General features: G+C 35.6%; 2 protein-coding genes across 2 annotated transcripts; both read left to right on the top strand.

The window, feature by feature from the left end:
* Positions 1 to 796: 796 nt before the first annotated feature.
* Positions 797 to 7,479, top strand: LOC131148063 (mitochondrial citrate transporter B-like). Its single transcript, XM_058097800.1, is given in 4 exon segments — positions 797 to 974; positions 2,208 to 2,404; positions 6,111 to 6,389; positions 6,391 to 7,479. Coding segments are annotated over 4 exon segments (1,131 nt in total). The 3' UTR covers positions 6,868 to 7,479.
* A 28,481-nt stretch (positions 7,480 to 35,960) lies between these two features.
* LOC131149573 (zinc finger protein ZAT11-like) lies at positions 35,961 to 36,740 on the top strand. Its single transcript, XM_058100134.1, has one exon. The coding sequence runs from the start codon at positions 36,072 to 36,074 to the stop codon at positions 36,555 to 36,557; it is 486 nt and encodes a 161-aa protein (XP_057956117.1). The 5' UTR covers positions 35,961 to 36,071; the 3' UTR covers positions 36,558 to 36,740.
* The last annotated feature ends 35,349 nt before the right edge of the window (positions 36,741 to 72,089 follow it).

Genomic DNA, 72,089 nt, shown 5'->3' with positions numbered 1-72,089 from the left:
TGATACAATATCAGCTTTCTTGGTGAGAAGTAAATGCAATAGCTCCTATTTAAACACCAAATGGGCGAGAGGAATGCTGGAGAGCCGTTGGGCATTTATTAATGTAAGGCAAGGGCCAAACTAGCCATTCTGCAACATTTAATGAACGCTGTTGCTCTACGTTCGTCGACGAAAGTTGAAATTCGTCGACGAGCTCTTCAGTAAATTCATCGACGAAGCTTTGTGTTCGTTGATGAGTTATTGGTTTTGAATTCAGGTGCCTCTTGGTTTTTTTTCGTCGATGAGAACCCTATGTTCATCAATGAGTTCTTCATAATATTCGTTGATGATGCCCTGTGTTCGTCGACGATTCCTGGTTCTGAATTCAAGTACCTCTCGGTTCCCTTCTTCTTTAGAAAATTTATTTTCAGTTCAAAGAAGGTCCTTGTCCGTTTGGGGGTTTCTTTACACACTTTTAATAACTTTTCTTGTTTTTTGTGTGTGTGTGTGATATGCCCATTTCTTGCTCTTAATTTTGATTTACTCTATGTACAAGGGATTTACAAGATAGTCTCTCTCTCATTTTCTCACTCATCCTTTAGATCACTTTGTGTAGCGTCCATGAATGCTTTGAGAGGTTGTGCTTTCGGTCATGACACGAGTTGCTTTGACTGATTTGAGACTCGTTGATTCTGGTGCCGTTCTGTATAGTTGAACATGACTTAGAGAGAAAAGTTAGTATCCTTGAAGAACAGCTAATGGGTTGTTGTCATCAAAACATAGTAGGAATGAAAGACTACTTGGTCTAACAGTTGTAATGAAGGGTCATCTGAGGAACAATTTGTACACTCTGGTGGGTAGCACAGTGACAGGTGGAGCTGCAACTAGTACTTGTTCAGATAAAAATAAAGATGATACTACTTTGTGGCATATGAGGCTGGGTCACATGAGTGAGTATGGTTTGCAAGAGCTGCACAAGCGAAACTTACTGGGAGGTAATACTTGTTGTAATCTTAAGTTTTGTAAATACCATTTGTTTGGTAAACAGTGTAGGGTGAGTTTTAGAACAAGAAAGCATACGAGCAAGAAGGTGCTAGAGTACATTCATTTAAATGTATGGGATTCAGTACTGGTACAATCTTATAGTGGTGCTATTTAATTTGTTTCATTTATTGATGACTTTTCTAAGAAAGTTTGGGTGTATTTTCTGAAGCACGGGAGTGAGGTATTCAGTAAGTTCAGGTAATGGAAAACTCAAGTAGAGAAACAAATAGGAAAACAGGTGAAGTTTCTAAGATCTAACAATTGACTAGACTGGAAGGAAGAGGGGATCACTAACTAATAGGGCACAATTGGGCGTTTAACTCAAAGCTTTTAGTCTACTTCTTCTGTTCGGTTCAAATTTCTAGAGAAAGAGGAAAGGATAATCTACAACTTAGTGTTTTGAGATACGGGCTTCATTAAAAAAATGGTTGCCCGGTCACTCAATCTCATAAGTTCTTCTCGTCTTTCTTTTGTCTTTCACATGGCAACACAGAGCATCTTCTTCCACAGAATGGGGTCTTATTCTTATTGTAGTAGCTGACGTAATTTAGCGGTGGAGTGGTGTAACAAAAAAAAAGAAAAAACAAAGTGTTTGGTTCACTAGAGAGAAGCCGGTTTTTATTAAAGTGGGGATCACTAGGCACTATACAGTTCCACATGGGCCATAGCAGAATGGGGTGGCTGAAAGGATGAACAAAACATTACTAGAGAGGCCAAGATGTATGAGGATTCAGGCTAATCTTCCTAAGGCATTCTAGGTAGAAGCAGTGAGTATGACATGCTACTTGGTAAACAGGTCTCCTTCTGCAACTATTGATGCAAAGATTCCTGAGGAGGTATGGACAGGTAAGCCAGTAGATTACTCTGTGTTGAGAATATTTGGTTATCCATCATATGTGCATATGTAGGAACAAGAAAGATCAAAGTTGGACTCTAAGTCCAAATAGTGTGTATTTCTTGGTTTCCAAGAAGGAGTGAAGGGATAACGATTGTGGGACCCTATGACACAGAAGGTGGAGTCTGATTTAGCAGGAGTACCTATTTGGGTAAGCTGGACAGTATTCAGAATTTAGGTATGGGTAATACTCAGACTACTATTGTTGATTCTATTGCACAGGATACAGTTCGACATGCTACAGTTCCTTAGGAAATTTTTCAGATAGGTGATAAACATGAGCCTACAGGGATAACCACTAGCAGAGAAAAGAGGAATGTTAAGCCTCCAGTCAGGTATAGGTTTGAGGACTTAGTTGCATTTGTTCTGATTACTAGTGGTGGAGATCCTTCTAATTTTCAAGAAGCAGTTCAGAGTTTTGAACTAGATAGTTGGCTTGGAGCCATGGTTGAGGAGATGGAGTCTCTTTATAAGAATAACACTTGGGTGTTGGTTCAAAAGCCCAAGGACAGGAAGCTGATTGGTTGTAAGGGAATCAAATTGTTTATCAAGACATTTTTAATAAATATTCCCTTTGTGCTTAAAATGTAAAATTCCCTAATTTTGATTTATAATTAGGTCATTTCCTCCACAAGAAATATTTACCATACCGTGATCATATCCGATAAAGATTCATCTATCCTTGGCTCATTCCCTTACTTAAAATTGAGATCATACTTGTGGGATACCATCCAATGGTGGGATAATCAGAAATACCCAAAGAGCAGTATTCAAAAATTAATATTCTCTCAAATTGATCTGTGCCTAAGTAGTTGGATATATTTGCTTGCACGAAACATTTTGAATATTGTCCACTCATCATGAATATTCTTCTGAACTTAAATAATAATTTAATTGTTAAGAGTATTCGTTCAATCTCACTACACAAGCTCTTAAACCTCCAATCAAATCTATTAAAAGTTTTTTTTAAATATTTCGAATGGCTAAGTTATTTTTAATAGTTTTCAATCTATATGAAAATGCAAATGACTAGGAAACCTATGCGTTGAGATCCATAAGAAAATAAGTGATATAGACTTATGACCTTGAAGAAGAATTGTTTATGACTTTTTGGTCCTCTAAGCCAAAGTAGGTATAGCCAAGTATAAATCATTGAAAATTTTAGAACACTCAGCTAAACTTGTGAAGAATGATTTAAAAAAAAGAAGAAGACATAAGACGATGATAAGTGCATAATTAAGGGGGAGCATCTCTCTTTCATGATTATATAAATTAGATGTTCTCATGATCATACTTTGCTTATGTCCATATGCATATGCAAGTGCAGCACCACAACTTACCATTCATATTGAGTTAAACAATTGAATCTCTTTAATGGATAGTAAGTATCTAGTATCATAAACTATTATTGGTTATACAAATTAATGTGGTCAAAAAGGGATAAACTATACTGACTGCTTGTGAGAAATGAATTAGTTTATGTCCAGTATAGTTGTTCTAAAGATTAGGAATAATTGCTTATACTGCTTGGTATGATTAGTGAAATTAATCATTAATAAATATAAGCATTTCATTTCATCTAAACAAGTATTCAAACCCATAGGGGGAGCTTTCTGAAAATTATTTCCTATCTTATTATGCTCACCAATATTTTATGCTTAGATGTGTTTTAAACTTTTTGTGGCATGTACTCAATTATGATGATCCTATTGAATACACTAAATGAAAAATATATTGCTTTACCACAAGTTTCTTGAGTTAATCATATGATCTTGTTTTAAAATGCATTGATATAATTAAAGTTTGTATGGTTAATCTTTGTGGTTACATTTCTTTTCGGAATGTACTAGAGCAAAATTATTTTAGATCTAAAGGGGGAGAGAAATTTTTTTTGAGATAAAAAGGGGGAGAGATATTTTTTAAAAATATTTCATAGTCTACAATGGTATGAGCTTAAATGACAAAAAAAAAATAAAAAAAGGAAAGTTTTTTCAAAAAGGGGGAGTTATCCTTTTAAAGCTAAGAAAATTAAAAAAAAAAATGTTTCCATTTAACTTAATCCTTGCGCTGATGCCAATAGGGGGAGAAGATTAATTAGAAAAATGATATACTTCTTGGTTTAGGGGGAGAGGATTAATGTGCATATGCTTTATTGCTTTATCTAAATGCATATTGAGCTGAACTTAAAATTCTCAACTTGAAATATCTTTGTAACGATCCAAAAATTACACCATTTTAAAAAAAATAAAAACACATAAACTACTCTGATATCCCTGCTATAGCATCTCAGACCTCAGATGGGCACTGAGGTATTCCTGTACATAATAGACATACCTATGCAGCAGAAAACATAAGTTATACAACTATATATACATACAATACCAGAAACCAGTGTTATCAAATCATAGTTACATTTTTACATCTCTCACCAGTACCATTTATCCCAAAACACAACACTCTATACACATTGTCCCGACGTCCCAGACCTTGCCCAGAGAAAACCATTCTCTGGCGAAAATGGGTTCGATTGTGAATAGGGAAAAATGGATGTGTGATTTTGAAAAATATTTTTTCGTGGAAAACATGGTGTATGGAGTCACCACTAACTTTTTGAAGTGTGGTTAGAATATTTGATTGCTACCTCGTTAGGGGTAGAATCGGTCTGCGTTACCAGAGTTGGATTCGGGAGTACGGTTACGCGAGGGGAAGGTATTAGCATCCCCTACACGCCCGTTCTTACGAACAGTACCAGATTAATAAAAAATTATCCCAAAATAAATCTAATAAGCCTTGAAAAATTACTTTCTTTCAAAAAGTGTGAAGAAATGCATAAAATAAAATACTATATAAGTATTCCCTCAGAACCGGGGCAATCCCATACTTCAAAGAGTCCATACCCCTTGTTACAATCATCGGGAAGGAAAATCAAGAAAATAGTTTATGAAAATACACTCCCAGGGGTTTGAAAATCTATAAGTTTTTCTAAGTAGGAAAATATTATTCTGGGAGGTTTTTGAAATTTGTTCGGGATGGAAATGATTTTCTGTGCCTAAAATAACATTTTTGTGATTTTTCTAAAGTGTGAAAACATTTTTTGAGATTTTTGTGGTTCTTCAATATTTTTCCCGAACTTTAAAAATAACACAAATAAAATCAATAGAAATTAAAGCATGAAAATATTTTTGGGAATTTCTGAGAATTTTTGTGATTTTTGTGGAATTTCTGGGTACATAAATAACAACATACAAGTGAAATGGAGAAGACCAGTGTGAACTGGTTTCGGGAATAATAAGTCGGTCACGCGTTGATCGGTTTGGGGGGGAAACCAATTTAAGGTCTTAGTCGAGACCAATCAAGTCAACATGCAATGATTTTTGTGATTTAATGTTTTTTCCGAAGCATTTAAATAACAAAAGGAAATCAAGGCGAAATCTGCAAAAACGGAAAAGAAGATGAGAAATAAAATGACGGGCTAAATCGATTTCATACTAGTTCAGAAGACCCAACCGGTTCAGCGAAGAACCGGTCCAAGAAGGGTCGACCCATTTTAGGCCCGGTCAAGGCCAGTATATTTTAAATTTTTAGGAATTTTCTCCTAATTTCCTCCTTTTTTAAAAATTTTTACGTCTTTATAAATGTACAATAATCGTAAGTATATATACAAGAATAATGCAAATAAAATATCATAGTGCATGTGTGTGACATGCATGCATGAGATGCTTGGGTATGTGAGTGGGTGTAGCATGGGTCAATGTATGTAGGTGTGTGCAGTGAGCGGGTGATGCGTGAGTCAGTGTGTGTGCAGGTGTGTGTGAGTGGGTGTTGCGCGAATCAGTGTATTTGTGTGTGTTTTCGGTGAGTGTGTCAGTGTGTGTTGTGGAATAATGTGTGTTTTTTTGTGTGTGTGTGGCAGTGTGTAGTGAAACTGTGTGTTTTTTTGTGTGTGGCAGGGTGTGTGTATTTTAGCGTGTGAAATAGTGTGTGTAAGTGCGTGTGGTGCTTATTTTAGTGTGTGAAATAGTGTGTAAGTGCGTGTGGTGCGTATTTTAGCTTGTGAAACAGTGTGTGTATAAGTGTGTGTGGTGCGAATTTTAGTGTGTGAAACAGTGTGTGTATATGTGTGCAGCAGTTCTTACCAAAAAATTCATTCCAGTGAGCTGATCAAGACTAATTTTTCTATTGCCTCTTATAGAATGCCATGGTCTTCCAGATCTATGCAATGCTGTCACGAGCATTTGATTCCTCAGTTGCAGCTGAAGAGCCTCCCTCTTACAAAGGAGTTGCCCTAGGGGGGATTGGAACAGGGGCCTTGCAGAGCCTTTTGCTCACCCCTGTCGAACTAGTGAAAGTTCACCTTCAACGCGGATTAACAATCATAGTCATCAGAGATTCTCCTGCTCATGGGTTCTACTTCTGGACATACGAATACATGAGAGAGCAGATGCACCCGGGCTGTCGAAAGAGTGGTGAAAGAGACCTTAAGAACAATGCTGATTGTAGGAGGGCTTGCAGGAGTTGCTAGTTGGGTTTCCTGCTATCCTGTGGATGTTATAAAAACCAGGCTCCAAGCTCAGTCAAGATCTTCCCCACCCAAATACAGCAGCATATTCGACTGCCTGCGTAAGAGTGTGAGGGAGGAGGGTTACGGCGTGCCGTGGCGAGGATTGCGGACAACTGTTTCTAGAGCATTTGTAGTGAATGGGGCTGTTTTCGTTGCTTATGAGATAACTTTAAAGTTCTTGGTGGAGTGGCCAGAAGTCTGTTGTGCTTCACAGAGTGAGGTGGTGCCGCAGGGCTCTGTTCGGGCGCTGCGAAGGAGCTGGTGGTTCGTGGAGCGGAGGGAGTCCGAGAGAGGCTGTGTGCTCGGGTTGACGGACTGCTGCTGCAGAGGCAGTGTTGTTGATGATAGTGGCTGGTTCGTTGAGGCAGTGGCTCACGGATGCTGGTGAGGGTGCGGAGACGATGCTGAGAGAGGATGGAGCAGCTGGAGCAGATGGGGAATGAACGTTGCTAGGCGGAGGTGGTGGTTGCTAAGGAATAGGGGAGTTCAAGGTGGGGGTTGCCGAGGGTGGCCTAGCGGCATCGCTGCTCGGTGGTGCTCGTGGGGTGTTGTAGTTGGGTCTGGAGTAAGGGAGTGCATGGTGGGGGTTTGTGTGAATGAGTGTTCTGTGGTTTGTGTGTTTTAATATGTGTTAGACTCACGACTATGAGTGGAGAGTGGTCGGAGGTTACCTGTATTGGCCGTGAGGTGGTTGAACTTCTCTTGTGGCCGTGAGGTGCTGTATTGGCTGTGAGAGTGGAAGGTGGTGATGGCGATGATGGTGGTCGCGAGAGATGGGAGGATGAGAGTACTGGAAGATGGAAATTGGATAGGAGTAATGAATGGCCGAGCTCAGGGAGTGGTCGTGAGAGCGAGACTGGAAAGGAGTCTGAGATGGAGAATGAAATGTGAATAGTGGACGCCACCCCCTCGCCCTGTGTGCGCTGAGGCTCTCTTTATAGAGAGTTCATTGGCGCCAGAATGCTTCTTCCAAATCGATTGATTATTCTGTTCCTTTATTCCCGGGGTTTGGCGGTTTGGGCAGGAGGGAATATGGGGCAGCCTGGCTGATGCATGTGATTTTGGGTTTTTTCTTTGTTATTATTTTTTTATGTACTTCTCTTTTATTGTCCAATTTTGCTCCCTCAAATAGAGATTCAATTTTTTTCAAAAACTTGATTCCCAAAAATTGGGAGGACTCGGACTCGGAAAGACAATACTCGATTTAAAATCAAAAGACCGAACTTAAAAAGTAAAACTTAGTTCAAAATTTCAAAAACTCAGTTTAACATTTAAAACTCCGTTCCAAAAATTTGAATGTCCTAGTTTGAAAATTCGGACTCAACTAAAAATTATAGAACTCAGTTTAAGATTAAAAGACTCAATTCGAGATACTGAGACTCAATTTAAGATACTGGAACTCAATTAAAAAGACTGGGACTCGATTAAAAACATAGGGACTCAGTTTAAAATACCGGGACTCAATTTAAAGGATCGGGCTTTTTAGAAAAGGTCATCCGATTTTCAGGATTCGAAGTCAACTTTTATTACACCGGGTACTTTCAAGAAAGGTCGGTAAAAATTGGGGTGTCATCACACACTTACCCTATAAGTAAGGCAATCAAGAAGTCACTTTATCTGCGACCCTAATCTGCTCGCCTAACTGACTCACTTGAAAAAAATGTTAAAATAATAGGGTGAGATGACGCTTAGTAAGTGGAAATATACTATTACTAGTGTGTGGCGACCAAGTTGCATAACTATTATAATAATATATGAAACTGCATAAGACGGTAAATCTGTATAAAGTATATCATACATTCATTGTAGTTTAAAATATAACTGTATCATCTGGTTTTCTGCTTTTCATACTTCTAATATCATACTATATTTATCAAACACTGTCAATTTGTATACATATACATAACTGTGTTTTTCCCTGGAAATCTGTATGTCATGATTTGACCCCTCATGACAGGGTTGTGTGGCCCGTAGGCGGGACTTAACTCTGGTTGGCCTACCAGGTAAGTCATTGTACCCATCCTCAGTCCAACCAAACTGCATCCACTCCTAAGCATGGAACTGGAAAAACTACCTTGTTAAACCGGGTCCCCTCAACCCAGAAATTGGGGAGCTGCATCCACTTCGGGCGCGGTTCACGGTGCCCACACACTATCTGAGATATGTAGTTGCACTCTATTATGTAAATAGCAACGGAACTAGAAAAACTACCTCGTCAAACCGGGCCCCCTCAACCCAGAAGCTGGGGAGCTGCATCCACTCCTAAGCACAAAACTGGAAAAACTACCTTGTCAAACCGAACCCCCTCAACCCAGAAGCTGTGGAGCTGCATCCACTCCGGGCGCGGTTGACAGTACCCACACACTATCTGAGATATGTAGTTGCACTCTATTATGTAAATAGCAACGGTACCGTACTCTGTAATCTGTATCTGTCTTTAATATTTCATAAGGGATTTGATACTGTATATATAAATTACTATAATATTTCTATTGTTTTCATCATGTTTCCAAAACAACCATAACACTATAATATTGTACTGGAAATACTGTATATTTGCAGAACATAACTGTAGCGTATTATTGCTATAACTGTATATCTGACTGTATAATCTGTCTGTCTAATCTGACCGTATAATTTGTTTGTATAATCTGTATAATCTGAGTGTTATGGTATTAGGAAACATGACATCTTGTAATTATTGTAATATACTGATTTGAATAAAAACTGTAATACTCTGATATGAATAAACACTATATTACTTGTTTGATAAATATCTGTCTACATCTGTATATACTGTAAATCATGATATGTTCTGGGAAAAACTATATAAATTCTATATCAAGTAAACATCCACTCAGGCCACACAATTATTAAAACTTATAATTTGTAAAACTGGATAATAAATTGGTATAAATATAAATATACATAAAATTTCTGGTATCTCTGCTAAAATTTCCTAGCATAGCATATTTCCCTTACCTAGTTTCTGAAAAGCCCCTTTTTCTATATCTGGTCCCACACTTGCAGGGTTCCCCACTCAACATCCTAAAAACCGCATCTCCCAGAACAAAACATTAGTATTTCTTCGTATACTACATTTTTTATAATTGTGAAAAAGGCAAACACCAAATAAAATGCCTTACCATGAGATTGGGATGAAATTCAAAACAAGCCCCACCAACGATCCACTCCAGTAGACTTGCAGAAAACTTTCCCAGGAGCATCGTGGTAGCCTCAGATCATCGAACCGGCGAGAATCCGACCCGAAAACTTAGAGAGATGGGGAAGGGAACGAAATGAGGAGAGAGAGAGAGAGAGTGTGTGTGTGTTTTGTGCATGAAATTCCTGCTAAAAATGAAGTTTAGACTATTTATACACTGGCCTTCGTCGACGAACCACGGCACTTCGTTGACGAGGTCAAGAAGGAAATTCGTCAATGAATGCCTACTCCTCATTGACGAAACTCAGAACTTAGAAAACAGCCTCTTGGTATTTTCTCGTCGATGAGACACGTTGTTAGAATTGGTGTATTCCTAAGAGGGGGGGGGGGGTGAATTGCAATTTAAAACTTTTTCTCCTAGGTTAATCTATCCAACAACAGTATATACTGAACCTAAGGTCAGTCTATGCAATTTCCAAATGCGTAGATAAATATAATGTGGAAATTAAGTCAAATGCATCATTCACCCATAACATACATGTGCGGTAAATATAAAGTGCGGAAAAGTAAATGAACACACGATATGTTATCGGGGTTCGGCCAACTGTGCCTACGTCCCCGCCTCTAGCTCGCAAGCCCGAGGATTCCACACAAGGCTCACTTAAGGGTGGAGCGTCACCATTTACAACCAGGTCAAATTAATACAGGGCTGACCTCAACCTTAACCAGGTCAATTAGTGGGGCTGACCTCAACCTACACGCTTTAACAGGACGACGCACCTAGCTTTCCTAATCGGGTCTAAGCCGATCCGGGACTATTCCAAGGCTAATCTCCCTCTTCAGGCCCATGCCTGGAAATACAACAGTATTTAAAATACAATCAAATGGTACAATGAATAAGCTTTCAAGTAAAGCAGATGTGTACCCAGATACGCACAATATCACATACACCACAGTATGATATAATATGTAAGCTCAGTGTGGTTTAAGATGTCTACTCTCAAATAGATTTACTATCGTTGTAATCAGTGCGTGAGAGTGTGAACACTACAATCTTTGTATCACAAGATGTATTCAATCTAAGTGCTCAAACAAAGATATCAACCAAACAATATATATATATATATATATATATATATATGTGTGTGTGTGTGTGTGTGTGTGTGTGTGTGTGTGTGTGTGTGAAGCTCTAGCAATGTATAAGTTTGGTTTGCAAAAAGGAGTTTAATCTTTGTATTCAACTAAAGATATAAATCAATGAATATTGCAACAAAGATTTTTCTCACACAAACAAATATCTCTTTAAAGATTTATCAAGACAAAGCACACTAGATATTTGAAAATATTTTGAAAATGTTTTGCAACCAAAAACAAATACAATTTTCTTAAGATGTTGCAATGAAAGTGCAAATCTTAGAAGATCTATCAAAGTCTTCTTAGTATAGACTTATTAACAAAGTCTCCTAAGAATACTTAGGTTTAGCTCTCAATGACAATAAATCAATCAAATATGAATGGGAGAGCAAACCTATTAAATATAAGCACTCAATCGACTTATAGAGGATTTAAGAGATCGAAGAAGGTAAGCATGAGTGAATGGGGATTGGATATGAGTATTATAGGATTTGGGATTTTCAGAGAATTTCTCTTAATCAATAATTTTAATCCCATGCTAATTATCCCAAATGAGGGGGTATTTATAGACAACCCTTGAAATATAACCGTTGGGGACCTATTGGGAATAATTAGGAAAGTTTAATGACCTTTCAAATATTTTAACCCTGTTTAAAAAAATATTAACTGCGGTAAAAAATCAGGGCAACCCGAGAGGTCCCGTCGACCAGAACAAGTTCGGTCGACCAAGTCTCATATGCTCCGGTCGACCAGGGGAATATTGCACTAATGGCTCGGTCAACCAAGAGAGGGCGATTCTTCAATTTTTCGAGGTTCGGTCGACCAGGGGAGTTTTGAGCTAAATGGTCGGTCGACCGTATCATTAATTCTGAAGCCTTTTTCATGGTTCGGTCGACCAGGACTGAAATGAACTAACTTATCGGTCGATCGGATGAGGCGATTTTTCATATGTCCGAGGTTCGGTCGACCGGGCCAATTTGAATTGCCTGGTTCGGTCGACCATACCGATGGGATTTCTCCTGAGGACCCTCGGTCGACCAGGTAGTTGGAGTACAAAATCTCTCGATCGACCAGGAGGTCAAAATGTTGACCCGGTGAGGGTTCGATCGACTGGGCCTTGGTCAAAATGTTAACCAGGGCCGGTTCGGTTGACCAGGCCAAAGTGAACTGTGTTGGCTGGTCGACCGAAAGTGCACCAAGTGTGCATTTCGGTCCCTTCTTGCAACATATAAACCCTATTCAAGTGCCTGTTACATACAAGTGTAAAGGTGAGTGTCCTAAAGTCACTTGGGGTCCAATATATCAAAAAAGTCTGGTGTCGGTCGACCGAAGGGAAAACCTTAAGGTCTTTCTAAAGTTCATTCTCATTCATGGTTTGTTTGAGCTTACGTATTATCATGCATGTGATGTGTGTGAGCTTATTACAAACCAAAGACTTATTTACTATTACAGACCTTTCCTACTTAAATATTACGGACCCAAATATAAATTACAACAAATCAATTATATCAAGGGTCTTCAGAGTCTTCGTTTTCCTCCGGGTCTCCGAGTGCCATCATAGGATACTGCCAAGGTAAACCTGCACATCAACTTGGCAATCATTAAATACCTGAGTATTTGTCATAATCAAAACAGGGTATGACCCATAGGGTCAACACACGTCCCCGTCGACGAAACCCTTATGTGTGCTCGTCGACGAACCCCCTATGCTTGTCGATGAGACTCTATTTAATTCTTCCCAATTTTAATTTTTTTCTCTACTTCTCCTATTATTAAATTATGAAAATTATCTGGCTCTCTACATTCTCCTTTCCTTATAAAATTTTGTCCTCGAAATTTACTATCCATGTTGAACACCATCTACTATTCTTTGAAGAAAATTGTCTACTTATTTTATTACTTACCCTCACTTATGGCGGAGGAATACCGTGGTTACATTCAAGGTTCTGGGAGATTACAAATATATTCAAAAAAGAAAATTTCCCCCAAAACCAAAATATTACCTATCCTATAACCTAAATTACAACATAAATACCACTCTATACAAATTCTATCCTTATCTAAGCACACTGACCAACACTATAATTCATTAAACAAGTGTGGATATTTTTGCAATTTCTTCTGTAAGCTCCCATGAAACTTCTTCTATTGCATGGTTTTTCCACAAGACTTTTACTAGTTGAATTTCTTTGGTGTGCAATTCTTGTGTCTTCCTGTCCAAGATTTGTACTGATGCTTCTTCATAAGCTAATGAATCTTTAAGTTCTATTTCTACATAACTGATAATGTGGGATGGGTCTGAGACGTATTTCTTCAACAAGAAAACATGGAATATGTCATGTATCTTGAACAAAGCTGGTGGCAGAACTAGCCTGTAGGCAATTAACCCGACTTTCTCTAGTATCTCAAAAGGGCCAATAAACCTAGGGCTCAGCTTGCCCTTCTTTCCAAATCTCATAACCCCTCTCAAAGGAGCAACCTTCAAGCATACTCGATCCCCCACATCAAACTCTAATTCCTGTCAGCGTGTGTCTGCGTAGCTTTTCTGCTGACTCTACACGGTACTGATTCTTTCTTTAATCAGTCGAACCTTATTATACACCTGTTGTACTATCTCTGGATCGAAAACTCGCCTCTCGCCTACTTCATCCCAGAAAAGAGGAGAATGACACCTTCTACCATACAGTGCTTCGTAAGGTGCCATGCCGATGCTAGTCTAATAACTGTTATTCTAAGCAAACTCAACTAGTGGCATAAACTGGGTCCAGCTACCCCCAAAATCTAACACGCACGCCTGAAGCATATTCTCCAATGTTTGAATTGTCCTCTTAGTCTGATGATCTGTCTGGGGGTGAAAAGCAGTGCTAAATGCCAGCTGTGTACCTATAGCCTCCTGAAAACTTTTCCAAAATCACAAAGTAAACCGAGGATCTCGGTCCGAGACTATGGATACCAGTGCACCATGGACACGAACTATTTCCTGAACGTATATTTCTGTCAATCTATCCATGGAATAACCTAATTTAATCAGGATGAAACGAGCAGTCTTCATCAAATGATCAACGATCACCCTAATAGTATTCAATCTCTATCGTAATGGCGGTAACCCAGTAATAAAATCTATAGAGACGTGATCCCATTTCCACTCTGAAATAAAGAGTGGTTGTAACTTCCCTGCTGGTCTTTAGTGCTCAACCTTAACCTGCTGGCACATCAAACACTGCTGTACAAATTTGACAATTTCCCTTTTCATTCCACTCCACCAAAAATACTCTCCCAGATCCCTACACATTTTAGTACTGCCCGGATGGACTGTGTATAGTGATCTGTGAGCCTTTTCTAAAATCGTCATTCTAATATCACCATCTGTAGGCACACACAACCTGGTACGAAACCTCAGAGCTTCATTATCAAAGATGCTGAACTCCTCTCCCTGACCATCTCGTACTCTAGCTATTACTTCTGCTAATTCTGCGTCATCACCCTGAGCGGCCTTAATTTTCTCATATAACATAGGTTGTATAACCAGGCTGGCAATAAATGTTTGAGGATTATCATTTACCAATTCTCTACCAAGTCTTTCCAGATCCTTTTGAATCAGGTGTTGAATCTCCATAGTTGCCAGTGCTGGTCCAACTGATATCTTGCTCAGAGCATCTACTACCACATTCAACTTTCCTGGGTGGTAACTAGATGTGCAGTCATAGTCTTTAATAAGATCTAGTCACCTTCTTTGCCTCATATTCAGCTATTTCTAGGTAAATAAATATTTTAATCTTTTGTGATCCGTGAAGATTTCACACTTCTCACCATATAGATAATGCCTCCATATTTTTAAAGCATAAACCACCGCAGGTAATTCTAAATCATGCATAAGGTAGTTTTTCTTATATTCCTTAAGCTGTCTAGAAGCATACGCGATAACCCTGTCGTGTTCCATCAACACACATCCAAGACCCTTCAACGACGCATCTCTATATATCACAAACCCATCCTCCCTTGATGGAATAGCTAGTACTATAGCAAAAACCAACCACCGCTTTAACTCTTGAAAACTCTGCTCACAATTATCTATCCAATCAAACTTCACATTTTTCCTCGTAAGTCATGTTAAGGGATATGATAATCTAGAGAAACCATTTACAAAGCGTCAGTAATAGCCTACCAATCCCAGAAGACTCTTGACCTTTCCCAACTCACCACTACCTCTATCTTACTCGGATCAACTGACACAGCTGTCTCAGAGATGACATGGCCAAGAAAAGAAATCTGCCTTAACCATAACTCACATTTCTTGAATTTTGCGTACAATTTTATTTCTCTCAATATCTGCAACACCAGCCTGAAATGATGCTCGTGCTCTTTAAAAATCCTCGAGTATACCAGTATATCATCAATGAATAAAACCACAAACTAGTCCAAATACTGGTGGAACACTCGGTTCATTAAGTCCATAAATACTACTGGTGCATTGGTCAATCCAAATGGCATCACTAGGAACTCTTAATGCCCATATCTCGTTCGAAAAGCTGTCTTCGAAATGTCTCCTCGAACTTTCACTTTGATGATAACCCAACCGTAGGTCAATTTTAGAATAAACCTAGGTCCCGTGGAGCTCATCAAACAAATTATCAATCCTAGGAAAAGGATATTTATTCTTGACTGTCAATTTATTTATCTCCCTATAATCGATACACAACCTTATGGTCCTATCTTTCTTCTTCACGAATAGAACTAGTGCTCCCCAGGGCGATACATTGGGTCTGATGAATCCTTTATCTAGCAACTCTTGTAACTGATCTTTCAATTCTTTCCTGGGGCCATACAATATGGTTCTTTAGATACCGGTGCTGATCCTGGCAACAGATCTACAGTAAATTCAATCTCTTAGTCTGGTGGTAAGCCAAGCAATTCATCTGGAAAAACGTCTAGAAATTCACGCACTACTAATATAGCAGCTTGTTTTAGTTCTTCTTTTGGCGATTCCTTTATATATGCAACATATCCATGGCAACCACCCTGTAACAGTCTCCTCACCTGAATAGCTGACACAAGCTGTGGTAAGGCACGAACATATGAACCCACGAATCTATATTCTTGCTCACCTGGGAGTCTGAAAATCACTTCTTTTTTATGGCAATCTATGCTGACGTGATTAATTTCTAGCCAATCCATACCTAGTATCACATCAAACCCCTGGATATCTAGGAACATGAGATTAGCTGGTAGTACTTTCTCTTGAATGCTTACTATAAAGTTTCGAAACACCTTCCTACATCTTACCATAGATCCCGTCAGCGTACCCACAGACAACTCTACATCCAATAGTTGTGTCTCTACCCCAGTTACTCTGACAAACCCCGCCGATATAAAGGAATGGGTGGCACCTGCATAAAAAAAATAATAACTTTATATGGTAAAGCAATAATGGTACCTGCGACTACATCTCCAGCCATCTCGACGTCACCTGGTGTCAATGCATAGACCCTCGCCAGAACAGTGTTCCTATGCTGACCTCCACGGGGTGCCTGGTAACCAACCTGAACTGGTCTGGGAGCTGGTGTATAATTCGATGGCATCTGACATGTATGAGCCATATGACTAGTGGTTTGAGGGTATCCACCCTGAAATCCACTATGCTCTACCATCTGCCTCTAACCCCCACCAGATCTACCTCCTCTTCAAGGGCCTTGGCTGGACCCCACCTGAAAACTCAAGGGTGAGGTCCTCTTCTTTTGGCTTTGTATCTCAGTCTCTCTCGGCAAACTCTCTTATGCTATTATGGCCCTATCAACCAACTCTGAGAAGTCATGTATCCTCAATACTGCTACCTGCCTATAAATATCTCGTATCAGATTTCTTTTGAACATTCTAGCTTTCTTAACTTCATCTAGAACAATATAGGGGCAGAAACACGATAATTCGATAAATCTCGCCATGTACTACTGGACTATCATCGAACCCTGGGACAAACTTAGAAACTCCTGTACCCTAACCTCTTTGACTGAGGCAGGATAATATTTATTGAAGAAAATGTCCTTGAATCGAGCTCAAGTCATCGGCACTAGAATAGCCCTATGCTCCTCCAATAATCTAGTGGCTATCCACGATCTCTCAGCCTCCCCTATCAGCTTGTATGTAGCATAAAGGACCCTCTGCTCATCGGTGCAGTGAAGCACTGTCAAAATCTTCTCTGTCTTTTGCATCCAATTCTTTGCAACTGCAGGATCAGCCACTCCTGAAAATGCTAGCGAATTCATCTTCATAAATTTCTCGATCGTACACCCCTGAACTGGAGATGGACCTCCCTGCTCCCTGGAGCTCCAAGCAATCTTAGCCATAACTTGCTGAGCCACACTACGTAGCACAACATCTGAATCCCCACCTTTTACACTAAAAGGCCCTGCTCCATCATCCTCATTAGTGTGAGCGCTACTACCTCCTTGATCCAACCTGCAATATTACCAAATTATTTTAAGTATCTGAATCCTACAATACTATACTAAAATACCCCTAACCTCTCATTACTAATTTAAGGTCGAGTCATACCATATGAAAATAGAAATCATCGATAGTTTACTATGGTTTTCCTAGAATCGTCACCCTAGGAAAATCACAGAAACCACCCCGAAATTCTACCTCCAAACTGCAGAACAAAACCCTAAATTCTCTTCCTAATTTCCCAATATCATTTTCACCAATACTTGTTCAGCTCTTTTTAAGATTCCATTCCTAAATTCTGGTATTTTTTTCTACTGTACTTTAGAGTCTACAGAACCTAGTAACCTAGGCTTTGATACCAAAGTGTAACAACCCAAAAATTACACCATTTTTTTAAAAATAAAAACACATAAACTACTCTGATATCCCTGCTATAGCATCTCAGGCCTCAGATGGGCATTGAGGTATTCCTGTACATAATAAAAAAACCTATGCAGTGGAAAACATAAGTCATACAAACATATATATACATACAATACCACAATCTAATGTTATCAAATCATAGTTACATTTTTACATCTCTCACCAGTATCATCTATCCCAAAACACAATGCACTATACACACTTACCTCATAAGCAAGGCAATCAAGAGGTCACTCTATTTGTGAGCCTGATCTGCTCTGCTAGCTGACTCACCTAAAAAAAATGTTAAAGTAATGGGGGGAGATGACGCTCAGTAAATGGAAATATGCTATTACTAGTGTGTGGCGACCAAGTTGCATAACTATTATAATAATATCTGAAACTGTATAAAACGGTAAATCTGTATAAAGTAAACCATATATTCATTGTAGTTTAAAATATAACTGTATCATCCGATTTTCTACTTTTCATACTTCTAATATCATACTATATTTATCAAACACTGTCAATTTGTATACATATACATAACTATGATTTTCCCTAGAAATTTGTATGTCATGATTAGACCCCTCATGACAGGGTTGTGCGGCCCGTAGGCGGGACTTAGTTGACGGAACCCACACACTATCTTAGATATGTTGTTGCACTCTATTCTGTAAATAGCAACGGTACCGTGCTCTATAATCTGTATCTTTCTGTAATATTTCATCAGGGATTTGATACTGTATATATATATATATATATATATATATATATATATATATTAAAATAATCTTTCTACTATTTTCATCATGTTTCCAAAATAACCATAACACTATAATTCTGTACTGGAAATACTGTATATTTGCATAACATAACTGTAGCATATGATTGCTATAACTGTATATCTAGCTATAAAATCTGTCTGTATATCTGACTGTATAATCTGTTTGTATAATCTGACTATATAATCTGTATAATATGAGTGTTATGGTATTAGGAAACATGACATTCTGTAATTACTGTAGTATACTGATATGAATAAAAACTGTAATACTCTGATCTGAATAAAAATTGTAATACTCGTTTGATAAATATCTGTCTACATCTGTATATACTGTAAATCATGATATGTGCTGGGAAAAACTATATGAATTCTATATCAAGTAAACATCCACTCAGGCCACACAATTATTAAAACTCATAATCTACAAAACTGGATAATAAAATGGTATAAATATAAATATACATAAAATTTCTAGTATCTCTGCTAAAATTTCCCAGCATAGCATATTTCCCTTACCTAGTTTCTGAAAAGCCCTTTTTTTGTATCTTGTCCCATACTCGCAGCGTTCCCCACTTAACACCCTGAAAACCACATCTCCCAGAACAAAACATCAGTATTTTTTTATATACTACATTTCTTATAACTGTGAAAAAGGCAAACACCAAATAAAACGCCTTACCATGAGATTGGGATGAAATTCAAACCAGTCCCACCAACGATCTGCTCCAGTAGACTTGCAAAGAACTTTCCCAATAGCGTCGTGGTGGCCTTGGATTGTCAAACTGGCGAGAATTCGGCCTAAAAACTTAGAGAGATGGGGAAGGGAACGAAGTGAGGAGAGAGAGAGAGAGAGAGAGAGAGAGAGAGAGAGTGTGTGTGTGTGTGTGTTTTGTGGGTGAAATTTCAGTTGAAAATGAAGTTTAGGCTACTTATACACTGGCCTTCGTCGATGAGTCACGTCACTTCGTCTACGAGGTCAAGAAGGAAGTTTGTCGATGAATGCCTACTCCTTGTCAATGAAACTCAGAACATGGAAAATAGCCTCTCGGTATCTTCTCATCGACGAGACATGTCCTCGTCGATGAGACCCTTATATGTGCTCGTCGACGAACCCCCTGTTTTTAGGGGGTTCGTCGACGAGACCCTGTTTAATTCTTCCCAATTTTAATTATTTTTATCTCCTTCTCTTATTATTAAATTATGAAAATTATCCAAGTTTCTACAATCTTAGTGTCTTCTTTCTGGATATAATTGAATTATAATGTGTATTTTGAAATTTGTGCATTTTGCTCTTGTGTTTATCATCATCAAAAAGGGGGAGATTGTTGACTTTTGAGTCTAATCCCATTTTGATAATGAAAAAGTACAATTATCTTATCTGTGCATTGATTCTTTTTAACAGAATCATTATTTAACACGCACGGATGATACGAATGCTATGGAATCCATGAGAAACTTGAAGCGCATACGACCTAACATATTCCATGAAATTAAAAGAGCAAAAGGATGAAGATACCCCAAATTTTCAATTGTAATTTGTGTTTAGTGCCACTTGTATTTACATATTGTCGACCTTATTGGTCATATCTCATTTTGATTATGACAAATACTCTGATATTTAATGGTTGATGAGTTTGTGTGCAGGACTAATCGGAAGTATCATATGGTGCAAGCACATGAACTTAAAAAAAACGAAGAGTCAAAATGTTTATTCATTGTAATTCATATTTATCATTTTGGGCCTGTAATAGTAATATAGGAAAATGGTCTGTAATAATTAATGCATTACATGCATGATAGGGTTGGTAAGCTCAAGACCATAGATGGACCTTAGGGAAAGGTCGACCGATGCCAGATTTTTGGGTTTAATTCTCAAGTACTTTAGACTATCTTTATGACCCACAAATTTGCATGAAAATGTTCCCTAATGCATTAAAAATAAACATCATATGAATAGGGTGAATGTAGAAGGGAGTTGGAACCGAAATGCATTAAAACTGCATATTCGGTCGATCGAACTTTCACAGTGTAAATCATTCGGTCATCTGAACCGGTCAAGCGGTCAACATTTTGACCATAGCTCGGTCGACTGTACTGAATCAAGTTCATATGACCTGGTCGATCGAACTCCCACTAAGTCAACGTTTGACTTCTCGGTTGATTAAAGAAATTTAAATGGGCAATGCCCTGGTCGACCGAACCCATACGTGGGAGAATCCAACGCCCTGGTTGACCGAACTTTATAGTTCAAAATCACTTGGTCTATCGAACCACGCTAAAATGGAAAAATCGCCTTGGAACCCCTAGTCTGGTTGACCGAACCTTCAGTTCAAATTTCGCTCGGTCGACCAAACTTCTTCACCTGGTCAACTGAACCTCAAGTCCAGTCGACCAGTGCTCTCAGGTTGGAAATTTTTTTTTTTACCGCAATTAAATTTTTTAAATAGGGTTAATGGTGTTAAAATGTTTTTAAACATTCCTAATAATACCCTACATATCCTGAACGGTTATATATCCCTTCATTTGCAAAAAATTAGTATGAGGTTAGCAATAATAATTAGCAAATATCCTCTGATTTTCAAAAAGCCAAAATCTCATATTCAAGCCATATACTACTTCTCTTACTCTTTCATATTGCAAATACTTCTTTATAAGGGAATTCTTGTGTTTTATCTCATCAAGCTTAAACTCTCTCTTGGTTGGTATGATTGAGATTTATTTTTTATAGAGAGTAAGCTTCTAGTTTTTCTAGGGGGCTTCGTAAATAAGCCTTCCATAGAAAAACTTCTTAGGGCTTTTGAGTTTTGCATTTTCATTGCAATACTCAAGAGTTCATATTGTATTTTGGTTGTGAAATAATATTTTACAAATCAATTTCAAATATCTTTTGTGGTTCATTTTGAGAAAAATATTTGTTGAAGGTATTTGAAGTGTGTTTGAAGATAAATACTATTTTACAAACCGATTTCAAATATCTTTTGTGATTTATTTTGAGAAAAATATTTTGAGATATTTGTTAGCGTGTTGAAGATCTTTGTTACTATACCTTTTGATTGAGATTATCATTTTATTACAAATGTCAAATAAATATTTTACAAACTATTTTTGAATATCTCTTGTGGTTTATATTGAGAAAAATTATTTGTTGAGATATTTGAAGTGTGCTTGTGATCTCTGTTTGTGCATTGTGTTTGAAATCATTATTTGACACAAATATCATATCATTTACACTCTCACACACTGATTGCAATATTTGCATAATTATTTGAGAGTAGACACTTAGACTATACTGAGCTTATCAAATCCTATCTGTTGGTAGTGCATTGATTATACTGTGCGTATTGTAGTACATATCTGCTTAGTAGAGAAGTACATTTGTTGTACACAAATTTTATTGAGAAATCTATTGTATTTCAAGCGTGGCCTGAGGGGGCGGTAATCTAGCCCGGAAGGATTATGCAGGTTGAGGTTAGCCTTGTGTTAATTGACTTGGTTGTAAAGGTTGAGGTCAGCCCTGTGCTAATTGACTTGGTTGTTTAGGTGCTGCTCCACCCGTTAAGTGAGCCTATAGTGGTAATCCTTGTGCTTGTTAGCCAAGGTGGGGACGTAGGCAATTTGCCAAACCTCGATAACATTTCTGGGTGTCGTTTCCTTTACTGCTTTATTATGCATGTTTGGTTAAATTTCTATTACAGTTTAAATTTCATTGTATATTTACATTGATTTATGTTACATGCACTAGATTGACCTCAGTCTTGTGTAATACTGTTGTTAGTAGATTGACCTAGGGGATAAAATTTTTAAATACCAATTCACACCCCCCCCCCCGGTCTTGGGATTGCACCAAAGCTAACAATTGGTATCAGAACCTTGTAACTTAGACTTAAACATTATTTAGTAAAAGATCATGATGGCTCGTGTTAGTGCATCCCCTTCATGTGAGGGAAGATTGGTCACACACCCACCAGCATTTTGTGGTGATAACTATGCTATATGGAAATTCAGAATGACTGTGTGTGTGAAAGCCTTAAATTGAAAATTTTAAAGTCATTGATTAGGGTGATTGTGTGCCTATGAAATCTACTAGGTGTACTGATTTTCCTAAATCTGAGTGTGAACTGAATGATCATAATAGGAACTTAGTGCAGGTAAATTTTGATGCCATGAATACCTTATTGCATGCTTTAGATTCTAATATTTTATGTGTGGTTATGGCGTGTAGCAATGCTAAGCAGATCTGGGATGAACTTGAGAGGAGAGATGGAGCATCCATGCAAAAGGGAGTCATCTCTCCTTACAACTCAAGCTCCACTGAACTTGAGGGAGGTAACCATTGTTTTTTTGCTTTAACTGATAATGAGGTTGTCTCTATTCCTTATGCTTTAGTAGACAAATCGGAAAATGATTTATATGCTAAATTGAATGATATGTCTGATTGTGAATCATATGAAAGTACTGATAGTGAAAGCATGCCAACTTATGAGGAATTGCAAATTGAATATGTTAGAACTCATAAGTCTCTTGTTAAAACACTTAAATGCTACAATGTTTTGAAAAACAATAATGAGGCATCATTGAAAGAACTTGAATCACAAATTCTTGTTAATAAAGAAAAGAATTTGAAAATCACGAATTTGGAAAATAAAAATGCTATGCTGCAAAAAGATCTTAAAGATGCAAGATCCCAACTTACATTTGAAAATGAAAAGAATCTTCATATCCTTGATCTTGAAAATAAAGCAAATAATATGACTAAATAATTTATGAAACTTCAGAATGTTTGCAAAGGTCTAGAGAACTTGAAAATTCAAGATCTAGAAAAGAAAATAGAAGACTAGTCAAAGATCATCCATACATTCACTAGAGGTAAAGAAAATTTTAACAAACTCTTAGGTTCACAAAAGCTGACCTTAGACAAAGAAGGTATAGGTTTTAATGGAATTGAAAATAAGAAAAGGAAGAACCTATACATGGGGTACTTTGTAAAAGAATCGAAACATTATGCTAGTACCTCCTCCAGTCCATACACTCACACCACATGTATCTTATATAAAAAGAAGGGGCACGTAAAATTTGATTGCCCGTCTAAAAGAAAAGGTGTGAAACCAAAATGAGTATGTAAAGTCAAAGAATCACCAACTCCTAACCCATCAAGAATAAAAGATAAAAAAAAAAATGGTATGGGTTGTTAAGAAAACAAACCCCTTGAAATTCAAGGAAGAATTTACTCAAATAAGATTTACGTGATCACAGAATTCTTCCTTAGCATTTAGGATTAGCCATAGGGGGTGGTGTTGACTAAAGGCTTAGGAAGTGGTTCCAGTTGAAAATATAAAATCATAGTATATGTCCACTATTTAAAATTTTACATACTAAGTATTTTGAAAAATCAAGTCAATACGGAAATTTAAGCAAAATAATCAATCTAAACTTAATGCTTATATTCCTTGGTTGAAATATGAAATTATTGGCTACTTGAATAAAAATCTACTTCCAAATGGACATGACATGTTTGCCTTGTATTTAATTTCAAATTGCTTAACTCACGCTTAAATATGAACATATAAAATTAAGCATACTCTGTCCATTGCATAAGCTTTAGTTTTTGGGAAATGAAGTCATCACTCTAGGCTTGAAGCACTATTGATCATAAATTCCAAATATTTCTGGTGCTTATTAAAAGACATCATTCCATAATCAAAATTAGAGGCAACCACTAAGGGATTCTAGTTTCACTGATTAATCAAAAAAAAAAAAAAAAATCCCTTTTATGCTTAAAATATAAAAATCTTCTAATTTTGGTTCACCGTATCCTCCACAGGGAATCTTTACCAACCACGATCACATTCGGTAAAGTTTTCATCCTATTCCATAGTCTGTATCCTTACTCAAAATAGTGATCATACTTAAAGGATACTTTCCAATCACCAAAGAGCTACAGTCAAAATTCGTATACTTTAGAGCTCTTTGCTAAAACAGTTAGGACAATATCTTTAGAATTCCTATCCTGAAAAATGTCCTGCCAATTTTAAATACTCTTATGAACATAATAGAAATTTACTTATTAAGAGTATTTCAATTTTCCTCTGAGCTTTCAAAATTTATATAAAATCATTTCGGGTTTCATCCACATGAATTAAGTTAAATGGCTAAAATGATTAATATAGGTTTCAATTTGTATGATAGAACAAAATTCAAAGAAACCTATGCATGACCGATAAGAAAGACAAGCCATTTGAACTTGTGCCTCTCACACGCATTGAAATTCATATCAATAGAGGCAATATAGGCTTAGAACTCTCAAAGAAATAATCATTGTGACTTTTTGGTCCAATAAGCCTAAAGCATTCATGCCAAGTCTAAATTCATTGAAAATCATAATAACCTTGGCTAAAGAAAGTTGATAATTAAGAAAGGACATAAATTGAATAAGTGCATAACTTAGGGGGAGCATTTCTCCTTATGAATATATATACATTAAATGCTCTCATGATTTTTATCTTTTATGCCCATATGCCTTCATATGAAAAACACTTAATTCCTACTATTCATTATGCATTAAATGAGTATATCTTATAATGGATAGTTTATCTTTTGTATCATTTGTTGATTATATTACTGGATTGCATGCCTGTGTTGAAAGCCTCTTGCATGAGTTGATTAGAATTGCATGCTGGTTATGGATATAGGTTCTCGTGTGCCTTAAATTGAATTATAGATTGTTTGATTGAACCTATCAGGTACAGGTTTTATAGGAAAATGTCCTACATACAAACGGCATGCTGCCGAAATTTCGCCAGGATTTTCCCACATAAAACCTTGTGTTAAAGATGATTATGATAAAATTAACGTTAAAATATTTTTGAAAAGATGAGTGAAACTATTTGAAAATTAAGTTTCATCCTCATCAAGTAGTTAGGCAAGTTGAGCACCTTTCCTATAGAAAGAACTTATAGGACTCACATGCATCACTATAGTTTATTGAAATATTAAGGCTCGTCTGATATCCCAAAACATTATATCTTGCACGTAAAGTTCTATGATTTGATATGAAATGTTCTTGGGTCATGAATTGCATAGAATGCCTTAATATCTATTTCCGATGCACTTGTTGTCTATAGGGATGACTATGCTGATTAGAGATAAATATTGTTAATAAATATCCAATATAGTTGTTGAAGAATGATTTGTGTGCACACTTATACTTTGGCATATTCAATGAAATCAGCCCCTTGCAAAGTATAAGTAATTTATAGTATCTAAGCAATATTTCAAATTGATAGGGGGAGCATCTAAAATTAAAACGCCTATCATATTATGCTCACAAAATTTTTAACTTAGATATGGTGTTGAATCAAATGTGGTATGTGCTTGACTAAAATGGTTACATTGAAAATTGTTAAGTTGAAATATGGTGTTTTTCCACAATCAGCTGTGTAGTCGTATGATCCTTGTTTTGAATTGCCTGATATCTTTAGGATCTTTATGGTTGGTTTTTCTAGTTATATTTAAGTTTGTGCTTCATTGTCAAACCAGAAAATTTTTGCTTGCTTGCATTAAATTAAAGTCTCTTTTTAGCAAGCAACCCCAGCACTATTTTGCAAACATCATAAGGGGGATATATATTTATATATATACATATATATATATTTATTGTAATACTTTATGGCAAGAATTATTTTCAAAACTCAAACTTTTTCTCTTGCCTCCTTATTATTATTATATACTATATGTTTTAAATTACATAACTTGTTTGGCAACTTCACATAAAAATGTAAGCGAACTAGTTAGAATGTGTTATGCTCAAACCTTCTTTTTGGTATCATATGTCATGTTCTTTTAACTCAAATCTTTCACGGGTCTTATGATTTGTGTCAATTGAAATGGTTTGTGCATATTTATGGTCTAATTATGTTTTCCATGTCATTTAGATCATTTAAATGACCAGTTGTATTGTTTGTGTGCTAAATTACTGAAGTTATCTTTGTCATTTATTTTGCATTGTATGACTATTCTATCTCTTGAATGACTAAAAGTTATATTTCTATTTCATGTTTTGAGAATACTGAATTTTTTGAGTACATAGTTTTGGATATCTTGAAAATATTTTACTCAATCGGGTCACTTGTTAACAGAGATTTTTGGGAAATGTTCTATTTTCAAACGGCATGCAGCCGAATTTTCTACAAACCTTTTCCCAAACATTTCCTGTATTCATATGATTATTTTCCTATATGCTTAAATATTTATTTAGGCCATTTTTGCTGCTTCCAAAAGGGGAAGAAGTAGACAAGTATTTATCGTCATCAAAAAAGGGGAGATTGTCGACCTTATTGGTCATATCCCGTTTTGATTATGACAAATACTCTAATATTTAATGGTCGGTGAGTTTGTGTGCAAGATTAATCGGAAGTATCATATGGTGCAAGCACATGCGCTTAAAGAAACGAAAACTCAAAATGTCTATTCATTGTAATTCATATTTATCATTTTGGGTCTGTAATAGTAACATAGGAAAATGGTTTGTAACAATTAATGCATTACATGCATGATAGGGGTTGATAAGCTTACTACCGTAGATGGACCTTAGGGAACACCCTGGTCAACCGACACCAGATTTTTGGGGTTAATTCTCAAATACCTCTAACGAACCTTAGGACCCACAAATCTGCATGAAAAAGTTTCCTATTGCATTAAAAATAAACATCATATGAATATGGTGAATCTATAAGGGAGTTGGAATCGAAATGCATTAAAATTGCATGTTCGGTCGATCGAACTTTCTTAGTGTAAATCATTCGGTCGACCGAACCGGTTAAGCGGTCAATATTTTGACCATAGGTCGATCGACCGTACTATACCAAGTTCATATGACTTGGTCGACAGAACTCCCACCGAGTCAATGTTTGACTTCTCGGTCGACTGACAAAATTTAAATGGGCAATGAACTGCTCGACCGAACCCACATATGGGAGAATCCAATGCCCTGGTTGACCGAAATTCACAGTTCAAAATCACCTGGTAGACCGAGCCGCGCTAAGATGGAAAAATTGCCTAGGAACCCCTAGTCTGGTCGACCGAACCTTCAGTTCAAATTTCGCATGGTCGACCAAACTTCGTCATGTGTTCAACCGAACCTTAAGTCCGGTCGACCGGTGCTCTTGGGTTGGAAATTTTTTTTTTTTACCGCAGTTAAATTTTTTAAACAGGATTAATGGTGTTAAAATGTTTTTAAACAATCATAATAATACCCTACATGTCCTGAACGATTATATTTTTAGGGAACTATATATATATACCCCTTCATTTGCAAAAATTAGTATGAGATTAGCAATAATAATTAGCAAATATCCTATGATTTTCAAAAGGCCAAAATCTCATATTCAAGTCATATGCTACTACCTTTACTCTTTCATATTACAAATAATTCTTTGTAAGAGTATTATTGTGTTTTATCTCATCAAGCTTAAACTCTCTCTTGTTTGGTCTGATTAAGATTTATTTTTCATAGAGAGTAAGCTTCTAGTTTTTCTAGGGGGCTTCGTAAATAAGCCTTCCAAAGAAAAACTTAGGAATTCTGAGTTTTGCATTTTCATTGCAATACTCAAGAGTTCATATTAAATTTTGGTTGTGAAATAATATTTTACAAATCGATTTTAAATATTTTTGTGGTTCATTTTGACAAAAAATATTTGTTGAAGGTATTTGAAGTGTGCTTGAAGATAAATACTATTTTACAAACCGATTTCAAATCTATTGTGATTTATTTTGAGAAAAATATTTTGAGATATATGTTAGCGTGTTCAAGATTTTTGCTGCTATACCTTTTGATTGAGATAATCATTTTATTACAAAGATCAAATAAATATTTTACAAACCATTTTTGAATTTCTTTGGTGGTTTGTATTGAGAAAAATTATTTGTTGAGATATTTGAAGTATGCTTGTGATCTTTGTTTGTGTATTGTGATTGAAATCATTATTTGACACAAAGACCATATCATTTACACTCCCACGCATTGATTGCAATATTTGCATAATTATTTGAGAGTATTGTGTAGCTTTATTGCTTATTGCTTGACTCCCATGTTTACTTCTTGTTTGTGTGTCGCTTAGTGTGTATTTTCTACATGATGCTTGTGAACATATTCATATGTGAGTCTACATATTACTTTCACTTTACTAAGTAAATTTCGTTATAACTTCATGACTCTTCACCCCGTTTGGAGTCCATCACATATTAGGTTGCAAGGTATGCAGATTTCTCATTAATTGAATTAACATAAATGATGGGATAAAAATTAGACGACCCTTCCATTAGTGCTTTCTATCTTATGAAAACATTCAAAACAGTGGATCCCATCTGATTATGCATGGACCCTATCATATGAGATCTATTATTTGGAGTATCTTCATTAGACGACAGATGAATGGCTCACATTGATTATCCTGAAGGACTTGATCTTGTTTCAAAATGATGAGACTAATAAGCACTTAATCTTTGCCCTTTTGTAACTATTATATAGAAAGGACATGTTTGTGTCATTAGTTATAGTGGTGCCCTAGTTGTTTCAATCTATTTAACATTTCTTTAAATACTTCATCATCAACCTACTAATATTAGGACAACATGACTGCTCTTTTATATTTTAACCTTGTAGCCCTTCTTTTTACTTGACCCACTTCTTTGTGGCTATACTTTTAGGTTAGCACCATTAATTAGTCTTGACTTTACACTCATTATTAATATATATATATGGTCCTCTTACTACTCCCTATTGACAAACTAGAGAAGTGTGAGTAGCTTCCATATGTCAATGAAAAAGATTTTCTTTGATTATAAGATCTCATTTAACAATTTCTAAAGTAATTTTTTTAGTATATTAGGAGAATATTTAGATGACACAATTACTTTCTTCAAATGTCACTAGAACTAGTATCTAGTCTAAGAGATGTTGTAAATTGTTCTATTTATTGAATATATATAGGCGATTTATATTTGCAATACCATGTCTTTGAAGTAATTATTATGTTTTTCATAGTATATGTTAGTCTTGTATTCCATGTAAGTTTACATAGGACCCACCCTCTTCGTAGACACACGCTTCTTAGTTGATCTTATCTTTTCTCTGCACTCACTTTTTTGCCCCACTTTTCACCTAATTTCCATTCCTTGCTTTTGAGTTTTTTTTCCCTTTTCCAAGGAAGACTTATATCATATTTCTTAGTTTCTTCTTCCTCTCTCCAGTAGACTTGCAGAGAAATTTCCCAGGAGCGTCGTGGTGGCCTCGGATCGTCGAACCGGCGAGTATTCGGCCCGAAAACTTAGAGAGATGGGGAAGGTAACGAAGTGAGGAGAGAAAGGGAGGGTTTCGTGTGTGAAATTTCCAACTAAAAATGAAGTTTAGGCTATTTATACACTGGCCTTCGTCGACGAGCCACGTCACTTCGTCTACGAGGTCAAGAAGGAAATTCGTCGACGAATGCCTACTCCTTATTGATGAAACTTAGAACTTGGAAAACAGCCTCTCGGTATCTTCTTGTTGACGAGACACGTCCCCATCGATGAGACCCTTATGTGTGCTCGTCGACGAACCCCCTGTGTTCGTCGACAAGACCTTGTTTAATTCTTCCCCATTTTAATTATTTTTCTCTCCTTCTCCTATTATTAAATTATGAAAATTATCCGGGTCTCTACAATCTTAGTGTCTTCTTTCTGGACATAATTGAATTACAATGTGTATTTTGAAATTTATGCATTTTACTTTTGTGTTTGTCATCATCAAAAAGGGGGAGATTGTTGACTTTTGAGTATGATCCCATTTTGATAATGACAAAATACAATTATCTCATTCGTGCATTGATCCTTTTTAGTAGGATCATTATTTAACACGCACGGATGATATGAATGCTATGGAATCCATGAGAAACTTGAAGCGCATACGACCTAATATATTCCTTGAAATTAAAAGAGTAAAAGGATGAAGATACCCCAAATTTTCAATTGTAATGTGTGTTTAGTGCCACTTATATTTACATATTGTCGACCTTATTGGTCATATCCCGTTTTGATTATGACAAATACTTTGATATTTAATGGTTGATGAGTTTGTGTGCATGACTAATCGAAAGTATCATGAAGACGAAGACTCAAAATGTTTATTCATTGTAATTCATATTTATCATTTTGGGTCTGTAATAGTAACATAGGAAAATGGTATGTAATAATTAAAGCATTATATGCATGATAGGGTTTATAAGCTCAAGACCATAGATGGACCTTAGGGAAAGGTCGACCGATGCCAGATTTTTGGGGTTAATTCTCAAATACCTTAGACTGACCTTATGACCCACAAATCTACATGAAAATGTTCCCTATTACATTAAAAATAAACATCATATGACTAGGGTGAATGTATAAGGGAGTTGGAACCAAAATGCATTAAAACTGCATGTTTGGTCAATCGAACTTTCACAGTGTAAATCTTTCGGTCGACCGAATCGGTCAAGCGGTTAACATTTGGACCATAGCTAGGTCGACCGTACTGAATCAAGTTCATATGACCTGGTTGACTGAACTCCCACTAAGTCAACTTTTAACTTCTCGGTTGACCAAAGAAATTTAAATGGGCAATGCCCTGGTCGACCAAACCTATACGTGGGAGAATCCAATGCCCTGGTTGACCGAACTTCATAGTTCAAAATCATTTGGTCGACAGAACAACGCTAAAATAGAAAAATCGCCTTGGAACCCCTAGTCTGGTCTACCGAACCTTCAGTTCAAATTTCGTCCGGTGGACCAAACTTCGTCACCTACTCAACCGAACCTCAAGTCCTATCGACTGGTGCTCTTAGGTTGGAAAATTTTTTTTTTTACCGCAGTTAAATTTTTTAAATAAGGTTAATGGTGTTAAAATGTTTTTAAACAATCCTAATAATACCCTACATGTCTTGAACGATTATATTTTTGGGGAACTCTATATATATACCCCTTCATTTGCAAAAATTAGTTTGAGATTAGCAATAATAATTAGCAAATATCCTCTGATTTTCAAAAATCCAAAATCTCATATTCAAGCCATATACTACTTCTCTTACTCTTTCATATTGCAAATACTTCTTTATAAGAGAATTCTTGTGTTTTATCTCATCAAGCTTAAACTCTCTCTTGCTTGGTCTGATTGAGATTTATTTTTTATAGAGAGTAAGCTTCTAGTTTTTCTAGGGGTTTTCGTAAATAAGCCTTCCATAGAAAAATTTCTTAGGGCTTTTGAGTTTTGCATTTTCATTGCAATACTCAAGATTTTATATTGTATTTTGGTTGTGAAATAATATTTTACAAATCAATTTCAAATATCTTTTATGGTTCATTTTGAGAAAAATATTTGTTGAAGGTATTTGAAGTGTGTTTGAAGGTAAATACTATTTTACAAACCGATTTCAAATATCTTTTGTGATTTATCTTGAGAAAAATATTTTGAGATATTTGTTAGCGTGCTGAAGATCTTTGTTGCTATACCTTTTGATTGAGATTATCATTTTATTACAAAGATCAAATAAATATTTTACAAACTATTTTTGAACATCTCCTATGGTTTATATTGAGAAAAATTATTTGTTGAGATATTTTAAGTGTTCTTGTGCTCTCTGTTTGTGCATTGTGATTGAAATTATTATTTGACACAAAGATCATATCATTTACACTCTCACACATTGATTGCAATATTTGCATAATTATTTGAGAGTAGACTCTTAGACTACACTGAACTTATCAAATGCTATCTTTTGGTAGTGTATTGATTATACTGTGTGTATTGAAGTACATATCTGCTTAGTAGAGAAGTACATTTGTTGTACACAAATTTTATTGAGAAATCTATTGTATTCCAGGCGTGGCCTGAGGGGGTGGTAATCCAGCCCAGAAGGATTGTGTAGGTTGAAGTCAGCCTTGTGTTAATTGACCTGGTTATAAAGGTTGAGGTCAGCCCTGTACTAATTGACTTAGTTGTTTAGGTGCTGCTCCACCCGTTAAGTGAGCCTATAGTTGTAATTCTTGTGCTTGTTAGCCAAGGTGGGGATATAGGCAGTTTGCCGAACCTCGATAACATTTCTGGGTATCGTTTTCTTTACAGCTTTATTGTGCATGCTTGGTTAAATTTCTATTACAGTTTAAATTTCGTTGTATATTTACATTGATTTATGTTACATGCACTAGATTGACCTTAGGCTTGTATAATACTGTTCTTAGTGGATTAACCTAGGAGATAAAATTTTTAAATACCAATTCACCCCCCCTTGTGTCTTGGGATTGCACCAAAGCTAACAATTGGTATCAGAACCTCGTAAATTAGAATTAAACATCCCCTTCATACGAGGGAGGATTGGTCACACACCCACCAGCATTCTGTGGTGATAACTATGCTATATGGAAATTCAGAATGACTGTGTATGTGAAAGCCTTAAATTGAAAATTTTCGAAAGTCATTGATTAGGGTAATTGAGTGCCTATGAAATCTACTGGGTGTACTGATGTTCCTAAGTCTGAGTGTGAACTGAATGATCATGATAGGAACTTAGTGCAGGTAAATTTTGATGCCATGAATACCTTACTGCATGCTTTAGATTCTAATATTTTATGTGAGGTTATGGTGTGTAGCAATGCCAAGCAGATTTGGGATGAACTTGAGAGGAGATATAGAGCGTCCATGCAAAAAGGAGTCATCTTTCCTTACAATTCAAGCTCCACTGATCTTGAGGGAGGTAACCATTGTTTTTTTGCTTTAACTGATAATGAGGTTGTCTCTATTCCTTATGCTTTAGTAGACAAATCGGAAAATGATTTATATGCTAAATTGAATGATATGTCTGATTGTGAATCATATGATAGTACTGATAGTGAAAGCATGCCAACTTATGTGGAATTGCAAGTTGAATATGTTAGAACTCATAAGTCTCTTGTTAAAACACTTAAATGCTACAATGTTTTGAAAAACAAGAATGATGCATCATTGAAAGAACTTGAATCACAAATTCTTGTTAATAAAGAAAAGAATTTGAAAATCACAAATTTGGAAAACAAGAATGCTATGCTGCAAAAATTTTACATACTAAGTATTTTAAAAAATCAAACCAATACAAAAATTTAAGCAAAATAATCAATCTGAACTTAATGCATATATTCCTTGGTTGAAATATGAAATTATTGGCTGCTTGAATAAAAATCCACTTCCAAATGGACACAGCATGTTTGCCTTGTATTTAAATTTCAAATTGCTTAACTCACGCTTAAATATGAATATATAAAATTAAGCATACTCTGTCCATTGCACAAACTTTAGTTTTATAAAATGAAGTTAAAAATCTTGTCTTAAGCTTATCTTGAGAGCCTAAAATCCCTAATAAAATGTTTAGTCGTCACTCTAGGCTTGAAGCACTATTGATCATAAATTCCAAATATTTCTAGTGCTTATTCAAAGACATCATTCCATAATCAAAATTAGAAGCAACCACTAAGGGATTCTAGTTTCACTGATTAATTAAAAAAAAAAAATCCCTTTTATGCTTAAATTATAAAAATCTTCTAATTTTGGTTCACCGTATCCTCCAAAGGGAATCTTTACCAACCACGATCACATTCGGTAAAGTTTTCATCCTATTCCATGGTCTGTATCCTTACTCAAAATAGTGATCATACTTGAAGGATACTTTTCAATCACCAAGGAGCTACAGTCAAAATTTATATACTTTAGAGCTCTTAGCTAAAACAGTTAGGACAATATCTTTAGACTTCCTATCCTGAAAAATGTCCTGCCTATTTTAAAGACTCTTATGAACATAATAGAAATTTACTTATTAAGAGTATTCAATTTTCCTCCGAGCTCTCAAAATTTATATAAAATCATTTAGAGTTTCATCCTCATGAATTAAGTTAAATGGCTAAAATGATTAATATAGGTTTCAATTTGGATGATAGAACAAAATTCAAAGAAACCTATGCATGAACGATAAGAAAGACAAGCCATTTGAACTTGTGCCTCTCACACGCATTGAAATTCATATCAATAGAGGCAATATAAGCTTAGAACTCTCAAAGAAATAATCATTGTGACTTTTTGGTCCAATAAGCCTAAAGCATTCATGCCAAGTTTAAGTTCATTGAAAATCTTAATAACGTTGGGTAAAGCAAGTTGATAATTAAGAAAAGACATAAATTGAATAAGTGCATAACTCAGGGGGAGCATTTCTCCTTATGAAATATATATATAAGCGATTTATATTTGCAATGTCATGTCTTTGAAGTAATTATTACGTTTTTCATAGTATATGTTAGTCTTGTATTCCGTGTAAGTTTACATAGGACCCACCCTCTTCGCAGACACACGCTTCTTAGTCGATCTTATCATTTCTCTCCACCCACTTTACCTAATTTCCATTCCTTGCTTTTGAGTTTTTTTTTCCCCTTTTCCAAGGAAGACTTATATCATATTTCTTAGTTTCCTCTTCCTCTCTCCCTCTCCTCCTTTGAGTTGACCAGATACACCCCTAGTGGTCAATAAATTTTATAGCAATCGCATTTGTTTTGATAATTACACCTTCTTTTACACTAATTTTACTCAAGATATATTTATAAATTTCATGACCATGGACTCGTTTCATGCTTTCAAAACATTTAAATTTCAGAAAAATAATAAATTAAAGAGAGAAAATATATATTGCAAATTGCAATGCTAATTTACAATAATTTTGAATAAAAAAATAGAACAAAACAATGAGAACCAAAGCAATCAATATTTGAGTACAAATAAATAAATTATATATTCATTATACTGATCCAAGCAATTTAAGGAATACATTTATTAGATTTGCATAAAAGGAAGCATGTTAATCAAATGTGTGAGTTGTCACATACATTGATTGCACACTTTGCCAATAATTTATTTAGAAATTAATGAATCAAATTAAATTGACGAATTAATTCTTAATATACAATGAGAGTGAGCAAATTAAAATATATATTTATAATTATTTTTATTACATTATAAACTATAATTTCATAAAATATATTTTTTTGTTATATTGGTGTCAATTAGTTTATTTAAAACTATTAAATTGACTGAAGTAGCCAATTCAAGAATCGATTAAGTTTTCGATTTGTTTAATCAATTTTCAATAAATTATTAAATTAATGCTATTTTAAAATATTATTTTTTATTACTCAACATATATTTAATTAGATAACGAAAAATTAATTTTGTGTACAAAAAATTAAACTTGAGAAAGTTTTTTAATAATTTTCTAAAACTTAATGATAGAAAAAGCTAAAGGGGCGTTGGTTGGATTTTGCTGGTTGTCTTCCACTAACAGCGCTATCTAAACTTCATAAATAATGACTTCCAGCCCAAGCTAGCGGAGAGCGCTTACGCGCTGGGAGTGCGAGTGGGACCCGCACACACAAGTCTCGTGAATTGTGACAGCTTAGAGTGACTTACGCAGAAATACCCTCGCCCATCTCCTCGACACTATAAATACCACCCCGCGCCCACGCCACCTTGCTCCTCACTCCCAACGCCAAGTACAAATCTTCAGTTTCCTTACTAAAATCAAACAACCTTGTAATCAATATTATTAATATTCTTATTCTTAATCTCTTAATCTCTTCCTTAGCCATGAAGACAGACGCAGAAGAACAAGCACGGCTCCAGTCCCTGCACATGGCGAATTCCCTCATGCTTCTCTCCCGCGTCGGAGAATCTCAGCCCTCGCCGCTGGCGTCGGGCCGCTTCTTCCAGTGCAAGACCTGCAACCGGCGGTTCCGGTCGTTCCAGGCGCTGGGCGGCCACCGGGCCAGCCACAAGAAGCACCGGATCGTCGCCGGAGACCCGGGCCAGCTCCTCCGGTCGCCCGGGAAGCCCAAGATGCACGAATGCTCCATCTGCGGCCTCGAGTTCGCCAATGGCCAGGCCCTCGGCGGCCACATGAGGCGGCACCGCGCCGCCGTCGCCGGGGAAAGGCTGGCTGCGGCGGTTCCTTCCGTGCCGGCGGTCGTGAAGAGGTCGAATAGTAAGAGGGTTTTGTGTTTGGATTTGAATTTGACGCCGTCGGAAAACGATTTGACGTTTGAGATCGGGAGGAATACTACTGCGGTTCGTTGAAATCTATAGATCAATTTAATTAATTGGTGTTGGAATCTTTTTTTTTCTTGTTTTAAAAGGTGATGGGTGTATTGATTTTGGAACCGGCCGACTCATACATGCAGGATTCGCAGCTGATATTCAGATTTTCGTTAATATTGCACAGGTTAATACTAATGGAATTATGTTTAATTTTTGTGAAAATTAACGTTATTAATTCTCAGCAAATCAAATCTCTAAAGATCATCATTGTAGGTTGAGATTTAATTACTCGCACATAAATTAGAGTTGGTACATGATTGGAATTTATATATATATATATATATATATATATATATATATATCCTCATTAATTTAAAGTTAAGCGAAGGGCTCCTCCATAGAATTTTTATTTTTTTAATTTATATTTTCAATATGGTACAGCCAAGAAGCACATAAGGGTAATGTGTAAATTTGAAATATTTATAATTTAAATAAAATAAGTTAAGTTTTGAATTTTTTTTAAAGAATAACACGTCATTCATAAATTATTTTTACCAATTTCTATCGACATATAATGAGTCTTATTTTAATTATATATTTTCTAAATTTTTTCTTTTATGTTTTCAATCATGTTTTCTAGTTATTGTTGTTGCAAACAAAAATTAATATGTATATATGCATATAATTAGATTTATAATTTTTGTAATTTTAAAAATATTCATCAAACAAGTTCATTTAAAATTTTTAATTCTTTTTTCCTATTTTTATATTTTATTTTTTATCTTCACTTACAGGTAATTCTAGATGACACTCATCTCTCATAAATTTTGCGTGTTACACATAAAGTTTCTATACTCCTATCGTAATATGTAAAGATAGTGAATTTGATTATTTTTTGATTGAATATAATAGTGTTTATCATTTTTTAAGGATATTATTGACATAATGCATACGTAGAATAAAAGAAAAATTAGTAAGAGGTCATTGCTAACATAAAAAAACCTTTAAATATGTAATAATAATAGGTCTTTAGTTGTTTTTGAAGGCATTGTTGAGGTATGTGCATGCTCAATAAATTAATGGAGAATTTGTAAGCTAGTATAAAAGACCTTTAAATACGTATTGGACTAGTCAAAATCTTGTAGAACCTATAAATAGGAAATGGACTCATTATATTTTAGTGTCTTTTTATTTAACAAAAGATATGTATATTTTATAGCTATTTGTCTTGTCAAAGAAAATAATTTGAGTACCATGAATAGACTACAAAACTTTTAGATTACACTTTTGAGTGTTTAGCCTTGCAAAAATAATCTTACAATTTAAGAGATGAAAAATTGTTTTGCAAGAGTTTACACCTAACTCATGTAGTTCATTGAGATTCTATTAGTCTTTTACACTTCTTTTTCTCTTCTTCCTCCTACTCACTCCCTTCTTTTGTACTCTCTCTCTCTCTCTCTCACAAACACACACACACACACACACACACACACACACACACACACACACTCCTATACTCACCCATGGCAAAATATTAAAGAGGAATTACTATCATTTGTATCAAAAACCCAAGGGTTTTCTTCCTTAGCAGGAGAAAAAAATATCAAAGACATGACATTTTAAGCAAGATGAAGATACTAAGGTGCTAAAAATTTTCTTATAAGCGCTATCCTACATCGAAAAGTTAAGTAGAGAATGGGCGACTTATATATATATGGATGGGTTCAAGACCTAATAGTTTAAACTTTTGGGTTAAGTTGGTATTCACCCATATATATCTAACACGTGCAAAGACTTTTTAATTCTAACAAGTGGTATTAGAGTTGATGGGTCATAATTTTAGGAAAAAGATCGGTGATTAAGAGCAAATTCTCCTCATGTACTAATAGTTTAAGGTTCAGGTATTTGACCAAAGCTAATAAAGATCATCTTAGTCGAGTAGATAGATTCCAATGGGTCAAAATGTGGAACATAGGATTGGATTAAAGTTACACGAATGCAATTCGAGACATGTAAGGTACACTAATAAGACCCACTTAAGCAACTATTGGAGAATTAAACTGATTTTTAAATGGAGATAGACTCATAAATGATAAAAGAATATGTTGGAAATTCACTTGTGAAAGTTGCCTCGTATCAAAAAATTATTTAGAGGATGGATGGTTAATACATGGATAGGCTAGATCAAGAAATAATAGTTTAAATTTTTTAGTTAAGTTGGTGTTCATCCATGTATATCTATAGACCATGCGAAGACTTCTCGTCTCTAACATAAGGAGGGTTTTGCCACTTAAAATACGCTCAAGCATCCAATCAACAAAGATTCCAAACATATTTTAAAAAATGTTAACAAGAAGTCTAGGCTAATCATTGATCAATAATGCAACACTTTGTATTTGATGAGATGTACGCACTCTAAAGTTATATTTTGGTTTGCAAATTATGGGCATCAACATACCTTAACCATTCCTTTTGCAGATAGGGTGACACGTGGACGACCTCCCGATGTCCACCATTGTTCGTAACTCTTTTGTAGGTGCACATGAATTACGTGAAAACTTTCGATACGAAAAGACCCTAGTTCATGTTTTGAAACAAATTCGAGTTCAAGACCCATGTGGACCCACACAATCTTGTGGGCCCCACATGGATTGGGCCTCCCTTGGCATATATTTCATATTTAATTTGTAATAAGTCTAAGTCAACTAAGAAACATGTGTGAGTTTAGTAAGTTTTGTAGTGTTTAATACTTTGTTTTCCCATTTGTGTTTTCCCATGTTATGTCCCCCATGCTTGTGTAAGAAGTTAATGTATTGTCTCTATTAGCCCTGATGGCTACACCATCATGGCTTATTGTGTTTTGATGATATTAGCCTACTTGTTGTTCCTAGTGTTTTCCATATTTGTAGATTATGCTTAGTATAGGTACAAGTGACACATTTATGAAGTATTGGTCAAAAGGCAAAGATCGGATCAAGTTGACTATCGAAGTAGGAAAGATCAAAAGGTCACATACTCGAAAGGACTCAAACACAATCAAATGATGTTTTATGTTGTATTATATCTAATGGGGTGTGTGTTTGAGGTAGCTTATGTTGTAACTCTTGTGTTTTATTTCTTGCATGATTTCTGAGCAAGAGTTGAGCAAATGTTTGCATACTATGACACATGAATATATAGGATTATACTAAAGTCACAAACTCAATATTCATAATTTTCTAAGTCAAAACAAAAGTTTGTCAAATGAATCCTAAAACTCAAACATGTTTTTCAAAAGGACAAGTTTTCAACATATTGTTTTATAAACCTTTTCATACTTAGTCCCAATTGTGTCAAAACATTGCTATTGTACTAAAGTCTTAAGAAAGACAAGAATATTTTCATAAAAGACATACTAAGCATATAAGATATCGAAACGAATTTTCAAATGTGTTTTTATTAACAAGATATCTTATACTCAAGGAGAAACTCATTTGAACAAGTATTAAACTCTATTAGACTTAGTATATTTCATATACTTTTGTCCAAGAATGTTTTAATTGTTTAAAAGGCTTTTTGGTTGGGTTTAAAACTTAGGTTATGCACCTATCAAATTTCCTGAACATCTTTTGATTTTTGGGGGGTAACTTTTGCTAGAAAATTCAAAAAAGGACAATCTTGGTGTCCCTGGAAAGTTAAGAAAAAATCTCACAACTCTCATGTTGATGACTTTTTCTTATTCATCGTTAATGATAACAGGAGATTCGTTGACGAGTTGCTAGTCAACATTAGTCGACGAGTGCAGGGCACTAGTCGACAAGCCCAATGGGCAGAATGACTCTAACAGGAAAAAATGACTAGTTTTATTTGGAAATTGCTCCAAACGGTCCAATAACGGCTAGTTGTGTATTTTGGCTATAAATACAAGCTATTAGGCTTGTCTAGATATGGTTTTGGTGATTTATACAAGTCCATAGTGAAAAATATCATTTTATTCAAAACCTAACACTTTCCATTTTTGTTATACATTCCAAGTGCTCAACCTCTCTTGCATACTTATCTTGTTTGAATCATTCCTTGAGAGAGTAGTGTGAGGTTTGATAGTATTTGATATCAACTCATTGTGAGGAGCATTGCTTTGTATTATCCATCATCTTGTTAAAGGTTCTTTGTGAACCGTTGTTGGTGAAGGTTCTTTGTGACCAAAGTGAAGGCTTCTGGTGACCGCGGTAGGGATTTGTTCTCGAGTGTAGGGATCTGTTCCCAAGTTGTAAGGCTTCTCCGCCAGTGAAGGAGTATCCTTATTGGATTGTGTAATCCTTGGTTTTGTGCTAAGGCGTGGACATAAGCTTGGTGCCGAACCACGTTAAATACCGGTGTTAAACGCTTTTCTCTCTATACTCGTTATTTTTGTCTTGTGCATGATTTATATTTTATTTTGGGATATAATTGCTTGCCATCTTGCCAAGACTATTATTTTGTAGAGAGAAATTTTTAATACGTGAAAAGAGCCATTCACCCCCCACTGACTCTACATTGTATATCCGTTGCGGGGCACACGTATATACTCCACGAGCTACAACAACTAACAAGTGGCATCAGAGCCAAACACTTGCATTTAACGGTGTTAAATCCAGAGCATAAAGATCAAATGGAGTATTTAGCGAGTACCTCCTCCTAAGGACAATCCGTGGCAAGAGCACTATTGTTCAATGGTTCAAACTACTTAGCTTGGAAAAACTGAATGAATACCTTCATCAAAGCACACGATTTCAAGATGTGGTGGGTCATCTCAGAGGGAGATTATGAATTCAAAAATTCCAAAGGTGAACCAAAACAACTTAAGGAGTTTGTTGGAAATGGTGTGATCCCAAGAGAGGGGGGGGGGGAGGGTTAATTAGGTTTTAAAAACATTTTGGCTAAATTAAACATTCGCTGATTCACTAGAGATCATATCTCATTCAATGTAATAGTATGTATAAAAAATGATGAAACTATACGTTCAAACATACACGTGCAGCATATCTCATTTAACTCAAATGTGTGCATGCAAATAGTTATAACTGTAAATGAAAGCATACACATGTGGAAATTGAAGTACCGAAATTTAAATGTGAGAGAGAGAGAGAGAGAGAGAGAGAGAGAGAGAGAGAGAGAGAGAGAGAGAGAGAGAGAGAGAGAGAGAGAGAGAGAGAGCGAGTGAGCGACACAAGATTTGTTATTGAGGTTCGGCCAAACCAACCTATGTCCCCGCCTTAGGCATATTCCTTAAGGATTTCACTATCTCTGCTCACTTAAATGGGTGAAGCAGAAGCCGTTACAACCTCTCCTTACGGGGTGAGGTAAACCCCAGCTCAATTACAAGGCTGAACCCAACTTGTCTCCCTTACGGGGTAGAGACTCCCCAGTTCAATTTTCGGGCTGAACTGAACCGATCTCACTTACGGGGTTGAGACTCCCCAGTAATATAAACATGCTTCTTAATACAAGTAGAGATGTACAAAATAAAGCTCAAACAAATGCACTCTCCAATGATATGAAATGTGCTCAGTAGAGTAAGGGTGCTTTTCTCAAAAACATATTTTCAACCTTTGAAAAATAATGTGTATGATATGCACAATAAAGATTCAAACCCAAATGAATGTCTCAAAAATATTTTTTTCAATACAAATAAGTAGAACAAAGAGTTTTGCTTTCAAAGACATTTTGCAAACAATGATCTTTGATGTGAGGTAAAATAAATTAAGAACCTCAAAGATCAAGTACTATAAAAATTTTCTCCAACAAAGATTTGCAATAAAACTTGTTTGGAGAAGTTAGGATTTGTGCTTAGAAAATGTTTTTCCAATAAACACAAGAACAAATGCCCAAACAAAATACTCTCTTAAAAATATTTTAACGAAAGAATCAAAAGAGTTTGGAGAGTATAAAAATTATTTCCCCCAAAGGAAAGATTTTTGCAATAAAATAAGTTTGGGGGAACTTTGATTAACAAGAGATTACAGAGAGTTTTGGAGTTAATCAAAGTTTCTAATCTGAAGTAATGCGGGGGTATATATAGATTTTTAAGAAAATATGACCATTAGGGACATGCTCGATATTTTTAAAAAAATATTTAATTAAAAATTAAGCATGTTTAGGGCTGAAAAAAATAACCCAACCCCAGAGGTTCGGTTGCCCGATACTTAGGTCCAGTCGCCCGAACAGACACAAAGATTGTATTGGGTTCGGGTGATTGTTGGTGAGTCCGGTTGGCTGAAGCCAAGGTGATTTCCCAAACCTTCGTAGGTTCAGGTGCCCAATTCATTGTTCAGTTTTCCGGTCCTCACTATTAGGTCGCTTGGGGTGATTTTGAACTATAAGTTCGAGCGGCCGGGGGTGGTAAAAAGTGTCAGCATTCAAGGTTCGGTCGACCATGAAATTTTAGTTCAAATTTGGACTGGTCACCTGAGCCAAGTGAAAGTATTGACTTTTTACCAGTTCGGTCGACCGAGGCATTTTTAACGCTCAATGTTTAGTCGGCCGAAGCCTTTTCAAAGTTCATTTTAGGTCGTGATTAATAATGGTATAACTTTTAAGTCATAGGGGATTTTCCATGAAGTGTTTATGGGGACCTAAAGTCAATCTAAGGCCTACTTGAGCATTAAGTCATATCATGCAGATGCATGCATTATTACAGACCGAAGTATAAAAACCAAATGTAATTACAATTGAAATAAACAAATGTCTTCTTTCTTCTTTGTTCTTACCTTCAAGGTATACGCAAGTATGATGTGAACTTTAAGTCCTTTCAGGCTTCCATCTTCCTCTTCTGTGTGTGCATTCTGAATTATAAACTTGTTCAAAACACTAGGCACACACATGAGACACTTGTGTTTGTCAACATCAAAATAGAGATTGGACTCAAAAAGTGAACAATCTCCCCCTTTTTGATGATGACAAACACATAAGAGTAAAATGGGTTAAGCTGAAAAGGCTGCCCCTAACAATATGCATAATAAACAAATAAAACAATACAACTCAAGCATATTCATGAAAGAAGATATCACAAATGATCATGCATTTAATTTTAGCATTAAGGCACAAACTCAGATATTTGCCCTTATGTTTTTGCCCCTAAAAAAAATTTCCTTTCGGTCATTATCATTTTGCTCATGAACATTCTCCCCCTTTTGTCATCAGTAAAAGGGTTAAACTAAGTAGAAAACATTTTGAGTATTTAAAACAGACTTCGTAAAGAGAACTCCACCTTTTTGAAAACTCTCCCCTATTCGATATAACAGTTGGGCATAAAAAATTTATAACTCGTTGAAAAATATAACAATTAAGCACAAAACAATTTTCATAACTAGTTATTAAAAGATTTAAAAGGAATAAGACAAAAAAGATCAGACCAGGATTATCCACAAACCATGACAATTTAAACATATCATAAGACCCATGAAATATTTGAGTCTAACACACACGACATATGATCACAAATGTAGGTTTGAGAATAAAAACGGTCTAACTAGTCCATACGCATTTCATATATGATCCATAAACCAGTTATACAACACTCTTAAAAAAAATTTCATGACATAAGGATTTAATACAAAGAAGCAGAAGTCATGAAAGCATTTATACACATAAGCAAGAAGCAAAAAATTATTTGATTATAAGCTCAATTCTTACAATTACAATATGTAAATATATATATATATATATACATATATATATATATATATATAAAAGTATAAAAGTATATCCCCCTTATGGTTTTCGATAAATACTGGGGGCTTATGTTTCCTGAAAAAGAAACTTTAATATGAAAGGCCAATTAAGTAAGCAAACATCTTTCTAGTAAACATTTAAGCACGGAACATGTAATAATAAAAAAGATGCAACCATATGGATCCAAAAATATTAGAAAAACTTAAAACAGGGATCATATGGAAAACCAAAGAACTACGGCCAAGCAACATGACTCAATCTAAGATTTTCAATGAAATGATCATACTTTTAAAGTATATAAGCCACAAAAAATTCCAAAGCAGATCTAAGCCAAAAACTGTTGATGAGCATAACAAGATAGAAAATCATTTTCAGATGCTCCCCCTATCAATTTGAATATGTGCTTAGATGCTTTTAGCTACTTATACGAAAAATAATTATGACAAATTCATTTAGGAGAATAAGCAACAAATTTTCATTTTTGTTAGATTTTACTGGATATATGTTAAACGATTTGTGTTTCAGCAGTAAAACTATTCCTAGAACACTCATGCAATAGAAGTCTAGCATTTAGGAAATACATAGTTCCAATGCCCCAAGAACAATCCATAACAAGTATTGATTCAATAGTCGTAGGATATGATGTTCATGGTGTGCATAAAGGTCTTCAGACTCAAAAAGTAGAAACAACAATAGTGTGAGCCTATGGGGCAGGTGATTTTTATTTTACTTAAGCTTGGGGCTTATTCTCCCCTATATAATTTCAAGCACACATAAATTCATTTACATTCAAGGATGAATTTCATTTAAGCACATCCATTTTATGTTCACCCTTCTTATTAAAACTTAGCATGCAAGAGATTATAGACATTAAGCACTTTGTTCATTTTTCCTAAAAGTGGGGCTTAAACTCCCTTTGTATACTTGCATGCATACATACTTACATTAAGTTCAAAGATGATAGTCATTTAAAACCATTCCTTATATGTTTATCCTTTCAAGGGATTTTCAGCATGCATCAAATATAGGCATTTAACACATGCTAGCATGACATATTGCATTTCACTTCAGCACTTGATAGCCAACCGAGGCTATACTCAATAGGTATTGCAATAGGGGATTAATTATGAGGAAGCCTCCTCCTAAGTCATGCAATTGCTTATAGTTACATGGACTTTGAATATTATAACATGATGATTAACAATTTCGGTCCTTCATGAAGTTCATATCCCAAGGTTAGGACCGAATGGTGTCCATGAATCAAGTTTCTCCTAGGTCCATAAAATGTGTACATGTTTTCAGTTCAATGCAAAACAATAGGATTTAACATGTACTAATCTATTTAATTATCTAGCAACCTAGGAAATGACATGAAGATTGTGCATGTTTTTCTGTTAAGCACATATCATTTATAATTCAACATGCACCAACTAACTAATTAATTATTTTGCATGCATTAAAAAATAATCATTAAGTTCACCTAGCATGCATTTTATCATCATTTATTCTAGTACATGGCTTCATTTTTGGGAAAAGGTCTACCAAAATTTCGGTAGTATGCCGTCTGTAAATTGAATATTTTCTAATTCTTACCATGTACCTTATACCTAATAGGTTCAAGCAAACAATTTAAAATAATCTGCATCATGCAGATACCATTCAATTTAGGCATGCAAGAACCTATATCCACTACCAGCATAGAGTTCACATCACTGCATCAGCCATGTAAAAGGCATTCAATACAAACATGCATTATAGTAGACAATCAATATAGACTATCCATTAAATATGTTCGTTTTATAGACAAAGGATAGTGACATTCAGGTCAAAGTAGTTCATTTCAGGATATAATCCATCCATCAAATGTAATTAATCTTTGAGCAAAGGATGGATTGTGAGCATTTAAAGCAATAACTACAAATAACTATACATCAAAGAATTTAAACATCTCATAGTATATGGATAGTGATTAGCAGTTCAAAAAAAAAAAAAAAAAATTCTTTGCTCCCCCTCAGTTATGCAACCTTATAATTTTATATTCAATCAATAATATTTGGCATAACTAAGATGTTCTAATATGGGGATGAGCTTATGAGTTCCTTGAATTTAATTTATCATTTGAAATAGATTTATCATTTAAGCTCAATGATGAGTTTAGGATTATAAAATGTATAGAATATAAATTTCCTAAACCCCTAAATTTGTGTGATGGACAAATCATGCTATATTTAAGATTTTTAAATTTAGGCATATATGGCATCAAAAATCTTATAACAATTAAAAACATTTTGTTCATTTGAATGAGATTTATTTAAACATGCTTATGAGATTTAGTTCAATATAAGCATATTATAGCCAATATTATCATAAGTTAACCAATCATAATCATATGTGTATATATATTAAGCTTAGATTGGAAATAATCATAAAGACACACGTATTGGCTAGATTTTCTTAGGGTTTTCATTATAGCAATAGTGTATATTAAAGTTACGAATTTTAAGTGCAAAACACTTTTTAAGCATTTGATAATCACTACCCCTTATATAACAACCAAATAAGAATCTTATGAGTATAAATAAAATTTCTTTTCAAGCTCGTCATAAGATATCATGCAATAATAATATGATCCATATAAAAAGATTTAATAAAATGTACATCATATGAATCATTTCATAAAACATTCAACAAAGTTGAAAGAGAAAAGATATACCTTTTCATTTTAGCTCCTTCTTAATCAGTTAGGCTCGGAGTGGTGTCTATTTCTCTCTTGACTTCTCAAAACCTCTTATGGTTCCCAAATCTTCCTTAGTACTACTATAGAACAAAATTCTTTTTCAAAAGCATTAGTAACTAAGGAACAATATAAAACATGCATGGCACACAAGATGATATGCATTAAAATCATATCATGCAAATTCAAATCATTTTCATGTTTTGGAAAACTATGCACTTAAAAATATTTTTCGATGGGATATGATCTCCTGTACCAAACACTTTCCAAAACCTCCAATCAATTGATTTTACAAAATCATTTTCAAAAATTCAAGTAGTAAAATCTATATAAAAGCAGTGGATGATTTGCAAAGGGTTTATCCTTAAAAGAGGGATACACCGAAGATGAGCCATTGCGATCTTTAGCATAAGTAGTTAAGATTTTTGCAACGAGGTTCTGATACCAATTATTGGAAATGGTGTGATCCCAAGAGGGAGTGTGAATTGGGTTTTAAAAATATTTTGGTTAAATCAAACATTCGTTGATTCACCACAGATCATATCTCATTCAATGTAATTGCATGTATGAAAAATGATGAAACTATACGTTCAAACATACACATGTGGCATATCTCATTTAACTCAAATGTGTGCATGCAAATAATTATAATTGTAAATGAAAGCATACACATGAGGAAAATGAAGTACAAAATTTAAAAGAGAGAGAGAAAGAGAGAGAGAGCGACACAAGATTTGTTATCGAGGTTCGGTTAAGCTAGCTTATGTCCCCGCCTTGGGCATACCCTCCAAGGATTACACTATCCCTGCTCACCTAAACGGATGAAGTAGAAGCTGTTACAACCTCTCCTTACAAGGTGAGGTAAACCTCAATTCAATTACAAGGCTGAGCCTAATTTGTCTCCCTTACGGGGCAGAGACTCCTCAGTTCAATTTTTGGGCTAAATCGAATATATCTCACTTACGAGGCTGAGACTCCCCAGTTCAATTTTCGTATTGAACCTGACCGATACATGAAAAATATTTTTCATACATATAAACATGCTTCTTAATACAAGCATAGATGTACACAATAAAACTCAAACAAATGCACTCTCTAATGATATGAAATGTGCTCAGTAGAGTAAGGGTGCTTTTCTCAAAAACATATTTTCAACCTTTGAAAAATAATATATATGATATGCACAACAAAGATTTAAACCCAAATAAATGTCTCAACAATATTTTTTCAATACAAATTAGTAGAACAAAGGGTTTTTCTTTTAAAGACATTTTGCAAATAATGATCTTTGATGTAAGGTTAAATAAATTAAGAACCTCAAAGATCAAGTGCTATAAAAATTTTCTCCAATAAAGATTTGCAATAAAACTTGTTTGGAGAAGTTAGGATTTGTGCTTAGAAATTTTTTTTTGCAATAAACACAAAAACAAATGCCTAAACAAAATACTCTCTTAAAAATATTTTAACGAAAGAATCAAAGAGAGTTTGGAGAGTATAAAAATTATTTGCCCCAAAGGAAAGATTTTTGCAATAAAATAAGTTTGGGGGAACTTTGATTAACAAGAGACTGGAGAGAGTTTTGAAGTTAATCAAAGTTACTAATATAGAGTAATGAGGGGGTATATATAGATTTTTAAGAAAATATGATCGTTAGGGACACACTTGGTATTTTTAAAAATATTTAATTAAAAATTAAGCGTGTTTAGGGCTAAAAAAATAACCCAACCCGAGAGGTTTGGATGCTCGGTCATTAGGGCTGGTCGCTTGAATAGGCACAAAGCTTGTACTGGGTTTGGGTGACTGTGGGCGAGTCCGGTTGGCTAAAGTCAAGGTGATTTCCCAAACCTTCATAGGTTTGGGCGCCCGATTCATTATTCGGTTTGCCGGTCCTCATTATTCGGTCGCACGGGGTGATTTTGAACTATAAGTTCGGGCGGCCGGGGCTGGTAAAATGTTAGCATTCAAGGTTTAGTCGACCGTGGAATTATAGTTCAAATTTGGACTGGTCGCCCAAGCCAAGTCAAAGAATTGACTTTTTACCTGTTCAGTCGATCGAGGCTTTAGAGACTTGGGAAATAATATTAATAAAATAATTATGGAAAAGAGGAATTTGGTTTGGTGAAGACCAAACCGTCGACAGTTTTGTGGGAGCTAAAGAAAACTATTGACGGTTTTGAGTTACTACGGCTAGGTAAAAGGTAAAACAGTTAATAACGGTTTGGTAAAATACCAAACCATCGACGGTTTGAGTAGGGTAATTATTTTCATATTCTTTAAGATGTCGGGAATCATATGCTACGACCCTCCTTTGCTGCATCAGAAAACACCTGAGCCCTTTGTATGACGCGTCACTGTAAATTACAAAACCCTATTCTCCCGAAGGAATCGTCAGAACTGGTGCAGTAATGAGTCGTTGCTTTAATTCCTAGAAACTCTGTTCACATTCCTCTATCCATTCATATCTTTCATTCTTCCTGGTCAATTTGGTCGAGGGGTCTGACAATTTAGAGAATCCCTTTACAAATCGGCAATAGCACCCTACCAATCCCAAGAAACTCTTGATCTCTTGCACATTTTTCAGTCGTGCCTAGTCCACTACTGCCTAAATCTTGCTTGGATCTACAGAAATGCCATTCCTGGATACCACGTGCCCGAGGAAAGTGACTTGCTTCATCCAGAATTCAAACTTCCTGAATTTGGCATACAACCTTCTTTCCATCAGTACTTATAGAACTATCCGTAGATGATCCTCGTGCTCCTCGGGGCTCCTTGAATATACTAGAATTTCATAAAAAACGACTACAAATGATCTAGGTACCGATGGAACACCCTATTCATCAGATCCATAAATACAACAAGAGCATTTGTTAGTCCGAATGGCATAACCGGGAATTTATAATGGCTATACCTAGTAAGAAATGCTGTCTTTGAAATATCTCCTACCTTGACCTTTACTTGATGGTATCCAGATCGCAGATCAATCTTCGAGAAAATATGTGTCCCCTATAGCTGATAAAGCAAATCATCTATATGGGGACACGCTAGTCCTGATAAATCCCTCATTTAGAAATTCATGTATCTGTTCTTTCAACTCTTTTAATTCGGATGGAGCCATTTTATACGGCGCTTTAGAAATCAGCGTTGTTCCTGGAGATAAGTCGATAGTAAACTCGAACTTCCGACAGATCCTCTGGAAACACGTCAGGAAAATCTTTCACTATCGAAATATTTTCTATTCTAGATTCTCCTTCCGATGCTTCTTTTACACAAACTAGGTACCCCTGGCATCCTTCCAAAAGCAATATCCTTGCCTGAACAGCTAACAAAATTTGTGGTGGGGAATGCACATATGTCCCCACAAATCGGTACCCCTGCTCTCCTGGAGGTTTGAATACCACTTCTCTCTGATAACAATCAATACTGACATAGTTGGCAGCTAGCCAGTCTATTCCCAGAATTACCTTGAAACCATGCATATCTAGAACTACCAAGTTCACTGGCAAAAGACCTGTGACAACCTGAATAATAATGAGATTTAAATAATAAAGAGGAAGGGAAATGGAAACTGTAACAAAAGGAGGAAGTCGAAGCGTTCATCGACGACATTGCACTTTGAAGGAATAACCGAGGGAAATTATCAGGGCCTCATCGACGAACACAGGGGATTTGTCGACGAGGGTATAAGAGGACCTCGTCGACGAGAAGATACCGAGAGAGGGTTTTGGGGAAGTCTGAAATTCATCGACGAAGGTGCAGGTTCACCGATGAACTTTCTATAGGACTCGTCGACGAGGTGACGTGTCTCATCAATGAATCCAATCCTATAAATATCAAAAGCCCGGATTTAAATTTCAAAATTTACAAAAATTTCACTCTCTCTCTCTCCCTTTGGCTCCTTCCTATTCTCCCTTCGATTTCGAGCCGGATTTCCGCCAGATTGACGATCTGATGCCACCACGACGCTCCTGGAGAAGTTCTTTGCATATCTGCCGGAGCAGATCGTTGGTGGAACTTCATTGAAAATCATCCCTAAGTTGAGGTAAGACTTTTTTTGCCAAATTTGGTCCTACTGTAGTTATAGGAAATGATATTCGCCTGAAAATACGAAAGTTTAGTACTAAGAGTTTTCATTTTCAGGGTATTGATTAGGAAACTCTACGGGTGTGAGACCAGAATTTATAGGGCCTTTCTCAGTAGTCAAGTAAGGGAATAAACTAAATCAGTTATTTTTACACGTGTTATTATTATTATCAGCAAATAAATGTTTAGTGAATATGCATGATATTTGAATATTATTGAGAAAATGTATGTTATAGGGAAAATACTACTATTGTACGGAGAATGAGATTTTAGAATGAAATGTACGAAATTACTTAACTTAGTGTGGCATGAACGTGATTTTCATGAAAGGTAATGATGTGACAAATTTTACGAGTAAAGCATGTTTTCAGGTATTATGAAAAGATACAGTATGTTATGATAATTTTGACAAATACATGATAATTGATTTATTTTCAAAATGTAATGTACGAAATGATTTCGGCGCGAGGCCGTATATACCTGAAATGATATCGGCGCGAGGCTGTGTATATATATGAAATGATTTCGGCGCGAGGCTATATTTATGAAATGTTCGGCATGAGACCTTATTTATGAAATGATTTCGATGCGAGGCCGTATTTATGAAAGTATGAAAAATGCTATAATATCATGTATTATATGTTATCAGAATCTAGATGTTATTTTAGTTTAGTTTCAGGAGCTCGGTACCGTAGCTTATAGATCAGATATCTATTATCAGATTGGTGCTAACCACCCTACGAGGGGGTGAGAGATGGATAGTCGATGTGGCTTTTAGTAGAGTGTGGAGGTTCATCTGGCAGTTCAGACCAAGGTGTGGCGGGCCCATCGTACTTACAAACATTTTTTACTCAGCAGTGGTCGGCCAGCCATTGTCGGGTCCCGCCTTCGGGCTGCAAGACCCGTCATGGGAGGTAATACATGACATCAGCTAGCTATTCATTTTGGGTATGTTTTTAGTATTATCAGTTATAACAGATGTTTTATGTACGATATGATTTATTAGCAAATATGAAAATATATGATTATTTAGTACGATATGATGAATGTTTACAGATATATGAAATGTACTGTATATGTATAATTGCCTTAAATGTTGATGTTGCCACACAACTGTATTTCGTTTTTTTTCCGTTATTGAGAAATGTCTCACCCCCGAATATAATTAATTTTTCAGGAGACCCTGAGAGACTGGAGGGTCGTGGCCGCCGTTGAGCTTATTGAGTTACCCCGCTAGGAGGGTAAGATTTTGATCTAGGATCAAGAGATTTTTGTTGTATGATACTAGGGTTATTTTGATGTTTTGGAAGTTGTAGACAAATACAGTATTTTGATGATGTAGTAAACTCTGGTATTATGTTTTATGGTTGGATGATTGAGATTTTATACTTATTGCTGCTTAGGTTTCCGCTGTGATTGACAGGTGTCCCCGTTACCCACGGGTTCGGGTTGACTTTTCTATTTATTTTTTTCATTTTATGTTAAATTAAACAGGACGTTACAAAGACCTCCCTTGAATACTGAGTGGACAATCTTTAAATACTTTCCTACACGACATTGTGGTCCTGGTCAGCGTAGCTACTATTAAACTGACATCTAAAGATTGAGTTTCTCTACCCTATATTTTAATAAATTTTCGGGCTATAAAAGTGTGAGTCGCTCCTGAATCAAATAGAACAGTAACTTTATACAACAATATAGAAATGGTACCTGTCACCACATCACCTGTCGCCTCAGCGTCTCCCGATGTCAAAGCATAGACTCGTGTCGGGGCGGTGTTCCTCTTCTAATTTCCTCGGGGTGCTTGATTGGTTCCCCGAATTTGTCTAGGAGCAAGTGGATTAACTAGCTACGCTCAACAGTCTCTCACAATATGTTCGGGTCTCCCACAACGATAGCAAACATTCTTTCTCACCTGACATTCCCCAACGTGCCTCCTATTACATTTGGGACAGATCAGGCAGGTCTGAGACCCATGATATACCCATCTTCCTATCTCCTGTCTACTTAAAAGTAGCGAATAAAACTTTATAATTATGCTTTCGTAAATCTGTGTGTGTGTGTATATATATATATAATGACCCACACTTATGTTGACGATTTTGTCTGGCAGTGCTTAATAAAATAAATCTTGCAAGCCATTTTTGTAATCCAAAAAATCAAATCGCTCTCTCTCTCTCTCTCTCTCTCTCTCTCTCTCTCTCTCTCGACAATGGAACCCTCTTATTCTCTCTCCAGTTCCTCTTCAAATTTAGACTGATTCGTCAATCAAATGCCACTATGGGGTCCTAGGAACGACCCTTGTCAAGTTAATCGAAGTATATTTTTGATTCAGGAATTCCAGGCACCACTCCAAAACTAAGGTAAGGGAGTTGTTTTTAAGGTTAATTAGTTATTTGATTTGTGTGGACTTGGGAATATTAGGATGTTAGGCATTTTGGGGTTGAACTGATAAAGTTAGGATTTGTGGAATACAGGGTTTTGTGCATCCATTACAGGCGTTGATTTGGGATCCCTACGAGCATTCCCTTAGGAAATTAGGTGAGGGGAATAAGTATAGTATAAATTATGAGATATCAGTATATGAATTTCTTAGTATTACAGGATATGAAATTATGGGCAGAGAAATTTATGATTTTTCAAATGATATGCATATTTGGGAAAATTCATAAATTTGGGTTGCATGAAAAACCCTATATATGATATACTATTTTCATAAAGTAGGAAATATAATTTTCCCATACAGTACTAAAATACAGTTTTCCTATACAAAATATAGTATTATGAGCATTACTCAAATTGTATGGCATGAGAAATATTAGAATTATTATAGAATTTTGTTACAAAATTTATATAGTTTTTACAGAACCATGATATTATAGTTACTACAGAACCCTAATATTACAATTATTACAGAACCATGATATTACATGTGATGACCCGAATAATAATAATGTAATTTAAATAAAGCGGAAGGGAAATTATCAGGGCCTCGTCGACGAACACAGGGGATTCGTCGACGAGGGTATAAGAGGACCTCGTCGATGAAGACAGGATTCGTCAACAAGGAAATACCGAGAGAGGTTTTGAGCAGTCTGAATTTCGTCGACGAGGAGTGGGTTTCGTCGACGAAATTATTAAAGGACTCGTCGACGAGATGACGTGTCTCGTCGATGAATCCATTCCTATAAATATCAAAAACTTGGATTTAAACTTCAAAATTAAATATCTCTCTCTTCTCTCTTCGATTTTGGCTCCGTTACTCGCCGGATCGACGATCTGAGGCCACCACGACGCTTCTGGAAAAGTTCTCTGCATATCTGCCGGAACGGATCGTCGGTGGAACTCCGTTGAAATTCATCCCTGAGTTGTGGTAAGGCTTTTTATGCCAAATTTGGTTTTACCATAGTTGTAGGAAATGATATTTATGAAGAAATACTGATGTTTAATTCTGGGGGTTGTCGTTTTTAGGACATTGATAAGGAAACCCTATGGGTGTGAGACTAGAGTTTATAGGGGCTTTTCTTAGTAGCTAGGTAAGGGAATAAATTAAAGTAGTTATTTTTCACGCAAATTACTATTATTTATGAGCAAATTGATTTTCTGAAAAATATGTACGATATTTGAATGTTATGGAATAAATGCATATTTGGGAAAATACTGCTGTTGTACGGAAGTTATAATTTTAGAATGAAATGTATGATTTGCTCAGCTTTGTGTGGCATGAATGTTATTTTCATGAAAAGTATTATGATATGGAAGATTTTACGAGTAAAGCACGTTTTCAGGTATTATGAAAAGATATAGCATGATATGATGATTTTGACAAATACATGATAATTGATTTATTTTTAGAGTATATATACCTGAAATGATTCCGACGCGAGGCCGTATATACCTAAAATGATTTTAGCGTGAGGCCATATATACCTGAAATGATTCCGGTGCGAGGCCGTGTATATATGAAATGATTTCGGTGCGAGACCGTATTTATGAAACATTCGGCACAAGGCCGTATTTATGAAATGATTTCGGCGCGAGGCCGTATTTATGAAATTATGAAAGATGCTATAATATCATGTATTATATGTTATCAGAACCCGAATGTTAGTTTAGTTCAGTTCAGGAGCACGATACTGTAGCTTATAAATTAGATATCTATGCTCAGATTGGTGCTAATTACCCCACAAGGGGGTGGGAGATGGATGGTCAATGTGGCTTTCAGTAGAGTGTGGACGTCCACTTGGCGATTCGGATCAGGGTGTGGCGGGCCCATCGTACTTACAGACATTTTTGACTTGGCATGGATCGGCCAGCCATTGTCGGGTCCCGCCTTCGGGCTGCACAAACCGTCATGGGGGTAATACATGACATCGGCTAGCTATTCATCCTAGGTATGTTTTCAGTATTATCAGTTATAACAGATGTTTTATGTACGATATGATTTATTAGCAAATATGAAAGTATGTGATTATTCGGTACGACATGATGAACATTTATAGAAATATGAAATGTATTGTATATGTATAATTGCATTAAATGTTCATGTTGCCACACAACTGTATTTAGTTTTTTTTTTCCCTTACCAAAAAATGTCTCACCTCCGAATTTAATTAATTTTTCAGGAGACCCTGAGAGACCGGTGGGTCGTGACCGCCATTGAGTTTATTGAGTTACCCTACTAGGAGGGTAAGATTTTTTTCTGAGATCAGGATTATTTTGTTGTGAGATCCTAGTTTTATTTGGAACGTTATGGGAGATTGAAAATATATGTATGCTATTTTGGTGTAAATAAGCTTTGGTATTATGTTTTATGGTTGGATGGTTGTAATTTTATACTTATTGTTGCTTAGGTTTCTACTATGAATGGCAGGTGTCCCCGTTACCCACGAGTTTGGGTTGACTTTTTTATTTATTATGTTTCATTATATATTAAGATTTTGAGGTCGTTGCATTACAGTTATTATAGAACAATGATATTACTGTTATTATAGAATCATGGTATTATAGTTATTACAGAATCATGGTAAAATGGTATAATATAGAAATAGTATTATATAGTATCAGAACCCTAATGGATCAAAACAGAGCACAGAGCATGGTACTATAGCTATTACAGTATAGATAGTGCAACCACACATAAGATGTCTCATCTTAGGAATCTTAAACATTTCAGGTAATCTAGGTAGCCACAAGGAGCGAGCTCCGAGACAGCGGATTATAATTTCAGGAATATAGGGTATGTGTTTATTTTGGGGTCTGGGGTCATGTTCGAAAGTCCCTGGGATTTTTGATAGATTTTTGGGAAGTTTGTAAGTATATTTTAGAGACTTTAGCACTCTAGTATTGTATATATAAAATTTTATGTGTTATGTTTTCCGCTGCATAGTTAGAGTGTATTTATGACAGGTATATCCCCGGTCCCCACTTTGGATCTGTGTTGACTTTGTTTACAGTTTGTGGTATCAGAGTTTATTAAGTAAAATGGAAAAGAAAAAAAAAATAGCCTGAATTTTCGGGGCGTTACAAAGGCTTTTTTAACGCCCTGTCTTCAGTCGGTCGAAACCCTTTCAAAGTTCATTTTAGGTCCTGATTCTTATTAGAATTCACCCCTGTTAATAATGGTATACCTTTTAAGTTATAGAGAATTTTCCATGAAGTGGCAGATGCATGCATTATTACAGACCGAAGTATAAAAATTAAATGCAATTACAATTGAAATAAACAAATATCTTCTTTCTTCTTTGCTCCTCTCTTCATGGAATACGCTGGTATGATGTGAGCTTTAAGTCCTTTCCGACTTCCATCTTCCTCTTCTATGTGTGCATTCTGAAGACACTTGTGTTTGTCAACACTAGGCACACACATAAGACACTTGTGTTTGTCAACATCAAAACAGAAATTGGATCCAAAAAACCAATAGAGTTGTCAGACACCGAAATAAGGTTAGTTGAACTTAATTTCAAAACAAAAAATTTCCTTTATTGTGCTTTAAATGAAGTTGAATATAGTCGTGTTTGTGGATGTGAAACCACAAAGGAAATGTGGGATTTGCTTCAAAGCACCCATGAAGAACCTAGGAAAGATATAGACCTCACCTTAGATTTTAGTGCTACTCACCAAGACACACTAGGAGAAGCACATTGCTTCTTAGCCAATGAAGAAGAAGGAACAAGTTCGGATAATGATGATTATACTCCTTCTCATGATGAAATAGCATAAAGTTGTGCTAAATTGTATGATAAACTTGTTTTAGTAAAAAGAATGAACAAAAATATTGAGAAAGAGCTTACTTTGTCAAAACATAAGGAGTCCTCATTGATAGAAGAAAATGATTGTTTTAAAAAGAAGAATGAGGAGTTGGTTTTAAATTCTCAAAAGAAACAAGTAAAGATAGAAAACTTAGAGGAAAAATTGTCAAAATGTAAAGGAAAAGAACCTTGTCTTTGTTCCTCCTTGAAAGATGAAAATGCTTCCCTTAGAAAAGAAAATGAGGAGCTAAATGAAAAAGCTCAAAAAGACCATGGATCTTTTCAAATTGAGGTGAAAATTTTGAAAATCAAAATGAAAATGTTTTGAAGGAAAATGCTATCTTGAAAAAGAAAAATGAAGATCATGGCAAAACCACAAGAGGAGTTAAGAAAAATAATTTTTACAAAATGAATTTTAAAACCTCTTGTAAATCACATCATTATGCCTCAACGAGAAAAAATATTTCAAATAAGTCAAGACCCTCGCATGAAAACAAGATTTCTTTATATTGTGAAATAAAGGGTCATATTAGATATTTTTGCCCTTATAGAGGAGAAAGGGGCAAAGTAAGGAAGGTTGAATGGGTAGTGAAGAAAAACTCCTTGGCACCCAAGGAGGAAAGGGTACCAAAAGGAATCACATGAATTCCTTGAATTGCTTCCCTAGGACCTAGGATTAGGAAATAGGATTAAAGTAGAAACCTAGGAGAAATGAATAAGTTTCAATCAAATGAATTTATATTGTGCTAAAATAGAAACACTTATTTGTTTTGTGGTTAAAGCTCAAAATGGGAAAATTCCAATTTTTGCATTTTAATTTGTTTAAATTATTTTGCTGGAATTTTTTTTAGAATTATGTCAATATTTGATGTGTTCAAATTATAAAACCAATGTGATGCTTTAAATTGTGTGTATTTCTTATCAATTGGTTTCTTTTTAAAAATGTTGGCTATTGCTTAATGGGATGAAATAGCATGTTAAATAGAAAAATCTTGTTTTTCTCATATGAATTGCTAAGGTTTGAATTTATTGATTCAAAAGCATGCAATAATTTGCTTTGATGATATATGATCTTGTTTGGATACATAGGATGTCTAAGCATAGCATAATATATCTCATTCATGAAGTTGAGCTTTAGTGAAAGTTAATCATAATAAAATGTGGAAAATTTGCTTTGAATGTTTGATCAAACATCAAATGGTTTTTTTTTTTCTTAAAAAATATCATCATTCATGAGTTGTAAGAAGGTCATTCTTGGAATTTCTGATGTTATGATTTAACACAATCTTTTGGCGTATGAGTCTAGCACACACTCACCTCACCACCATGGAAGCATATCTTAAGGGGGAGAAATTTTAATAAAATGAATTGTACCTCTCCTTTTGATGATGTTCAAAGGGAGAGAAGATATTTAGTGTCCTACGTGTTAGGAAGAAGATGTGTGGTGTTATGTGAGGGGGAGAAGTGAAATGCATGTAGGGTAGAAAGCATATCGTAGTATGCAAGTTCTTGTTGCTTACTTGTTTTATCTTGCATGAACTTTCCTGTTGGTGATTGCATGTTCAAGCTCTAAGGATATGAAATATCTTGTTAAATGCTTATTGTACCTTATATGCATATAGTAAGGGGGAGCAAAAGTGTAGCATTATTTAACAATATGCATAAATTGAGGTGGAGCTTTGAAATATACCCTATAGAAGAACACCAATGGTTTGCCATTATCAAAACAGGGGAGAATGTTAGCCTTAGAGGCTATGTTAGCTTAATTGCATTGTTTTGATGATAGAAACCTATTAGTGGTTCTAGGTTAGCTTCTCTCTGCACATCAAACCATGGTTAGTATAAATACAAATGTAAAGATTAAGTAGATTCTTAATAGGTTAGACGTCGTCAAAAAAGAGGAAAATGTTAGCTTTGATGGCTACACCATCATGGCTTATTGTTTTTTGATGATATTAACCTACTTGTTGCTCCTAGTGTCTTCCATCTTTGCAGATTATGCTTAGTACAGGTACAAGTGACACATTTATGAAGTATTGGTCAAAAGGCAAAGATCGAATCGATTTGACGATTGAAGTAGGAAAGATCAAAAGGTCACGTACTCGGAAGGACTCAAGCACAGTCGAAGGATGTTTTTTTATTGTATTATATGTAATGGGGTGTCTGTTTGAGGTAGTTTAAGTTGTAACTCTAGCGTTTTTTTTCTTGTATGAGTTTTGAGCAAGGGTTGAGCAAATGCCTACATACTAGGACACATGAGTGTATAGGATTGCACTAAAGTCACAAACTCAATATTCATAATTTTCTAAGTCAAAATAAGAATTTGTCAAATGAATCCTAAAACTCAAACATGTTTTTCAAAGGGACAAGTTTTCAACATAATATTTTATAAACCTTTTCACACTTAGTCCCAATTGTGTCAAAACATTGCTAATGTGCTAAAGTCTTAAGAAAGTCAAGAATATTTTCATAAATGACATGCTAAGCATATAAGATATCGAAACGAATTTTCAAATGTGTTTTTATCAACAAGATATCTTATACTCAAGGGAAAACTCATTTGGACAAGTAATAAACTCTATGAGACTTAATATATTTCATAAGCCTTAAAAAAGTCAAGAATATTTTCATAAAGGACATACTAAGCATATGAGATATCGAAACGAATTTTCAAATGTATTTTTAATAACAAGATATCTTATACTCAAGGGGAAACTCATTTGGACAATTATTAAACTCTGTTAGACTTAATATATTTCACATACTTTTTTCCAAGAATGTTTTAATTGTTTAAAAGGCTTTTTTGTTGGGTTTAAAACCTAAGTTATGCACCTATCAAATTTCCTGAACATCCTTTGGTTTTTGATGCATTACTTTTGCTAGAATTTGAAAAAGGATGATCTTGGTGTCTATTAAAAGCTAAGAAAAAATCTCACAACTTCGATGTTGGTGAATTTTTTTGATTTAGGGCACTCATCGATGATAATAGACGATTCGTCGACGAGTTGCTAGTCAACACTAGTTGACGAGTGTAGGGCACTAGTCGATGTGCCCAAAGGGCAAAATGACGCTAACGGGCAAAAATAGCTAGTTTTGTTTGGAAATTGCTCCAAATGGTCCAATAATAGCTAGTTGGGTATTTTGACTATAAATACAAGCTATTAGGCTTGTTTAGATTGGTGATTTATACAAGTCCATAGTGAAAAATATCATTTTATTCAAAACCTAGCACTTTGCATTTTTGTTATTCATTCCAAGTGCTCAATCTCTCTTTCTCACTTATCTTGTTTGAATCATTCCTTGAGAGAGTAATGTGAGGTTTGATTGTAGTTGATATCAGCTCATTGTGAGGAGCATTGCATTGTATTATCCATCATCTTGTAAAAGGTTCTTTGTGAACCGTTGTTGGTGAAGGCTCTTTCTGAACCGAAGTGAAGGCTCTTGGTGAGCGTAGTAGGGATTTGTTCTCAAGTGTTGGGATTTTTTCCCAAGTTGTAAGGCTTCTCCACTGGTGAAGGAGTATCCTTAGTGGATTGCGGAATCCTTGACTTTGTGGTAAGGCGTGGACGTAGGCTTGGTGTCGAACCATGTTAAATACCGGTGTTAAGCTTTTCTTTCCCTATACTCTTTATTTTTGTCTTGTGCATCATTTATATTCTGTATTGTGATATAATTGCTTGCCATCTTGCCAAGACTATTGTTTTGGCGAGAGAAATTTTTAATACGCGAAAAGAGCCATTCACCCCTCCCTCTGACTCTACATTGTATATCCACTACAGGGCACACGTATATAGTCCACGGGCTATGATGACTAAAAAGTGGCATCAGAGCTAGACGCTTGCATTTAGCGGTGTAAAATCCAAAACGTAAAGATCAAATGGAGTATTTGGCGAGTACCTCCTCCCAACAATAATCCGTGGCAAGACGACCATTGTTCAACTATTCAAACTACCCAGCTTGGAAAAATCGAATGACTACCTTCATCAAAGCACACGATTTCAAGATGTGGTGGGTCATCTAAGAGGGATATTATGAATTCAAAAATGCCAAAGGTGAACCAAAACAACTTAAGGAGTCGTCAGACACTGAAATAAGGTTAGTTGAACTTAATTTCAAAACAAAAAATTTCCTTTATTGTGCTTTAAATGAAGTTGAATATAGTCATGTTTTCCAATGTGAAATCGCAAAGGAAATGTGGGATTTGCTTCAAAGCGCCCATGAAGAACCTAGGAAATAAATAGACCTCACCTTAGATTTTAGTGCTACTCACCAAGACACACTAGGAGAAGCACATTGCTTCTTAGCCAATGAAGAATAAGGAACAAGTTCGAATGATGATGATTATACTCCTTCTTATGATGAAATAGCAGAAAGATGTGCTAAATTGTATGATAAGCTTGTTTTAGTAAAAAGAATGAACAAAAATATTGAGAAAGAGGTTGCTTTGTCAAAACATAGGGAATTCTCATTGATAGAAGAAATTGATTCTTTTAAAAAGAAGAATGAGGAGCTGGTTTTAAATTCTCAAAAGGAGCAAGTAAAGATAGAAAACTTGAAGGGAAATTTGTCAAAATGCAAAGGAAAAGAACATTGTCTTTGTTCCTTCTTGAATGATGAAAATGCTTCCCTTAAAAAAAAAAATTAGGAGTTTAATGAAAAAACTCAAAAAGACCATGGATCTTTTCAAATTAAGGTGAAAATATTTCAAAATAAAAAATGAAAATGTTTTGAAGGAAAATGCTATCTTGAAAAAGAAAAATGAAGATCATGGAAAAGCCACAAAAGGAAAAGAAAACTCCAGAAAGTCTTTGAGAGTTAAGAAAAATGATTTTTACAAAAAGAATGTTAAAACTTCTTGAAAATCACATCATTATGCCTCAACAAGCAAAAATAATTCAAATAAGTCAAGACCCTTGCATGAAAACAAGATTTTTTTATATTGTGAAAGAAATGGTCATATTAGATATTTTTGCCCTTACAGAAGAGAAAGAGGCAAAGCAAGGAACCTTGAATGGGTAGTGAAGAAAAACTCCTTAGCACCTAAGGAGGAATGGGTACCAAAAGGAATCACATGAATTCCTTGAATTGCTTCCTTAGGACCTAGGATTAGGAAATATGATTTAGGTAGAAACCTAGGAGAAATGAATAAGTTTTGATCAAATGAATTTATATTGTGCTAAAATAGAAACACTTATTTGTTTTGTGGTTAAAGCTCAAAATGGGAAAAATCTAGTTTTTGCATTTTTATTTGTTTAAATTATTTTTCTGGATTTTTTTTATAGAATTATGTCAATATTTGATGCCTTCAAATTATAAAACCAATGTGACGCTTTAAATTGTGTGTATATCTTATCAATTGGTTTCTTTTTGAAAATGTTGGCTATTGCATAATGGGATGAAATAACATGTTAAATAGAAAAACCTTGTTTTTCTCATATGAATTGCTAAGGTTTGAATTTATTGATTCAAAAGAATGCTATAGTTTGTTTTAATGATATATGCTCTTGTTTGGATACATAGGATGTCTAAGCACAGCATAATATGTCTCATTCATGAAGTTGAGATTTAGTGAAAGCTAATCATAACAAAATGTGGAAAATTTGGTTTGAATGTTTGATCAAACATAAAATGATTTTTTTAAAAAAATAAATCATCATTCATGAGTTGTAAGAAGGTCATTCTTGACATTTCTAATGTTATGGTTTAGCACAATCTTTTGGCATATGAGTCTAGCACACACTCACCTCACCACCATGGAAGCATATCATTTTATTCAAAAACCTAACACTTTGCATTTTTGTTATTCATTCCAAGTGCTCAATCCCCCTTGCTCACTTATCTTGTTTGAATCATTCCTTAAGAGAGTAGTGTAAGGTTTGATTGTATTTGATATCAGCTCATTGTGAGGAGCATTGCTTTGTATTATCCATCATCTTGTAAAAGGTTCTTTGTGAATCGTTGTTGGTGAAGGTTCTTTGTGAACCGAAGTGAAGGCTCTCGTTGAGCACGGTAGGGATTTGTTCTTGAGTGTAGGGATTTTTTTCCCAAGTTGTAAGATTTCTCCGTCGGTGAGGGAGTATCCTTAGTGGATTGCAAAATCCTTGGCTTTGTGCTAAGGTGTGGACATAGGCTTGGTGCCGAACCACATTAAATATCGGTGTTAATCTTTTCTCTCCCTACATTCTTTGTTTTTGTCTTATGCATGATTTATATTTTTTGTTGTGATATAATTGCTTGCCATCTTGCCAAGACTATTGTTTTGTAGAGAGAAATTTTTAATACGCGAAAAGAGCCATTCACCCCCACCCCCCCCCCCCCCTCCTTTTGACTCTAGGTGTACAAACTTTTCCCTATCATTAATATAGCAAATAAAAACATGCACTTTGAGGGCATGTAGAGTGCTAGTAATGGTTGAGTTTACTATTATTCTTGATCATTGGTTATAGGCATAAGCCTCATCACACCCCTAGATGAGTATTTCACAAGTTTTTTACACATTGATTTCGTCAAAGGATCTATCAAATTTATCTAGCTCTTAACTTCACACAATATAGGGATATCCTATCACTAAGAAACTACTTTATGTGTCTCGAGTATCACTAACTATTTTTCCCATTGTGAGTTGTTTTATGCACAAGCTATTAACTTGGCAATGAAAATAAATAGACATAGCTGGAAATGGTTTGATCCATAAAGTGATACCATCTAAGAAATTTCTCTGTCACTTAGTCTCAATTCTTATCGCCTTTTAGCAAGAACATTAACTACATAATATATCGACACATTATAAAGAATTTGTTCAGTAGATTTGCAAGACATTAACTCTCATGTGAAAACATACTATTGCTGAATGAAATTGAACGATCTTTAAAGACATTCCTCTCGATCACAACCACCTGAAAGAGAGAAGGTAAAGATGGTAGGGAGGACCCGAGGTGTACTCCAAGGGATCACTCTGATGCCTAAGTAAGGAACTTTGTTGAGAGGCTAATTGTAACAGTAAAATAATGGGTATGAATGAGATGATATCACCTCTTCCCCAAGTTCCCCTTTTATAGTGGTGGAATTTGACCCTTCAGTGATATGGCATTTATAAGCGCATTATTGCGCTTGCGGGGAGTTACATAGACTTTTTGGACATTGATTTGGGGGTTTTGAAATATGCTTTTGTAACCGCCCCTCTCATCAATGTGAGTGATTTAGTCTTCCCGTTGGTTACGGAAGGCATTTTAATGGGGGAATCAAAACCGGTCTTCCTCTTTAATGAGGATATTTTTGGGGTATATTACATACCATTAATGAACTTTGTATCATTCAAATTAGAGGATCAACGTTTACCATTGTACTCCACTTGTAGAATAAGAAATCCCCAATAAACAAGATTACTGTAATTTATGTGGTATCGCTATCTCAAAGATCTTCTAAATCCTTAAAAAAACTGATACCAGCTAAGAAATTTCTTTACCACTTAGTCTCAATTCTGGTTGCCTTTAAAGCAAGAACAGTAAGTACATAACATATGGACACATTATAAAGAATTTTTTTGGTAGATTTGCAAGACATTAACTCTCATGTGAAAACATAACATTAGTGAACTTTGTATCATTTAATTTAGAGGATCAACTTTTGCCATTGTACTCCTCTAGTAGAATAAGAAATCCCCAATAAACAAGATTACTATAACTTATGTGATATCTCTATCTCAAATATCTTTACTATATCTTTAAATGCTCCAATGGTTTTGGGTAAGTTTTTTATTATATCTACTCAATATACTAACAACATATGTTATATAAGTTAGTATAGTTCTTTAAATGAATAAGCTACCAATAACTTTAGCAAATTCAAGTAAAGATACAATATCACCTCTAGTATTTTTTTAATTAATTGTTGCCACTATACGACATGAAAACCTATTTCTCATCAAAAGTAACCAAGCTTCTTAAAAACCCTCTCTATGTAATTTTTTAATGATGATATTATCCCATGATTTATTTTGGTATTCTTTATCTTGAAATGTGCATTAGCCTATCACATTATAAAAGGCTACCAGATTCCTTAGCCATGAAGCCATGATAGATATATACATACATATATATAATATACTATATAGGACTCCTTATAGTAGCACCAAAGGTTAAATATATCTGAGTGTTTTAATGGATATATAAGTTTGTCATAGGTCAAACCGATGAAGCATCTTGAGTTTAATAGATGGAGGCTATAATTTGACATCCTTGATGAATAAAGGGTAAAAGCTCCATGTGTCATATTTGCTCTGATACACTGCCTTGATCAACTATTCAAATATGTTATCCATGCATCTATTTGAACTTTTAATTAGAAAAGAAGAATGATGTTGTTAAAACAGGGCCTCTTCCAACAATGCATAGTGGAATAACAATATTGTTGTAAAGAATTAAACATGCACTTGCAACAATCTAAATGGTGATAAACAGAATACATCCACAACCAAAAAAGTTTAAAGAAGACAATAATAAAGGCAACGACACCAGGAATAACATGGTTAGGAAAAGCCTACATCCATGCGAGCAACCAGCAAGAGAATTCATTATGAAGATCAAAGATACACAATACAATTACATACAATGATCTTCTCTCCTTCTCTCTCTCTCTCTCTCTCTCTCTCTCTCTCTCTCTCTCTCTCTCTCTCTCTCTCTCTCTCTCTCTTTTAATATACAACGTAATATATGTATATATAAGCCCCCTCGGAAGTTTCCCCCCTAAACCCAACCAAAATAACGTCCAAACAATTTAAAATTCAAAATCTGTGCAATCTGTACCGAGCCAAACCGTCGATGATTTTTCTGAAACCGTCGACGGTTTCAGATACTGAGAGCAAACTTTCTAAAAACTCAGCCAAAACGTCAACAGTTTTCCTGAAACCATCAGCAGTTTCCCTCTGCTCTGCTGCACCTTGATTTATTTTATGTTTTCCCTTAGTATATGAGACATAACTCACAACAAACTCCACTTTGGTGAACATACACCCTTTAGGAGAAACCAAAAAAACATGAACCCACTGCTCCATCTTGAACTTAGGACGTTCAGTTGCGACCATCTCCCTTCTAGCACTTGGAGAAAAATACAAAGTCCAAACAACACCGCTCGAACTTACTGATGGCAGCTTCAACTTCTACCATCAATCCTGGGTACAGTTGTAGATGCAATATTGAAGACTTCACCCTAGGCTTCCAATAAGACCTTCCCACAATAGTAAACACAAACACTGCTGCAAGTCTTCTATCACCAAAGCCCCTTGCATAGTCTTTAACAAAACTAATAACCGACGGTTCACTTTGTTACCTGCTGAAACACCTCATTGCATGATTTTTGGGGACCTTTGACATATCCCGGACATGACAGCCCGTCCTTGGGTATCGTGCGGTAGACATTCCATATTAATTCTCCATAGAAACCCCTTGAGACAACAAACAAAGTCTCCTTGCGGTCCATCCATAAAGCCACACTAAGATAACTCTAATCTCCCTATAGCCATGTCTACAAAACCACCTTGAGATAACACCAATATCCCTGTAGTTTTGTCTATGCAAATCAGTAAACCAAGACCTTTCTTGGCCGTATCCAACACATTCATGTCAAAAACTTTCAACAGAGTTCCCAACTGATTAGCCTCAGTCAAAGCCTTCCCAGCCAATAACATGTCATTCACACACAACAGATACATCACTTCACTGTATCCTATCATCCTCTTCCAAATTGGAAGCCTTACCAACTCACACATCTAGTACATATGCAATACTTCCATTTCCTCTACTATAGCACTCATCCACCTATTTTTCCCTTCGCCATGCATTGCAACTTGAAAAATAGTATAAACCGTGTAGTTGGTAGTAATGAATACATGAAACACCAGAATGCCAAATTTATACCTAAGTGGTGGTCTGATAGTGCACATGGGCCCACCGTGATTCTACTGGTCTCCTGAGTTGAAACTCCCTACAATATGAATTATGTCATCTTTGCCCTGAATCTGTTGCTCCACCTACATCACATACCCATTCATGATACCGTCGACTCGAGATAGAACCCCGCATTTCTACCCTTAGTCCCTAACTCCACTTGAATAACATGACTGTTGCTACTATAGTTTTCGGGCATTTTTTTCTCTTCCTTTACTTGAGTACGTTGCCCCCATGACTTTATCTCCAAGATCCATGCCCTCAATCACCCCTTTGTTTGCCATAGAATCACCTAGCTTGCACCCACTTTTCTTATATCCTAAAAAAGTGTACTACATAGAGATAACATCAAGCCTAGATCCTCCATCACTAGAATAGTGCACCAGTGGACATCCACTCACAACCGAGTAGTCTACTGCAAAACCTACCAACAATTTTTCCTGCAACTTTCTAATCTAGCAATACCTTTGGCGATCAGTCACACGAGAAACATGCCACACTCACTGACTTCACCATGAAGTATCCTGCAAGTCCTGCATATAACTTGCCCCTACTCACAATACTTTTTAAACGAAACCAGGGTACTCAGCCCCAATGTTTGACTTGAGAATCTCTCTCCCTGTTTGGTTCTCCACCTTAGCCGCTGCATGAAGTACACCCAAACCCTTCGTGATAATCCCACAAAATGCATATGTCTATCCCCTGATGCTATCACTATCGGTTTCCAAATACCTAAATGCATGTAGTCACTCATATGCTTTAACAACATATGTTACAGGATACCTGACTCAAATTCAACAGTTGCAACTCCACCTACAACCATAACACCCTACAACACATAGATATTTCCCGCCACTTTTATCCCTTTCATCACTATCAAGTTACCTTCACACACTTTCATTTCTCCACATTTAGACTCGTAACAATATCCATTACGGTCTAAAGTTCCCAATGAAATATCATTCTTCCTTAGACCCGATTCATGCTTTACAGCACATATGGTTTTTTCAACACCATCATATATTCTGATTTTGACATTTCCAATAACAAACATTTTTGCATGAAATATCATTTTCCATAAAAAAAATACACCATGTATAAACTGACATGTAGATGTCAAACCATTTTCTAGGATAAAAGCATCTGGTATCTAAGATCCAAGAATCACCTGTGAGGCACTTTGAACGTGATGAAACACGTAGCATATCTCTATTACTACATTTTGAGTCTTCCTCCACTACACTTTCAGATTTTGATGAACCATTAGACATATATCGACATTCCCATTTTTACCAAACTAATGTCAGAGAATTCTTATCCATGGCGTGATACAAACGTCCTTAGCCAAACAAAGATGAATGACTGCTCCCAATTCTTTCCAAGTCGTTGCATCAATGCTATTCGGTTGAATTATGTATAAACCTTTCACCAAACCTTGTTGCACCAAGAGATCCTTCAATGCAAAGACCATACAACACGCTTTGATGCCAATTGTTGTTAAAATAGGGCCTCTTCCAACAATGCACAACGAAATAACAATATTGTTGTAAAGAATCAAACATGCACTTGAAACAATCTAAATGGTGATAAACAGAATATATCCACAACCATAACAGTATAAAGAAAACAATAATAAAGGCAACAACACTAGGAATAACATGGTTCGGTAAATCCTACATCCACGGGAGAAACCAGCTAGAGATTTCACTATGAAGATCAAAGATACACAATACAATTGCCTCTCCTTCTCTTACCTCTCTCTCTCTCTCTCTCTCTCTCTCTCTCTCTCTCTCTCTCTCTCACTTAATATACAACATAATATATGTATATGTAAGCCCCCTCAGAAGTTTCCCCCTGAAACCCAACCAAAATAACATCCAAACAATTTAAAATTCAAAATCTTCACACTCTGTACTGAGCCAAACCATCGACGGTTTCAAATACCAAGAACAAACTTTTTGAAAATTCAGCCAAATTGTTGACGGTTTCCCTCTGTTCTGCCACACCTTGATTTCTTTCATATTTTCCCTTAGTATGTTGGAAATAATTCACAACAAATGATAAACCCTTGCAATAGTGTTTGCTAGGTCTTCTTGGATTTATCTTTTAATAATGCATCTCTTTGAGTTGAGATCTAGTATTTTTGTTTTTGACTCCTCGTTGCTTCTTTGTTATAAGCAAAAGGGGGTTGTTCATGGTGCTCGGACTATGATTTCTTTCGTTTTTTTTTTTTAATCAAATCTCTAAGCATGCCTTCAACTTTATGTTGGAAGGCCATGAACTAGTACAATAAAAATAAATTCATATGATTGGAAGGTAGTTAAAATTGTGTGACTCCTCTCCTTCACAACTCCTTTATGGAGGCATACTATGAATAGATTGTTGCTTAAAGTACAAGGGCGAGGAAGCAACATGGTTATACATCATGGATATAAAGCTTGTCCTACATCATCATGGGTGCCAACATGTTGTCATGAATATCTAACCAGATCATTATAAGGTGGCTAAATGCACTAAAGATCAAGAATAAAGAAGGGCAATGTCACATGGAGCCCAAAATCTCCACCAAGAGGATCTTTTTTTATGCCCAACTTATACACTAAGAATGAAGGACTCATATAGAGTATTAAGGCAATGGATTGGAAGGGTTTGCCTTAATACTTGTAGTGTAGTGATTATTTTTTGCCAGGTCCTTTAGGGTTTAAGTACTCATGCCAAGTGACTCACTCTAAAAATGAGCAGCTCGGAAGCTATCCCAAGTATAGGAGTTACGTTGTGTAATACATAACCCAAGGGCCAGATCGTCTCCTCAGGGAATGCAGTTTAATCTCAAATTTTGTGTATTTCCAATCGAAAATAAAAAGTCACTGAACTCAGTTCAGATTCGGGTTCTCTGGTTGTTTGAAATTTCTTTTGAAAAATTAAACGAACATGCAATTTAAACTCTAAACCTAACATGCACTGAATTAAATAATGAGAAATGGAAATCCTACAACTAATCAGGCAGGAATTGAAATACGCATTGACCTTCAGAATAAAAATTAAAGATGCAAATTTTCCTACGTAAGTTAAAACACACAATAATATAAAAAAAAACTCAATCGAACACAAAAATAAATAAGCTTTAATACTATCAAGAATGAAAATTTAACTCCTTAAGAACTTAAGCAATTAATAAAAAAAAAAAGAAACAAAATAAAAACTCAAACTTTAATTAAATTGAAATTAAAATAATTAGAACTCAACAAAATTACATCCTAAAAAATTAACTTCTAACAATAAATATGAAAAGAAATTAAATAAATAGACCTTCGCAATAATAATACAAAAAAAAGTTAAAAGTTCAAAACTTGAAATAAAAATAAAAAATTGCGGAGAATCAACAATAAACTTTTAAGTGTTTAAGAGCACAATAGAGAGAGAGAGAGAGAGAGAGAGAGAGAGAGAGAGAGAGAGAGAGAGAGAGAGAGAGAGAGAGAAGGTCGTAGGGTGGTGGTTCGGAACAGAGCAGTAGTTGTGGTATAGTGGAAGGGGTGCTAGGAACTCAGTTGGTCATGGCTCGGGTTCAGCAACTGTGGCAGCAAACCAATAGGAGGCAGGGGGCTCAGGGCACTTCTTCTTCTGCAGACAGCAACAGCAACCTGCAGCAGCCATGAAGAAATTAGGAAGAGCTTCGGGTCTTCTCAGTTTCAGCACAGCAATAGCAAGTAGGTTCAAGTGTTGTAGGTTACAGCAGCAGCTTCGGGTCTCTCCTCTAGCAGCATCGATGGCAGCAGCTCAAGTCCAGGAAGAGCAAAGCCGAGAAGGAGGGCTAAGGAAAGTAAGGGAGAAAAAGAGGAAAGGAGAAGAAAAAGAAAGGAAAAAAAAGAGGGAGAGGGGAGCTAGGAGGAAGAGTTTGAGAGAGGAGTTAGGGAAAGTGAAAGAGAGCTAAGGCTATGCGGCAATGGAATGAAGGAGAGAGAGAGTCCAAGAGTGGGAGAGAAAAGAGGAGAAAGGAAGGAGAGGGAACAGGTTGGAGAAAAAGGAGAAGAAGAGACTAGGAGGGGGCTGGGGGCTGCTTGCCTGAAGGAAGAAAAAAAAAAGAGAAATATATAGGGCGAGGGGGAAAGCCCTAGGCATGCCAAGGACAGGACCTGGCTGCATGGCCAGGTCAAATCACCCCTTTTTTAAAAATAAAAAAAAAAAAAAATTTCTTCTTTGCTTCTTGTTTCCTTCTTCTTACTTTCCCACGAACAAGGCTAAAATTGACCATCTTAGAGTTCGTATCTCTCGGAGCTCGAAACACGAAAGTCGTAAATAATCTTCTCATATTTCTCCATAATTTTGAATCGTCTCGATTAGAACTCTGACGGGAAAATTACGCATATATTGCGAACTGGTACTGGTTTTAGCTCCCGATAATTTTCCTGCGATAAAAAAATGCTAAAAATTCATAAATTGCTCAATAAAACCCAAATATTATAAATAGGACACTGTGTTAAAATATTGAGAGTAATTAGGTATTTAATTAAAAATATAAGTCTCAATGCATGAATTAAAGTACCTAATTACGCAGTTTAAGCACGTAATCACCAAGTTGTACTTGTAAAGACTCTGACCCGCTCGTGGCTTGGGGTGCTACTTTAGTGATGTCGGTGTACTTGATACCTTATTCATCAAATATAAAACATATTTACACAACGAAAATAAAATACAAAATCCTCAAATTACATTACCAGATTTCTAACTGTCTTTATACACAAATATATTCATTTTCACATAATTACAACCCATAAAATTCCACAAAAATAAACTCTCTGTCCATACACACTACCTACATAAATTTACACCACTAGCTCGGCTCCTCTGGCCTGCTAGATCCGATCTCTAT

Source organism: Malania oleifera, chromosome 2, assembly GCF_029873635.1.
Source record: "Malania oleifera isolate guangnan ecotype guangnan chromosome 2, ASM2987363v1, whole genome shotgun sequence".
Taxonomy (NCBI): domain Eukaryota; kingdom Viridiplantae; phylum Streptophyta; class Magnoliopsida; order Santalales; family Ximeniaceae; genus Malania; species Malania oleifera.
The sequence above is the reverse complement of the archived record's forward strand: the minus strand, read 5'-3'. Positions and strand labels throughout refer to the sequence as shown.

What these genes read in the sequence shown, in the direction of transcription:
- LOC131149573 (XM_058100134.1), top strand. Translation starts at nt 36,072, where the DNA reads ATGAAGACAGACGCAGAAGAACAAGCACGGCTCCAGTCCCTGCACATG.